The following is a 72,089-nucleotide window of genomic DNA, read 5'->3' on the forward strand; positions in this document are numbered from 1 at the left end:
TACGTGTGAAGAACTTTTGTATTGGCTTCTAGGTATAATATGTCAAGCACCACACACACGCTCCCACCCATTGCATCATACTGGGCTTGGGCTTAGATTTGCCTACATGTTTAGTTTTATTTTTCAAAAATATTTGCTTACTTTTGTTGAGTCTTGCATAAGTAACTCAGTTTCGTGTCATACGTTATAACAATAGTGTTGCAACTGTTTACACACACTGACTACCACCTCGGTGCCATGTGTCAACCACATTTACTTTGAAATTTTTATACATATTTATATTTCTAAAAAACCTAAGTGCATCGAAAAGAAAAACAAAAAGTCAACTGTCGTCCCTCTCTCTATTTTCTTTATACATATGGCAGGCGTTTTCTAAATCTCTATTTTATTCGTCTTTGATTTATATTTTTTTATTATTATATTATCAATATATTGAGCATCAACCGCTGTGGTGATGGAGTCGGCAATTTTCGTCGATCTGTGGTTATATCCCAAAGGTAGTCGTAGCAAAACATTTATGTCATTCACTTAGTTCGAGATATAGGCGTAAATTGTCTTCAGGAAAGAGACCTGGTTACATGCCTCCGCTAACTACGTTATTCGTAATTCTCCTTTTCTCTTATTTTCCTTCGTGACATCATGTGCACTTGTTCTATTTTTAAGATTTTAATATGTTTAATTTCTTCTTATTTCATATTTGCTATTAGTATAATTTTACTAATTATATTATTGCTTATAATTTTTTTAGCCGTGAAACAACAATTTGAGGACGATTTACCTTTTAGTGCTCTATTACACTAAGTTATTTTTGTCTGTAGAGATAATGGTCGTATGATTAGCCAATGAATTTTATAATTTTATTTTCATGGTAACTCTATTTAATTTTATGATTTGATTAGGATATGTTTAATTTATTAGATCTGATTAATTTTACAAATTTATTTCAGATTTGTTTAATTTATATATTTGTTTCAGATTCATTTAATTTATTAGACCTGTTTAATTTTACAGATTTTTTTTAGATCTATTTAATTTATTAAATCTATTTAATTTTACAGATTTTTTTCATATCCATTCAATTTATTAGATCTATTTAATTTTATAGTTTTGTTTTAGATCTGTTTAATTTTACAAATTTGTTTAAGATCCGTTTAATTTATTAGATTTGATTAATTTTATAAAATTGTTCCAGATTTGTTTAATTTTACAGATTTATTTAAATTTCTTTTATCCGTTTAATTATTTCAAAATTGATTAATTAATTGAGATTTGTACTCTGAATTCATATATGACTAATTTAATTAAGATTTGTTTGATAATTCATAATACCTATCTATTTGTTTCATATATTATCAATCATTTGTATTGCTTTAAATCTATTCGCTACATAGATTATCAGTTATTTGTACTGTTTATAAATCTATCTGCTAAATAGATTATCAATCATTTGTGCTGAATTGATGTAATAATTTATTGGATATTTGATTTGAATTTATTTTAGGTTCGTTTATTAAACCATTTGATTTATTATTTTTATATTTTAATAATTATTCATTTTTAACTGTACTATCTAATTATATTAGAATTTAAGATAGTTTGACACATCTGTTTTATTGGAAGAGGATAATGGTGTTGGGATTTGGTCTGCTAAATCACACAGATATGGATCTAGGATAGCAATCCAAGAGCACCAAGCAAATACAAGAGAATATAAAGATTTAACATAGAAAACCCTTGCGGGAAAAAACCATGGCACAAAGCGACAGTTCTTCACTACGAAAACAAAAATTACAAAGAAAGAAAACTTACCCGATTCGAACAACCTCGAATCTCACCCTTACTACACCCTTTGTAAATTCTAGAACCCTTTTAGAAACCTTTAGAATACCTTTAGAATGCCTTAGAATACTTTAGAAAAGGCCCTAGGAAGTCCTATTTATAGTTTAGGTAACCTCCCTTTCACACCAACTTGGAATAGTCCATAAACTACCTCAAATTTATGCAGTTCGCGCGGTCTGTGTAACCTTCGACTGGTCAAGCCTGACCTTCAAATGGTTGAGGATCACGAAAATTCCAAACTTTTTCAGATTTAAGACATCTTTTAACAACAATCTCCACCATGTCTTCAATCTTCAACCGTGTAGCTTCTTGCCCTCTTCTCTTATCTTTGCATCCCATCATAGCTTCAATCAATGCTTCTCGTGCATACTTCATCTTTCTTTTATGCCATCGCCAAGCCCAGAAAAGTTGCATAAAACTTGAACTTCTCTGTAGGAACGACCTTGGTGAGCATGTCCATTGGATTTATACTGGTATGAATCTTCTCCAGTGTTATGCCTCCTTTCTCAAGCACTTATCGGATAAAATGGTGACAAACATCAATGTGTTTAATACGTGAGTGATAAACAAAATTTTTAGCCAGATTGATTACGCTCTCGTTATCACAATTAACCGACATGGCTTCCTGCTGAAGTCTAAACGGATTTATCATGCCTCTTAACCAAACATCTTCCTTAAACGCTTCTATCACTATTATATACTCTGCTTCGATCGTGGAAAGAGTCATCATAGACTGAAGCTTCGACATCCAACTAATTGCTCCACCTGCTAGTATAAACGTGTAACATGAAGTCTACTTTCTGGAATCCACACTTCCTGCATAGTCTAAATCCACATACCTTATCAACTTTGTTCTTGTCTTCTCAAAGTTAAGAAATGGTCTTTTGTATCTCGAATGTATCGAAGTAGCCATTTCACCTCTTCCCAATGTTGCTTGCTGGGGTTTGACATGTATCTGCTCACAACATCGACTGTCTGTGAAATATCTGGTCTCGTACAAACCATGACATACATTAAACTGTCAACTGCATTCGAATAAGGCACATGAGACATAATCTGCTTTTCCTCATTTGATTTAGGACATTGTTATGAGGAAAGCTTGAAGTGAGCCCCGTGGGGAACGCTCACCAGCTTTGCCTGGTCCATCCCATACTTGATCAATACCTTTTCAAGGTATTCTGCCTGTGATAACTAAAGTCTGCTCCTCTTTCTTTCTCTATAAATATCTATGCCAAGAACCCTCTTTGCAGCATCCAGATCTTTCATCTCAAATATCCCTAATAACTAAGTTTTCAGTACGTTGATTTTAAACATATTATTACTGGGATCAACATATCATCAACATACAATACTAGAATGATGAATTTGCTATCACTTAATGTTTTGTAATGAACACAGTGATCGTATTCACTCTGAGTAAATTTCTGATTCACCATGAAAGAATTAAATTTTTTATACCACTGCCTAGGCGACTGTTTCAGGCCATACAGCGACGTCATTAACCTGCAAACTTTTTTCTCTTCTCATTTAACTTCGTAACCCTCTGGTTGCTTCATGTAGATCTATTCTTCCAACTTCCCGTGCAGGAATACAGTCTTGACATTCATTTGTTCCAGCTTGAGATCATATTGAGCAATCAGTGCCAACATGAATCTGATGACACCTGCTTAACCACCGACACGAATATCTCTGTGAAGAAGTCGAATTTTTCTCTCCGAGCATAACCCTTCGCTACCAACCTCATTTTATATCTATCCTGTTTTCTTTTGAATAATCACTTACATCCGATCGCTTTTCGGCCACCGAAAGCTCCACCAGCTCCTATGTGTGATTTTTATACAATGAGTCCATCTCATCGGCCATAGCCACCTTCCACTTTTCTACATCAAGCTCACTGAGAGCCTCCTGAATAGTAGATGGGTCCTCCTCATTTATAATGGGGGCATATGCAATATTAGAGTCGTCTCTATATCTTGCCGGTAACTTGCGATCACGCAATGAGTTTCTTTTCACAGGTAGCTGCTCCACCTGATCCTTTACATCTGTCTGCTCATCTGTTTTTGTCTGAGTATCATCTGTATCCATCTGGACGTCTGCGATCAACCTTTATGGTTCTTCTTACTCCTCTTGATCATTCTTGCGGAATATGGAGCTTTCATCGAATCTTACGTCACGGCTAGTGATGACCTTACGTGTGACCTTGTCGAATAACCTATAACCTTTCACCCTAATACCATAACCAACAAAAATATACTTTTTAACTCTATGGTATAACTTATCTCTCTCAACTGACGGTACATGAGAGTAAGCCTCACAACCAAATATGCGTAAATCGAAGTAGTCCAACTTATGACCACTCCATACTTCCTCTGGAATTTTACATTTAATTGCCGTAGAAGGAGACCGGTTCACCAAATAGCAAGTCGTGTTAACGGCCTCAGTCCATAAGTCCTTGCCCAACGCAGCATTACTTAACATGCATCGGGCCCTCTCCAAGAGAGTCCGATTCATTCGCTCAGCCACACTATTTTATTCGGGCGTGTGACACACTATGTTGTGCCTAATGATCTATTTATCCTTGCAATATTCATTAAATTCAGTGGAAGTAAATTCTCCACCATTGTCAGTCTTTAAAATTTTTATTTTTTACCCTGATTATTTTTTCATCATTTCCTTCCATTGTTTGAATATGGTGAAAACTTCGGATTTACGTTTCATGAAGTAAACTCAAATTTTTCGAGAGTAGTCGTCAATGAATGAAACAAACCATGACAACCCTCAATGGAAACCTTTGGCGATGGCCCCCATACCTGAGAGTGTACATAATCAAGCACTCCCTTACATACATGTTTTTCAGTTTTAAAAGACAATCTCCATATATACAATGCTCGCATAAATCTAAATTAGAAATCTTAAAAGCTAGAATCAAACAATGATCAGATAGTACCTTCATGCCTCGCGTGTTCATGTGGCCTAGACGTACATGTCACATACGTGCAGACATAGAATCTGTAACTGCTGTTGCCGCTCCACCCACTGAAGTACTCCCGACCAACCTGTAAAGGTTTTTGTGTCTTTGCGCTCTCATAATCACGAGTGCCCCTTTTGAAACTTTAAGGACACCATCAATACTAGTGAACTTGTACCCTACAGCCTTGAGTGCATTGAGAGAAATCAGATTTTTCTTTATATCAGGAAAGTGTCTGACATTAGTCAGGGTACACTCCATCCCATTAAACATTTTGATGCTCACCGTACCAATAGCCATAACATTACAAGCGTTGTCATTGCCCATAAAGACCTATCCACCACGTATTCTCTGTAGTTGACGAACCAATTTTGATGAGGAGTCATATGATATGATGCTCTTGTGTCTAGGATCTACTCATTTGCATGATTGTCGTGCACACATTCAATCATGGACACAGACAGAACCTCACCACCACTTGTCTCTTCATAAGATGTGACAACATTGGCTGCCTTAGAAGAGGCCGCTGAATTTTCTTTCCTCGCTTTAGGATTGGTACAATCCTTCTTCATGTGTCCAGCTATCCCACAGTTCTAACACTTCAATTTTCCTTTGCCCTTGGATTTGGATCTCGGTCTTGAGGATCCTGTACGTCGATCAGTGTTCATGCCCCTCGTAATCAGTGCATCGAAAGATGTCCCCATGCCACCGTTTGGCTTTCTCATGGCCTTCCCTTGAAGGGCTGAGATAATGATGTCGACACTCAAGATTTTATTTACGATGCACATAGTGTCCCTGAATGACTCATATGATGCCGGAAGAGAATTCAACAATATACATGCTTGCTCCTCATCTTTGATCACTTCCTCTATATCTGGCAATTTGTAAACCAATTTATTAAAGTTGTTGATGTGGGACTTTAAATCTCCACTCTCTGCTATCTTGAAGGTATACCACTGTGACTTCAAGTGTAGATGATTTTCAGAGAATTTTTTCGCATAGATATCCTCTAACTTCGCCTATAAACTAGCCACAATTTTCTCCCTCAAAACATTATAGAAAACGTCATCCGTGAGACATAAACGGATGGAGGCTAAAGCATTACTATCAAGAGTCTCTCATTCTTCATCTTTCATAGTCGGTTTCCGCTCCTCAAGAGCCTTAACTTCACCTTACTTGGTTAATAAACTAATCATATTAATCTTCCATAACTCAAAATTATTTTTGCCTGAGTACTTCTTAATATCAAACTTTGTGTTTCCCATTATTGCTAATCCTGCAGATTCAGATCTATGCCTCAATGATAGCTTTGATACCACTTGTTGGGATTTGGTCTGCAAAATCACACAGATATGGATTTAAGATAGCAATCCAAGAGCACCAAGCAAACACAAGAGAACACAAAGATTTAATGTGGAAAACTCTTATGGGAAAAAACCATGGCACAAAGTGACAAATCTTCACTATGAAAGCAAAAATTACAAAGAGAGAAGACTTACCCGATTCGAACAACCTCGAATCTCACCCTTGCTACAACCTTTGCAAATCCTAGAACCCTTTAGAAACCCTTGGAATACCTTTAGAATGCTTAAAATACTTTAGAAAAGGCTCCAGGAAGTCCCATTTATAGTTTAGGTAACCTCCCTTTCACACCGACTTGGAATAGTTCGGAAACCGCCTCAAATTTACGCACTCTGCGTAACCTTCGACTAGTCCAGCCTGACCTTCGACTGGTCGAGGATCACGGAAATTTCAAACTTTTCCAAATTTAAAACATCTTTTAACAACAAATGGCATTTACAAAATGTCACTCCCAATCTTCTCTAATCATTGATCAGTTTGACGAATCTAATTTCAAAAGATGTGAGAAATTGATTGAATTCATCCGAAAAGAAAATTTCTTTTATATACTTACGTAAGAGCCAGATACTCAGTTGATAGAACTTTATCGTAGTTGGAGATTAAATAAGTGGAAAGAAGATGATGAGTTGTGCAGCGATTATATTCTAAATTGTATGACAAATCCTTTGTTTGACCTCTATCGTGACTTTAAATCAAATAAGGAATTCTGGAAGGCCTTAACCAAGAAATACCATAATGAAGAGGTTTGATCTAAATAATATGCAGTTAGTTATTTTAACTGCTATATGATGGTAAACGATAAATCCGTAGAGACTCAAACCAAGGAAATCCAACTCATCTTCAATGAAGTATTGCAAGAGGGGATCAAAATTGATGAACAATATCTAGTAGCCCCCATCATGGATAGACTACCTCCCTTGTTAAAGGAATTATAGAAGAACCTTAAATGTAAAATTGATAAACTAATAATGAAATGGTTAATAGTGGACATTCGTATATAAGAGGAGGCCCGTCTCTAAGATCGCAAGGAAAATAATCATCCTAAGATCCATTATATTGATACCAAAAATCAAAATCTTAAGAAAGCACATAAATCCAATGTCCAATAATGAGACGCAAAAATCATACAAAAAATTCAAGAAAACTAGAGCTAAATCAAGTTTCTGTGTCTTTTGGGCTACTATGCTAGGTATCGCAAAGGAAAAGTTCAAGCTAATGCTGTAGAAGTTAATAAAGCCAATGAAAAGGATTAACTGGCAGTTATGATCACAGAGACATGCATTGTTGAAGTGAATGAAGGCCGGTGGCTTGACTCGGGAGCAACGAGGCACATTGGGTTAGACCAAGCCTGGCTCAAAACCTATGAATCATCCCAGCATCACCAACATATCCATCTAGCTAGTTTTGTAACTAATAAGTCAAGCACCGCATCATGGGCTCTCTTCACATATCATTCTGAAGTTCACTTATGGTTGAGAACTGACCTTTAAGGATGTTCTGCACTTCCTAGAATTTATGGAAAATTTTATATATGTCTCGTCATTTGCCCGATGAAGCTAGTACAAAGGCTATAATAGAATGTAGAGAAGTTTTTTCTAAGAATGAGAAATTTGTATGGAATGCATATAAAGTAGATGAGATGTATAAGTTTTATGTTGATTTTAACCAAGCTTCTTCTTCTGCTGCTTACTCCATTAGTATTTATAATGGGAATGTTTGGCATAACAGATTGTGCCGCATTAATTTAGAATATGTGAAGCGAATGAGTGCCTTGAAACTTATCCCTAAGTTAAGTGATAAGGACTCATTTGGTGAATGTATGCACTGTAGTAATGCTGAAATCATTAGGTAGCCTTCTAGGTCAGTTGAGAGGAATTTTGAACTCTTAGTTCTAGTTCACTCGGATATATAAGATCTTAAGGAAACCCAAACCGGAGGTTGTAACATGCACTTTATTATCTTTATAGATGATCACTCTAACTTTTGTTATAGATATCTTATTAAGTTTAAGGATAAAGCCATTGACATGTTTAATATTTTCAAGGATGAAGTAGAAAATCAACTTAGTCGCAAGATTAAAGTCTTTAAAGTGAGAGGGGAGGTGAGTATACCTCACCAGCCTTTACTGATTTTTGTGAATTCCGAAGGATTATATATTAGTACACTGCTCCCTAAACCTATCATCAAAAAGGAGTTACTAAGAAAAAAATAGGACAATGATAGATCTAGTACATACTATGCTTAGTTCTTCAAGTCTACCTAATAATCTGTGAGGCAAAGCTATTATTTCAATTGTCAATATCCTAAATAGAATTCCTTTTAGTAAGACAGATAAATCTTCTTACGATTGTGGAAAGATAAAACCCTTATCCTAAATTACCGTAGGACTGGGGGATGTCTATGCAATATTATATTAGTTGATCTTAAAAGACCGAAGTTATGAGATAAAACTATTTGTTGGATATGTACTTAATAGTAAATTTTATAGGTTTTTAACCTTAGATAATTCCTCTATTATAGAATATAGAGGTGTTAACTTTTTTGAAGTTAAGTTTCTTTATAAGTAAAAAAATAAAAATAAAAAATTAGTGGGGGTGATCATTTAGACTCAGGGTCTAAAACTGTCAGTTTATCTAAATCTTTTGGTTGTAATGAACTTGATACCTTACATAAAGCTAGTAAGATGGCTAGATTAGTCAATGATTTTGGACCCGATTTCTCTACCTATAATGCAAAAGGTGATCCGGTCTCATACAATGATGCTATGTCATCTCGTAATGCCTCCTTTTAGAAGGAGGCTATACATACCACGATAGATTCCATCATAACAAATCATACATGGAATCTGGTTTACTTACCTAATGGTTTGAAAGCACTCGAATGTAAGTGAATTTTTAGAAAGAATGCCATAGCCCGAATTTCGAGTATCATGCATGCATCCCAGACCTAAGATCCACTTCGCAACTCATACACTAAGTGTACTCAGCTCATTTAATACATTTGCATAAAGACTCACAGTTGACAATCTAAATTTCCATTTCTCACTATCACACTTCATACAACATCCATTCCAACCAGCTATTATCAATTCAATTAAGAACCCACCCATTCGGGGTCATATTTAAATAACTGGCAATGAATCAATCCAATAATTAAATAATTCATATTTAATGCACTTAAATGGCAACATGAACCGATTGATGCGGATTCTGGAGAGGTAGGATCCGCCTCCCGGGCACGGGGCAGAGGTCGGTGCTGCCACCAAGTAGTCCTGGCCACCACAGGTTCCCCAGAACCCTCGCGAATTTAGATCATAAATAGGTCATAGCCAAGCGTCAACTCAGACCGTGAAGACTGCTAAGCTCGACAACTCTAATCTATGCCATACGTTGGAAAATCGGAGACAAGAGAAGGCCCCCGAAGTACTCCCCGAGATAGTAGAGAACGAGGTACCCTGGGAGGTTGAGCTCAAGAAACCACGAGGTCAGATCAGTGACATTCGCTAGTCCTACCGTGCACAAGTTCCGACCTCCATCGAAGCCATGATGGAAGAGATCGGGCCTCCATTCACTGACGATATCATGAGAGCCCAACTCCTACCCAAATTCTGAATGTTATAGATCGCCTCCTACTCTTGATCTAGCGATCCTGCCGAGCATTTGGAATCATTTAGGGCTTAGATGGAGCTCCACGGCATAGAATTGATTTGGCCTTTTTCCCAACTCAAACCATGTACTGAATATGTTTGGAGAGGCATTCCAAGTTTCCAATATGTGTAGGACTACAATTTATGATCTTTTTCTTTTTGGTATGGAACTAATTCCAATTCATACTTTTCCACCAGCTGTTTGATTTTTACTTATTAGCCGACCCCAAACAGGTGGGAGGCAAGGCTATGATGATGACGTCGATATCGACTACGATTTGACTTTTGCATGGATGCTTATTCAAAAAATGATGTGTGTAGAGTTGTTGGTTGACATGAGCTGGTTTTTGGCTGCAGGTAGTTGATTATGGAGTTCATAAGCTTTGGAAATACAATAATGTTGGGGTATTTCATCTATTACACCTTTTCGATGCCTACTGATCTACATTCTAATATGATAGTGCAAGATGAATTGACCGGCAGTCCCAAGTTTCACTGAGCCTATCTTTGGATGCACAAGTCCATTGAACTGCAAGCATTCTGTTTAACCAAGAGGAAATGACAAAAATTATTGATGCTTCCTCCATCTTAATGAGCAAATATCCCTCAGACTGCAGTTGTCTCTTTCAAGTTTCAAGTCCAACTAGGAAGTAACAGAATTTCAATTTGGAGAAAAGAGCTTTCAATATGAATGTCATGGAAAGAAATACAATTTGGTTAATTCTCCTTTATTAGACTAATAATTGCAATTCAAAATGATGAGGCATTGCTCCCTGATAGTTGTAAAATTTTTAACTTTAAATACCACAAAATTGTTACCGGAGGGAAGGGGCTTGTTTTGCTAAAATGTCTTATCGTTTAAAATCTCCATATCAGAAATTATATTGGATGGGTATTGAAATCATATGTATCAGGACGTCCTGGAGTGGTTTTTTACTGATTTAGTGCAGCACTGGCAAAATATACAAAAACTTTAATATATACCATTAGTTTTCAGATAGCCATGTATCAGAATTTTGAACCATGTATGGCTCACTCATCGCATGCTTTATCTGAGTCCCTTTCAAGTGTTGGATTTTTCATGACTTGTTAGTGTTGGCAAAGGAATCTGACTCCTTGCCATGCCGTTCTTTTGAATGCAAGATCAATTCTTTGGCCAGTTTACTTTTATGTCCAATCTCGCATTTAAGCATGTAGCAAGCTGGTTGTGTGCATGCGCATGCAAAATCATCATGCCATTAGTTTTAGTGTGAATGCATAGATTAAGTTGAGTGTGATCAATCTTCAAGGTGGTATGTTACACTTCAGCTTTGTTGAATGTAAGATGGCCATTTAAGAGTTTTCAAGTGGCCTAGTATGGAAGTCCTTGATTGGCCTGATGCCCGTGCCTCTGTGAAAGATTTAGATTTCAGGTACATGAAAATGTTTGTATATGTCTAGACTTTGGACTATAGTTAAATAGCATAGTAGTTAGCATTTACAAACCATGTCAGTTTGCTTGAGAGTGCTAGAAACCCAAGTTTATATATATAAAAGGAAAAGGTTCTATGCAGTCGAGCTCGTGGGAACTTCCTCTGAGGTCGAGCTTTGTGGGCGCCACCGTGATGCGTGTTGAACATCTACCCCATCAATCAGATGCACCATTCCATGGTGGGCGTCAGGCTTAAAATTCAAGTCAATCCATGACTTGTGTGGGCCACACCACATACAAAAGTTGAGAGGGGTTACCCTTCCATTAAAACATTCATAATCATTTGTTGGGCCTACCAAGATGTGGTTCACAAATGCAGCCCATCCATTATGTGTATCCCACTTGGATGAGGAGTCAAACCAAGTTCCAGACACATCCAAATTTCAGGTGGGCCCCACCAAGTGTTTTTATATGTTTTACTCATGTCTTCACATGATTTTAGATGGTATGGCCCACCTGAGTTCTGTATACGGCTGATTTTTGGGATATCCAATAATTTAAAGGGGACCCATCAAATGCACTGCGTTGATGTTCGACATACATCATGGTGGGGCCCACACAGATCAACCTCATGGGAAGCTCCCATGAGCTCGCGTAGAACCTTTTCATACACACACACACACACATAAAATTCAGATCCCTTTGTTCTGATTTTATTTGTTATATTGAATATCTTGATTGTTTATCACACTTCTCAGACTTTCTCATGCAGTTCTGATGGAAAATTTCTAGCATCCATGGGAAGTAGTGGTCCTTGCCGGGTTTGGGACCTAATGTCATTGATGGTTGTAGCCAATTTACCAAGAGAAAATGTGAGCAGCTTGTTTTACTTACCTTTTTTCTTTTGATAGGCAATCTAGGCTTGAACCCGTTACCACTGTTGAAACACACTTTGTCTGCCCTTGAGCTGTTGGCTCGAGCCCATTTTACTGATTCCTTAAATACATTTTTAGAATTCGTTTTTTTTTTTTTCCTTGTATCTTTGAATCTAAGCTGGATACATCTGTCAAATTCATGGTGAGGTTGTCGGGCTCTGCCATATTTCTGATAATAGTGAATAGTGATGATAATCAAACCCTCTATGTGACTGCAATGCAAGGTGAAATTCCTGATTCAAATTACAGATTCTCCTTGATTACTATTGTTTCATATGTTGCTGATTTTGAAGCTGTTTTACAGGCCAGCATGGAAGCAGTCCCTTGGAACACTACATCATGGGAGAGAGTTGGATCAAAGAAAATAGTCCATGACCCTATTTCTGCCTCCAATGTTTCAGCTGATGGAAAACTCCTTGCAATGTAAATCTTCAATTAATGCTTCTTATAGAAGAAGAATTTTGATTCCATTTTATAGGCTTTGCTGCATTAATCTGGAAGTTGACACTAACACATTATTTGACACATAACCAGTACATGAGACCCCAAGTGGATCAACCTTATTTATTTATTTACACATGCACCCACCACACACCCACACACGCGGTGGTGGGATTTCACCACCAAATGGATCAACCTCATAACAGTAACACAATATGTGACATGGCAAATGGTCTCGTCTTGTTGGTTGCACAGTGCCAGTCTTTGGCTTGATCAATCCATGAGTCTCTTCCAGCAGTGTTTTAAAACCAGGCCAAACATCAAACGAGTAAAGCTGTTGATGCAGTGCAAACAGGTTCAACTGCTAGTAAAACCTATCTCGACCATGACATCATAATTTAGTGTAGATTGTTTATAGAACAGAGCTTTCTATGTCTTATTGCTTTTCTAACACCTAAGACATCTGTTTTTTGAAAAGGATAAAAAGCTATGTTCCCTTCTTGTAGCCCTGGTGTATCATGGTAATATGTTATGCTACCCTCTTTGAATCATATGTCCTACAGAAGTAAACTGATGTTATTAGTAGAAGATTGTAAAAGTATAAGCAAAATCTTCTCTATAACCCGACGGAAACAGCTGTGAGTTGATTTTTTTTTTTCCTTCCCATCTGTACATCCCTGCATTTCAATCTAGGTTTTAGTCCAACGTAAGGGTAGTTCATAAATGTGAAATAGTATATCCCTGTGCTTCCCAAGTACAAAACTGAAGGGCACTAGTATCATAATTGATCTGTAGCCTAAGGACCTTTTTGGATGAATTCCAAAATGGGAATGCAGAATGAGACCCCAAACCTGCCACATTTCATGGGGTGGGGCATTTGTGTTCCATCCGGCAAAATGCAATTGGTGGTGTGCACTAAACACTTGTGTCCCCAAAGCCACCCAAAAATGGGGGGTGCTATGGCAATGGGTCTGGCCTGTTATCCTACCATTATCACTCAAGATGGTGATGCATGGGAAATCCCTCCATTACCTAGGCTTGGGACTAGCAATGCAATGATTTGCATTGACCGAGTTAAAAAATGGCTTAAGCTCCATTTGGTTTGAGAAAAATTTATATTCATAAAGACCGATGTGATGACCAAATGGAGCCTAAGACCACAAATATGTTCAAATATAGAGTACAAAATTCATTTAAAATTATAAAAAACAAACCAAACAATATATAGAGTACCTAGAAAAAACATACAGACTATAAATCTGGAATGTCAAATTAGTTTTTTTTTTTAAAAAGAAGCAAGCAAAACATCATATGGAGCAACTAAAAAAACATGCACACTACAAATATGTTCAAATATAGAGTACAAAATTCATTTAAAATTTCAAAAAACAAACCAAACAACATATTGAGTAACTAGAAAAAAACATGCAGAGTATAAATATGTTAAACCATAGAGTGCCAAATTAGTTCAAAATTAGAAGAAAAAAAAAAAAAACAAGCCCAACATAATATAACTAAAAGAAACATGCAAACTACAAATATGTTCAATTATAGAGTACTAAATATGTTCAAATTATTGAATTCTCAAGGAGTCCTTCCCCTATTGCACAAATGATCTCGGACCGACGTCTCCAAGTGTAGATGCAAACTCATTTTCTTTCCACAAAGGAGCACCAGGTTGTATAATCTCAGTCAGGATAACAACAAAAGCTCCCTCCTCCAACGGCTCGCAATGTACAATTGCATTTGGATTAACTTCATGTACTTGACCACGGGCAACTACACCACGTTTCCCCAATCCAAGCAAGTCGCATCTCTTATCGATATATATCATATCCGGCTACATGTACACATATAAAATGGCATTGGTGTTGATAGGGTTTATAATATAATTATAGGCTCAATACAGTAGAAAATTTATAATTGCATACCGACGATGCCCGAGTAGATCTAGCGGCTGGTGGTGATGAGAGGTTTTGAATAGACTGGACAACTTCATCGAGGTTATTACCACTATGTTCTTGAACAACCGCGTTGTGAACAGTTGAGGGTCAAATATTGCATATTAGACCCAATTATTACCTGAAATTATGGACATGATACTATTTAATGCACCAGTTTAATCGTGTTTGTGATGCAAGGTGTATTTACGAGCATGGACTGAAAAAGGATGCTAAAAAAGCACGGATTTAACGTTCAGAATGCACCAAGGCAAGGGACGGACTCCAAGGGACCAAGATCGACGGAATTACACGCCAGGGATCCGCGAAAATTAAGAAACTGAAGCTCAAGTGACCTGAAAGTCAGCCAGAATGCAAGATCACTGGGTTTCCATCATCTGTTTGGCTCGAAACTTTATACATGGCTCGAGGACCAAAAACTAACCGTACACGTCAAATTTCAGCCATTAGATCCTCGTGAAAGTGGCTGAACTAACAGATCAGTCCATAAAATCCTGATTTGGGGCCCACCCGCTGTCCAGATACGCTTTAACTTCGGCCCCCACGGCTCAAATGAAATGGGGAACAAGATGGATGGTGTGGATTTCTCATAATCATTATACAGTGTACATAGTACACTTTTTGCACTAAGAGTGCATGGCAACACACAGGGACATCTCTCTTCGAAAACAGAACTCTGTTTCTGTCATGAAACAGAGACTGCGGATGATCTCAGTGGGCCATCATCATGGTCCAAATGCTCAATCCAAGCCGTCCATCATGCAGAGGTGCTCGATTTAGCCAAACCCATGTTGACTTTATGCACTCATGCACGCACACGTGTTGGTTTCAATGGTCACAAATGGACTACCCTACAACTATTGCAGCTGATTTCTTCCGTGGGCCCACGCCGAATCTGATCCAAAATCCATCCCTCTTACCAAAATTTTGTCACGAATCTTATGAACGGAGTGGATTTACTTTATGACAGTGTTCATGGGCCCCACCGACTCTCAAGCAAAAGACGGAAACTTCCGTTTCTTATGGCATGAAACAGGGGCGCCGGTTGATCCTTGTGGGCCACCATCTGAACTCAAAGGTCCAATCCGGACCATCCATTAGAATCCCTCGGTCCATCTGAGCAAGACCTAGGTGACAAAAGTCCAAGAGATAGCGAGGATCGGATTTCAATACTACAAACACAATTCGGATGGTTTACTGGAAACTCAGTGGACCACATTGAATCCAATACAAAAACGCCCATGTTCGAACTTTTTGTCGATGTGAGTCCATTGGACGGAGTGGATCTCTTCTCTAGAGATGATCAGGGGCCATCCGACATCTCAGCGTAACTCCATACGCACCCACGTGCGTAACAGATGACCGACCTCCGTGGGCCATACGACTTTCTTGATCATGATCGGCCGGCCAATCCGGACCGTCTAGGAGAGAGAGAAGTGGGTCACGACCCCATCTATGAAGACAGAACGACTTCCGATGATCAGCCATCCCGAATAGCTTTCCAAACGCAAGATAGTTTGCGTTTTTTTAATTGTTGCGTGCGTAAGGAGCCACTGAGTCCAATCTTTTGTTTCGCACAACGGACGACCGCTTGTTCCAGCCTATAAAAGACGTGAGGGAGAGAGTGATAAGGGAGCCATGGAGGCAACAAGAGGGCTCGTTTTGGAAGGCTTCAACGTGGGACGTTCGACAGGGAGCTAGGAAAGTAATTTTTGTTTTTTTTATTTTTTCTATTCTTTTCTTTCTATTGTATTTGTTTTGGATCTAGCCCATTCATGTTGGGCTGAACCTCTTAGCTAAGGCTAAGAGGTGAAGCTTGCAGCGTGATGGGGGACCTTTTTGCTTGTGCCTTTTGTTTAGACTGAACTGATGTTGATTTTAGTTGATTATTAAAGGAATGTTTTTCTTAGTCTTTAATGGTCTGTTGTGACTGAAATTACAATGGGTCTACAATGGCTTTGAATATTTCTTTTTCCTTTTAATGTTTATGACGTCAGGAAGCTCTGTTATTCACCATCGTCTCATGGGCATGGTCGGATGGCGATACCCTTCCTAATCTTCATACATTATTGATTGGTTGGTAATTAGTTTAATCCTGTTGTTTGCTTTGTCTCCTGGGCATGGTTAGATGATGGAATCCATTCTAATTCATATACCTTTCATCTTGTAAAGACTAGATCAAGTAGGTTCAGTTTGATTTCCATGATTCTTGATGCAGGCAAAAGATCTCCCTGATCCCTACAAGTGGATCCTCTGAATCCCTAGTTTCCCTTCTCTGAATTCCTTAAGTTTTAGATAATTATTCCACAATTATTCCGTAAATTTACATTTGATTTTGATTACATCTTAGACTAGTTCTATTTCTACCTAGTTTCAGGAAACGTACAAATTTCAGTCCCTGTGGATTCGACCTCGGTCTTACCGAGTTTATTACTACATCACAACCCTATACTTGGGGAGTGAACATGAACCTTGTTTAAGTCTGGGATATTGTGGTATTGTTGGGAACTTGATGCACGTTCAGTACACTCAGGTGATGCATGCTCACCGTGCATGTTCCAAACCTTATATGTTGGGTCGAATCCATTTTTCATTAGATGTATTTCCAAATCATCATAAGATATCGGTAAACGTGCACATCTGCAAGTGGTGCATGGACAAAGAATGACTTCTCTACCAGGAATGTGTTCTCGTGCAAACTTTGAAAAGCTTCTTATTCCAGAAATAAAACGTGGGTTCGGGAAACTTAGTGTCATCCACTCCCCTATCCATTCCAGCCGGATCCCGATTAACCAAATGGTCCATTTTAAACCTGCACCTTACCCAAAATAATAATAATAACAATAATAATAAAATAAAATATCATTCACCCATTCATGGATCTAATTCTATCTATAATAAATATCATTCACCCATTCGCAGTTCTACCCCTGCGCGAACCTAGAGACAGACGGTCTTGTCAAGGGCTCTAAGGGGCCCACCATGATTTATGGGGTTCATCCACTCCATCCATTCATTTAAAAAGTATGTTCCAGGGCAAGTACCCAAAAATGAGGTAGATCGAAAGCTCAAGTGTACCACAGAAGATATAAATGTTAGGCAATAAATCTCCATTGTTTCACATGGTGTGGTCCACTTAAGCCTTCAATCTGCCTCCTTTGGGCTCATGCCCTAAAATGAGCTGCAAAATGGATGGACGGCTTAGATAAAACACACATATTGTGGTGAGCGCCATGGAGCTCCATACGGGACATCAAACTTTAGATATGGTGTGGTGTGGTGTGGTGGAAGATTTTAGCTATGGATTAAAGCAATAGAAAATTAAATACGATTATTATCCGTAGCTAAGACCCACCATAGTATGTAGCCTTTTCTAATTTTTGTCTCCTAGAATTATAAATAGGAATAATAAATTCACGAGCACAACATCCTTCTAGAGTAAAAAATTGGATAAAAGGTTAAAAATAAGATAGAAGTCAGGCACATTTTCAGAATATGTATGAAAATGAATTATGGGAAAGAATCCCAAACAGCTAATAGTTATTCAGAACTACCAGGATGCAAAAAAAGTGAAGTGGAAAAGTGCACGGATCCTAAATTCAATAAGCAGATGTTCATACATCAAATGTTGTGATCATCTCAACAAGAACATATCTTCTATGTGGGTCAGATTGGCTGGCCCACAGGTCCATCCATCCAACTTTTAACCCAAGTTACTAGTGGGTATTAGCATGTGCAATGTATTGGAGAAAGGAATCAGCTTGCAAGATGCAAGGAGATGGTGAAGAGGCAGTTTCAAAATGCAATTTTTTTTTCGTACTTTGGTGAAGTGCCATATATATGCATTTTAAAGTTGTACATATAGAATATCTTAAATCAATCAACCATCTATGTCATTGATTCAAATGTCCTAACCTCTGATTTATGAACATTGTTTCTTAAATTTGTATCCTTGACATGGTTGTGTTATAAACATCATTGATATTTATAAACATTTTTCTTTAGATATGGTGGTGTTGAAGGGAAAGTTTGTCTCTGTATGGTTTAGAAGATAATGCTTTATGTATGGTTCTTTTAAAGGAGGCTTTGGTCCTTTGAAGTATGAAACCCTTTAATGAATTAATCATGATGAAATGATTTTTGGACATTGCAAAACAAAGTTGATGATTCTTTTTTGCCTGCCTTAGTTAAAGTTGTAAGAGCCTAGATAATCTTGCATGCAGACTCACACACTTTGTCTGTTAACCTGTGCAAAACACAGGATTAATTTTTGGTTCATGATACATCTACACTACGTGCCTGCTTATCATCCATCACACTTTGCCAGAGTATCAAAGTTCTTATCTTCAAAAACAACAACAGAAATGCAAAAAAATGGAAAAAAAAAATCCATAAAAACCATATCCAGATGTTAGATATTCTAATTTTGAAAAAAAAAAAAAAAAAACACGAACTCAATTTCAGCATAAATGTGAAAAGTGAATACATGATACCCACCGGTCGAATAGGTAAACCATGCCCACTATTACAGATTGGAAGCATACTAGAGCGCTACAACACATGCACTTAAAAATCTTGTCGACCATAAAAATTTGAAATCTGATATGCTCGTAAGCCAACAAATACATGCATTCAATCTATAAAATGAATCGATTGTAGACATAACTTATAGATGTTAATACCATGTAACAAGAGAAGCCTGAACCTCAACAGATGTACATTTCATTGAAGCTCCCAATTTCGTTAAGGAATGATTTACACCAGTTACTGATGAGCATTAATGTGGGCATGGGATTCTGACTTTTTTGCAGATTGGAAGTGCCTATCCCTTCAATTGGTGGCCAACATACTAAAAGCAGCACACAACATGGTCTTCATTTGATCGGAAAAGGCCAGTGTTGAAGGCTTAGGAATGGGATACCCCAATCCGAAGGGCATCACATCCATGTGGGGCCCATTGCATCACTTGGGGCCACACATTCGTAACTGTTGAGGGTCAAATATTGCATATCAGACCCAGTTGTTGCATAGATTTACACGCATGATACCGCTTAATAGCCTGATTAATCGTGTTTGTAATGCAGAGTGTATGTACGAGCCTGGACCGAAAAGGGTGCTTAAAGCGTGGACTTAACACTCTAATGACACCAAAGCATGGGACGGACTCCAGATACCCAAGATCAACAGAATTACACATCAGGGACCCGGAAAAATCGAGAAACCGAAGCTCAAACAGGCCTGAAAGACATCCAGAATGCAGGATTATGGGGTTCCCACTGTCTGATTGGCTCCAAACTTTATATATGGACTGAAGACCTTAAATAAGCCGTACAAATCAAAAATCAGCCATTGGATCGCTATGGAAGTGGCCCAACGGATAGATCAGCCCCTTAAAACCTCAAGTGGGGCCCACCTGATAGCTGGATATACTTCAATTTTGGTTTCAACCCCTTAAATGAGATAGAGAAACGGATGGATGGAGCGGATTTTGCATGAACATCATGATGGGCCCCACCTTAGGTTGCATGTGTACACAGTACATGTGAGTGTGACGTGCACCGAACCCATGAAATCGGTCAGCGTGCTCGCTGACCGATCCCTTCTACAAAACGAGTTCTCTCACCTGCGAATGCAAAACAGAGCTTGCGGACGTGTTCTTGTGGGCCACCATCATGATGCGACGGTCCGATCTGGACCGTCCATTGGAATCCCACGGGTCCACTGGCCAAAACCTAGGTGGCAGTTTTGCTCCAGGAAAACACCGTACGTACATGAAGACTCAAACGCAGGAATGGACAGTGGGAACGAAGATCGCATGGGCCACACCGAATCTAACATAAAACCAGCCGAATCTTACTAGTTTTTCGACGGAAATCTAATGGTCGGCGTGGATTCATCCATCACCGTCAATCTTGGACCCCCCTGCCATCACAGCGCGTAAATCGGAAGCTCTGTTCGAGAACGGCTTCTGCGGACGAGCCGGGTGGGCCACCATCAAGGTCTCAAGTGTCTGATCCGGACCGTCTACCTTGTCTGGGGTATAGTTCAATTCAAAACCGCAAATTTTGGAGAATGCATGCAAGATACAGCGTGCACAGGCTAAATCGCAAGGGAAACCGACTCCTTGTGAAACTGGGGAACCTTGGTCATTCTGTGATCAGCGGGCCACTCTCTGATGTGATCAGGACCATGAAATCTTATCCCAGGGGTCAACCGACCAATGCCAAGAAGTCTGACCGGATCAGATCATGCAACGAGCCCTGCGTTGCTGAGTTTTACTCTAAGAAACTGTCGCGTTCTTGTTTCGCATGCGGTTGCGAAAGAAGCTGCGAAAACTCCACTGATTCTTCTTTTGCGTAAAGGAGGCTTCCGCACCGATCTCCTGGCTATATATCGATCTGGCTCGATGACGACGTCCAAGGAGGGCCTCCTAGCTAGAAGTCAAGTTTTGGTTCCGAAAAGTGGCCCGATAGTCAAGAAAAGCCCACCATGGGATCTCATGATCGTGGCCCACTCGTCGGATTGGTTTTATATTTTAAGTTTTGCTTATTGTTATTATTTAGAACATCGTGAACGCTTTAGATTTCCTTGTTTGGTTTTTATTTTAGTTTACTTCATCGCCAAGTAATAGGTGTCGCACATGGTGCGAGTTTTTGGGTATAGGGTTCTCCCTATAAATAGGCACCCTTTGTAGTTCTTTTCATTCATTGAAGTTAATAAAAAATTCCTGCTTTATTTTTCTGCTCTCTTCGTGAGTTGTGGAAGAATTCAAAAGTGGGTGCGAAGCCCTCCCTTTTCGAAGAGCTAACTACCGTGGTGCGAAGCCACATCGATCCCAATTCACCCCCATCTTCCATCATTTTTTTTTCCATCTTCCCCCACCATCCGTACTTTAAATTTGTCCTTTTGTTGCATCAAATTTCTTCATTACAAAGATTTCGGCCCGCAGGCGAGCTGAAACTTTGGCGGAGCACCACGCACAAACCGTACATCGGATCGAGTTGAAATTTGGAGGTTTTGGAGTCCATCCCTGGCTGACCAGGGCCAAGGTGGCCTTTTTCTGAATAGTGGGCCCCACACACGTGCGGCCGGGATCACACGCACGTCCGTTTGGGCCATTGTTGTTGTCCACACGCGGGATCATCTTTTATCTCAGGTTTTTATCCTCTTTATCCTCTCATAGTCATTTTTTCATGAATCCTAACCCTATATTACATGATCCCTAATTGATTTGCCCCTTTTTATCACCTTAGGGTTCCTTGAATTGAAATTAGGGAATCCCTTGAATTAGGGACTGATTTTTATGCATGAGTAGTTGATTTTATTTCCCTTTGACATTGTTTGGTTTATAATTTTATTAGTCCAGTCCTAGCCTGTGTCGGCTTGGACCCGCATAGATTCCCCTTTAATTGAATGTTTGGATTTTCATGTGGGATGTGGAATTTGTGTGATTGTTTCTGAATTGGTGTGATCTAAGCCTGCAATCTTGCATATCATATTTAATTTTCCATGTCCTGCATCAGAGTACTTAGAAAAAAACATACAGACTATAAATCTGGAATGTCAAATTAGTTTTTTAAAAAAAGAAGAAGCAAGCCAAACATCATATTGAGTAACTAAAAAAACATGCACACTACAAATATGTTTAAATATAGAGTACAAAATTCATTTAAAATTTCAAAAAACAAACCAAACAACATATTGAGTAACTAGAAAAAAACATGCAGAGTATAGATATGTTAAACTATAGAGTGCCAAGTTAGTTCAAAATTAGAAGGAAAAAAAAAAAAAAAACAAGCCCAACATCATATAACTAAAAGAAACATGCAAACTACAAATATGTTCAATTATAGAGTACTAAATATGTTCAAATTATTGAATTCTCAAGGAGTCCTTCCCCCATTGCACAAATGATCTCGGACCGACGTCTCCAACTGTAGATGCAAACTCATTTTCTTTCCACAAAGGAGCACCAGGTTGTATAATCTCAGTCAGGATAACAACAAAAGCTCCCTCCTCCAACGGCTCGCAATGTACAATTGCATTTGGATTAACTTCATGTACTTGACCACGAGCAACCACACCACGTTTCCCCCATCCAAGCAAGTCGCATCTCTTACCGATATATATCATATCCGGCTACATGTACACATATAAAATGACATTGGTGTTGATAGGGTTTATAATATAATTGTAGGCTCAATACAGTAGAAAATTTATAATTGCATACCGACGATGGCCGAGTAGATCTAGCGGCTGGTGGTAATGAGAGGTTTTGAATAGACTGGACAACTTCATCGAGGTTATTACCACTATGTTCTTGAACAACCGCGTTGTGAACCTTATTTAAGTCTGGGATATTGTGGTATTGTTGGGAACTTGATGCACGTTCAGTACACTCAGGTGATGCATGCTCACCGTGCATGTTCCAAACCTTATATGTTGGGTCGAATCCATTTTTCATTAAATGTATTTCCAAATCATCATAAGAAATCGGTAAACGTGCACATCTGCAAGTGGTGCATGGACAAAGAATGACTTCTCTACCAGGAATGTGTTCTCGTGCAAACTTTGAAAAGCTTCTTATTCCAGAAATAAAACGTAGGTTCGGGAAACTTAGTGTCATCCACTCCCTATCCATTACAGCCGGATCCCGATTAACCAGATGTTCATATATCAAATGTTGTGATCATCTCAACAAGAACATATCTTCTATGTGGGTCAGATTGGCTGGCCCACAGGTCCATCCATCCAACTTTTAACCAAGTTACTAGTGGGTATTAGCATGTGCAATGTATTGGAGAAAGGAATCAGCTTGCAAGATGCAAGGAGATGGTGAAGAGGCAGTTTCAAAATGCAATTTTTTTTTCGTACTTTGGTGAAGTGCCATATATATGCATTTTAAAGTTGTACATATAGAATATCTTAAATCAATCAACCATCTATGTCATTGATTCAAATGTCCTAACCTCTGATTTATGAACATTGTTTCTTAAATTTGTATCCTTGACATCGTTGTGTTATAAACATCATTGATATTTATAAACATTTTTCTTTAGATATGGTGGTGTTGAAGGGAAAGTTTGTCTCTATATGGTTTAGAAGATAATGCTTTATGTATGGTTCTTTTAAAGGAGGCTTTGGTCCTTTGAAGTATGAAACCCTTTAATGAATTAATCATGATGAAATGATTTTTGGACATTGCAAAACAAAGTTGATGATTCTTTTTTGCCTGCCTTAGTTAAAGTTGTAAGAGCCTAGATAATCTTGCATGCAGACTCACACACTTTGTCTGTTAACCTGTGCAAAACATAGGATTAATTTTTGGTTTATGATACATCTACACTACGTGCCTGCTTATCATCCATCGCACTTTGCCAGAGTATCAAAGTTCTTATCTTCAAAAACAACAACAGAAATGCAAAAAAATGAAAAAAAATCCATAAAAACCATATCCAGATGTTAGATATTCTAACTTTTAAAAAAAAAAAAAAAAAAAACACTAACTCAATTTCAGCATAAATGTGAAAAGTGAATACATGATACCCACCGGTCAAATAGGTAAACCATGCCCACTATTACAGATTGTAAGCATACTAGAGCGCTACAACACATGCACTTAAAAATCTTGTCGACCATAAAAAATTGAAATCTGATATGCTCGTAAGCCAACAAATACATGCATTCAATCTATAAAATGAATCGATTGTAGACATAACTTATAGATGTTAATACCATGTAACAAGAGAAGCCTGAACCTCAACAGATGTACATTTCATTGAAGCTCCCAATTTCGTTAAGGAATGATTTACACCAGTTACTGATGAGCATTAATGTGGGCATGGGATTCTGACTTTTTTGCAGATTGGAAGTGCCTATCCCTTCAATTGGTGGCCAACATACTAAAAGCAGCACACAACATGGTCTTCATTTGATCGGAAAAGGCCAGTGTTGAAGGCTTAGGAATAGGATACCCCAATCCGAAGGGCATCTCATCCATGTGGGGCCCATTGCATCACTTGGGGCCACACATTCGTAACTGTTGAGGGTCAAATATTGCATATCAGACCCAGTTGTTGCATAGATTTACACGCATGATACCGCTTAATAGCCTGATTAATCGTGTTTGTAATGCAGAGTGTATGTACGAGCCTGGACCGAAAAGGGTGCTTAAAGCGTGGACTTAACACTCTAATGACACCAAAGCATGGGACGGACTCCAGATACCCAAGATCAACAGAATTACACATCAGGGACCCGGAAAAATCGAGAAACCGAAGCTCAAACAGGCCTGAAAGACATCCAGAATGCAGGATTATGGGGTTCCCACTGTCTGATTGGCTCCAAACTTTATATATGGACTGAAGACCTTAAATAAGCCGTACAAATCAAAAATCAGCCATTGGATCGCTATGGAAGTGGCCCAACGGATAGATCAGCCCCTTAAAACCTCAAGTGGGGCCCACCTGATAGCTGGATATACTTCAATTTTGGTTTCAACCCCTTAAATGAGATAGAGAAACGGATGGATGGAGCGGATTTTGCATGAACATCATGATGGGCCCCACCTTAGGTTGCATGTGTACACAGTACATGTGAGTGTGACGTGCACCGAACCCATGAAATCGGTCAGCGTGCTCGCTGACCGATCCCTTCTACAAAACGGGTTCTCTCACCTGCGAATGCAAAACAGAGCTTGCGGAAGTGTTCTTGTGGGCCACCATCATGATGCAACGATCCGATCTGGACCGTCCATTGGAATCCCACGGGTCCACTGGCCAAAACCTAGGTGGCAGTTTTGCTCCAGGAAAACACCGTACGTACATGAAGTCTCAAACGCAGGAATGGACGGTGGGAACGAAGATCGCATGGGCCACACCGAATCTAACATAAAACCAGCCGAATCTTACTGGTTTTTCGATGGAAATCTAATGGTCGGCGTGGATTCATCCATCACCGTCAATCTTGGACCCCCCTGCCATCACAGCGCGTGAACCGGAACCTCTGTTCGCAAACGGCTTCTGCGGACGAGCCGGGTGGGCCACCATCAAGGTCTCAAGTGTCTGATCCGGACCGTCTACCTTGTCTGGGGTATAGTTCAATTCAAAACCGCAAATTTTGGAGAATGCATGCAAGATACAGCGTGCACAGGCTAAATCGCAAGGGAAACCGACTCCTTGTGAAACTGGGAAACCTTGGTCGTTCTGTGATCAGCGGGCCACTCTCTGATGTGATCAGGACCATGAAATCTTATCCCAGGGGTCAACCGACCAATGCCAAGAAGTCTGACCGGATCAGATCATGCAACGAGCCCTGCGTTGCTGAGTTTTACTCTAAGAAACTGTCGCGTTCTTGTTTCGCACGTGGTTGCGAAAGAAGCTGCGAAAACTCCACTGATTCTTCTTTTGCGTAAAGGAGGCTTCCGCACCGACCTCCTGGCTATATATGAGGAAAAAGAAAAAGATTCCAGGAGGAATGTGTGGAGGAAACGAGAGGAAATTCTGGGTGTGCTCGGTCTTGGTTTTTGAACGAGAGGAAGAAGAGGAAGAAAAGGAAGAAAGGAAGAAACGTGAAAGAAGGAGACCGCTGGTGCGTTTTCTGCTGGACCGTGGGAGTTTTTTTGGACGTGAGCACCAGGGGCTTGGCTTGGAGAACGAGAAGACAGGAAGAGTTTGGCAAGGAAAGCTTGTCACTTGCTTGTTTTGGCTGGAATGTGAAGCGGGTTTTCTCTCTTTCCTTTCTTGTTCTTTGCTTTCCCTTTTTATCTTTGTTTTGTTGTTATATTCAGCCCATTCATGTGCGGCTAATCCTCTTAGCTAGAGCTAAGAGGTGAAGCCTGTAGCGAGATGGGAGAACCTACTTTATGCCTTTAATTTAAATTTCTAAACTGAAGTTGATATAGTTGATTATTAAAGGAATATTTTTCTTAGTCTTTTATGATCTGTTGTGACTGAAATTACAATGGGTTTGCAATGGCTTTGAGTATTTCTTTCCCCTTTTTAAGTTTATGAAGTCAGGAATCCCTGTTGTTCATCATTGTTCCATGGGCATGGTTGGATGACAGTACCCTTCCTGATCCTCATACATTATTGGTTGGTTGGTAATTAGTTTAATTCTGTTGTTTACTTTGTCTCCTGGGCATGGCTTGGTGATGGAATCCATTCTAATTCATGCACCTTTCACCTCTTGAAAACTATATCAAAGGAAGTCTAGTTAAATTCCATGATTTCTGAAGTAGGCATAATTTCTCCCTGATCTCTACAAGTGGATCCTCTGAATCCCTAGTTTCCCTTCTCTGAATTCCTTAAGTTTTAGATAATTATTCCACACTTATTTCTTAAATTCTCTTTGGTTTAAATCACATCTTAGTCTAGTTCTAGTTCTACTTGGTTTCAAATAACGTACAGGTATCAGTCCCTGTGGATTCGACCTCGGTCTTACCGAGTTATTACTACATCACAACCCTGCACTTGGGGTGTGAACAGTAACTGATCCCATCCATCTAGCCTCATCCCTTGCTTCATATCTCTCAATGAAACAAGCATAAGTGGACGGATCATATCCATTCCAACGATCACATTTTCTATCATAATCTAACTCAAAAGCTTCTATTTTTTCATCAGGTGCTATGTTCTTGTTTGTCCATTTTGCTCCCAATTTCATTGGTCTCTCCATGCACAATAATGCTTAGAAATAATTGATTAAATCTTTTGCATTATTCCTAATCTGTCCCCGTTTTAAAATTTAAAGACAAGAATAAATAGTCTTTGTTATTTCTCTGTGGGGACTGGATGTTAATGTCTAGATAGATAGGATCAAGGGATCATATGACCAACACTCCAATGGTTTGATAATTTTCAAACAGGTCCAACCAAACCAGACATCAACATTCTATAAAAGAAAAATTTTAAAATCAAGCTACTTCCAATTTCAGTCACCTGAAATTACAGCAATTTTTATTTTTGGCAAGTAGCCTGAGATGTATCTGTTCCTAAACCATACGTACATACGTACGTACACGTGCGCGCGCGCGCACACACACACACACACACACACACACACACACACAGAGAGAGAGGACTACGCAAGTTTCCTTGGGAGTGTGCTACTGTCATTCAAATCTTATTGTCATTTGTTTTTCAAATGTTATGTTTTTTTTTTTTTTGACAGTTATATGCATGGAAGTGTTATAGTGTAGAATATTATATTGAGTTGTTTTTGACATATCGCCTCCAGTGGAATACATATTATGCATTTGCATCCTTGGGGGAGCTTTTCGACAGTCCATTAATGAAGCATCTGACACACAATCTCTTCCACATATGGCTTTCAATGGGCCAGGCCTGGTGTCAGCTTCTGCCCTGATTTTGAACTATTCAGGCTGGACCTATTCAAAGTTTTTATTTTACTTTGCCTCATGCAGCCCTTTGACGGTCCTACTTCCACAGAATATGATCTAGACTTTCAAAATCATAACCAACCATTTTAGCTCTATTACCTGATATGGTTTTCAATTTTGACCCATTGGTTTTAGATTTCAGATGGGCTAAACAACATTGCATTTCAGCCCTTACAGCATTTTAGCCTGAAATTCATGTATCCGTTCCTAAACCATTCTGACAAAGAACCAACATTAAAAATTTTTAAAAATCAACATTCTGACAAAGAACCAATATAACAAAATACCTTTAAAAATATACAATCATGGATAAGAAAAGATAGTAGAAACTGAACAGACAATGGAAAAAAACAGATGGCATTACCTGAATCAAATAAACCATAGCCTGTAAATGTAGGGGAGAGGGAACCTTTGAAGAGGAAGAGGCCTCAAGGTTAGGGGAAGTGAGGGCACGGGAGAGGCGATGGAGGCAGCGCTGCTGAAGAGAGGGTGTTGTTGAAGGGGGAGTGAGGGCGCGGGAGCTCGATAGAGGGAGAGGGAGAGGGAGCTCGAGAGAGGGAGAGGGAGAGGGAGAGGGAGGTGATGGCGCGGGAGCTCGATAGAGGGAGAAGGAGAGGGGGAGGGCCAAGGCGAGAGAGCTCGAGAGAGGGGGAGGGAGGTGAGGGCGCAGGTTTTTTTTTTTTTTTTTTTGGAGGGAGGTGCGATTTAAGTTTTGGGGACACCGCACGAGCGGAAGAGAGAGGGGCTGACGGTCATGTCAGCGGCTCGTGGGGCCCACCGTGATGTATGCGATTTATCCAATCCGTCTATTTATTTTGAAAGTTAATTTTATTTTATCATTCAAGAAATTAAGCAGATCTGAAGTCCAATTGGACCACAATAAAGATTAACAATCGCCATTTAATATCCATTGTCTCTTATGGTGTAGCGCAGTTGAGCCTTCGATCACCTCTTTTTTGGGTTATGCCCTAAAAGAGTTATAAAAATGGATGGATGGCTTTGATAAAATAAATACATTGTGAGAGGCCTATGAAGTCTTGTTGGACCGTCATACTCTACTATTGGCTACGGTTTCTAAAATGAGCTACCTCTTTTCAGCAAGAGTATAAAGCCATAGCGATATGGCTACGGTTTTTATCCACAGCCAAAAAAAAAAAAAAGCTCCGTGTCTTTAATCTTTTTTAAAGTGTTTTATAAGGGGTCGTTTGGCATCGTGGATTGGAGGGGATTGACAATTCCCAGATGTTTGGCACCATAAAGTAACTGAGGGTTGGCAATCCCCTTGATCTAGGGAAGCAGTTGAACGGTCGTTCTATCGTTTGAAGATTTTCTTTAAAAACTTGCATTCGCATGCAACCAAGCAAAGTTTCTCCCGTTCATCCTCTTTAAAAAAACTGTGACCATTACCGCAACTCTCCGGTATCGCGAAGGTTGTTACTATACGGCCGCTAGAGTGCAGAAGTTCTACCAGAAGATTGGTGAGCCGTTGCTGGTATTGAAGGAGACGGACCTGTTTTGTTGAAAGAGACCAACCAGTAAAAGGTTGGTTTATATTTTAATGTTTTCTTTAAATGAATTGCAGTTTATTATTTGGATGACCTATTAAGATGGTTATGCAAAATCTATTCCGACTATGTGATGACTTGTCAAAATTTATCCGTATGGCCAAAATATTATACTAATTTAGACTTAACATGAGCCACACAAAATAAAATAGTGAATGAAGGGACGAAAACACTTTGTTCATATGTCCCACCATAATGGTTATATGGACTGTGTAATCCAGCCATTATATATCCTATTAAAATTTAAGATTTGAGAAAAAAATTTAGAGGTAAATATCATTCAAGTGGGCTATATGAATGAAAACAAATTCAATCATTATAATTGTTTTTACACACTGTTTTTAACTGTGTGATCAACTTGAACTACCAATGACCCTGAAATTTAAGTCCTAAGCCTAAAATTAAATAACTCCTATTATAGTTAGAGTGGATTTCCAACTATCATTAAGGAACCTGAAGAACTTTTTTTTTTTGTAATAAAAATGAAGTTGGCAACGGCTCTATAAAGCCACCAGCGTTATTCATAGAGCCCTGTGTATTCTTTAAAATACAATGTGGGGCCACCGTTATCTATGCATATTATCTCCTCTGTCCATCTATTTTATTAGATACTTTTAGTGGGTCAGTCTAAAAATAAAGCATATAAAAAAAACCAAGTGGACCACACCATTGAAAAAAGTGTTAATTGAACATCTACTGTTGAAAAGTTACTGGGGGCCATAGAAGTTTTAGATCAAGTTGATAATTGTGTTTTCACTTCATCCATGTCCGTGTGATCTTAAGAACAGGTTGGATGACAAATAAACATCACTAGAGGCCTTGTAAAGGTTTCAACAGTGGAAATTAATATTTCCATTGTTTCCTGTGGTATCTTCCACTTGAGCTTTGTATATGCTTCAATTTTTGGCACAACTCCTAAAATTATATGGAAAAACCGATGAACGGCGTGGATAAACCACACATGTTGACGATGGGCCCAACGGAGTTTACTCGGGTTTAAAAGGAAACCCCGAGGTTTAAAAGGAAAACCACTTATAACTATTAAATTACGAACACACCCTCCAATTTTCCATCTACTTGCATAAAGAGAACCTCGACTGTCCAATTTCTAGGACCTGAGGTGGATTGATTCTTCCTCAAGATCTCACGGATGGGACAATCATGACCATTAGATTTGTGGGTCTACAATTGATGGCTACGATATTTTCTAATATGGGAGTACTCTATGGTGTACTCCGTACAGATGGTGTGGACCACGCCTTAGACGGTACAGGTCGAGGTACTGTTACACCTGTAATCCTCATGAAAATTGAATCGTCCATCTAGTTGCTCTTGTAGTGGATGGTAAATGCTTAAAAATCCACAGCACCAGATAAGCAAAACTATCTGATCATGACCCTTCAAATCAATCGTAACATAATTATCAATTTCCAAGTGAGAGTTTATCTTAACACATGACAATGGTGAAATTTAGTGGGCCCACCAGAAGTTCGGAATTACTTTTTAAAAAAAAATAATTTCCAATGTGTATATTTTGATGGGCTAGTTATTATAATTATTTATGTTGTAATATATTTTAATAACTTTTGGTATTTTAAATAATTTACTTGGTTTCCTTGAATATTCATGTAAATATACAACAAAATTTGAGGGGTTTCAAATCTACACTCCCAAACACAAATTTTACAATCCAGGGGGTTCTAAATCCAAGGTGCCAAATAGAAAACAGGGGGTTCACAATCCAAGGGGTTCCCAATCCAGGGGGTTTCAAATCCACGCTCCCAAACAGGCCCTTAGATTATTTTAAAACACGTTATCAAAATTGAGCTGAATCCAAAACTCATGTAGGTCATATGAGAGGAAATTTTAGGAAAGAAATGTCACCTTCTTAAGCTCTACCTTATGCCATCAAACTGTTTAAAAGGTCATTCTTCCTGGAATGAACTGGAAACACGAAAACATGAGTGTGCCATGCAAATGTTTCAACAGTGGCTCACAGTTTTCTCTTATATGTCTCACTTGAGTCTTGGATCCAGCTCAATTTTGATTACATGTTTTAAAATGATCTTCCAAAATGGATAAACAAGGTGAATTTATCACAAACGTCAAGGTGAGCCCCACCTAAAATCCTAGTGCAGAAACTTTACGAGAACGGGCAGGAAAGGCATCCCTCTGGTGGGTCATCCGGAGAATAAAAAAAAAAAACTGGGAAAGAAATGCCTACCATTGAAACCTTCCTAAGCTTGATTGTTATTGTTTTAAGGTGGAACCTAGAAAGATTTTAACAGTGGGTTTAATCACCACTGTTTCTTATGGCGTCCTATAGTGTGGACCACCTGAGATTTAGATCTACTTAATTTGTAGGACCACGACTGATGAATGGCATATATACAACACATCATCAAGGCGGGCTCCATGGTAAGGGTAACGCCCACCAAGGTGTCACCCAGGAAACACCTAATCTGCTCCCGTTAGGGATTGGAATAGGAAACAAATCCTGCAAGCATCTGCCGATGGCATCGAAATCGAGCTTACTTCGGATGTCAATGTCTGCTCAATGGCATCGAGCACCTGCCGATGGCAATGACATCCAGTGGTCTATCAATAATATTGGAAAACTTTGTTATTGACATACCCAAGACGCATATACTCCTTTTTGGTGGGCCTCAAATCGCAAGTGAATCTCTTTCCTTCATCGCCTATAGTGAGGACATTCAGGTACTGAGTAAGAAAGATGTAATGTGAAATGTCACTCACGGTTCATCAGAAGAAAAATCATATGACATGTCCAGGTGGGCAATTCAACTAATAAGTCCTGAAACCATCTAACCCATGCAAGTTGTAACCACCATTTAATGACTGGCGGACACATGGCAGAAATGTCCACGACCATCAATGGATTAAAAGGTACGCTACAGGAATTCAGTGATGCACTGACAAATGAAGTGTTTCACTTGTATACTAATTAATTTTTTTAACACACGCATACCCAGGATGTACATCGAGTCGAACTCAGCTGACCTCAGCTTGGCCACTAGCTGACCTCAGCTCGACTCGGCTCGTTCACCTCGGTTCAGTCAGCAGCTCGAACCAGTTCGAGCCAAGATCGAGCTGAGTTTGCATGTGCAGCATTTCCACAAACACCTGGACTACGCCTTCAAAATCCCACTGTATAGAAAATAGCAGCAATTGTTTTCAAGTATTTTATCAAATACCTTCTAAGCAACATAAAAACCAAGAAAATACAGTATTTATTTTATGTACATACCTTCCTTGCCACCAGCCACACTCCGTTGAGTCATTTCATCAAACACTTGGTGAGCAACATCAATATCAAAGTAACCGAGTTACAAACTGGTTTGATCCGAGTTTTGATTCGATCCGAGTCAAGTCGAGCTGGGGCCAGGTCGAACTCATTTTCGAGCTAAAAAATCAGCTCAACTCGGTTCGAACTCACCTTTGAACCGAGTCGAATAGAGCTTTTTTTGAGTCGAGTTGAGTGAGCTAACTGAGCTAGCTCGGTTCATATACACCCCTATACACACTCACGCCGTAGTGGGATTTCACCACCCATGGGTACTCGAACCCTTGACTAAATGTTGATTTCACCACCCATGGGTACTCGAACCCTTGACTAAATGTTGAAACTCCCGAGAGTACGACCGGAGCGAGAGTCAGGACCCCCTCTTTAGTAGAGCCGGGGCATTCAATTAATAGGCCTGTATAGTAGAGCTGGCCTACTAAATGAATGCCTTAAAACTCAGATCCTTGTGGGGGCTGATCCATTGTATGGGTTGGATGGCATACACACATCCTAGCAGGCCCACCACTGAGAACAAGAGTCCTATTGAGGTATGTTCCTTACATCCATGCCATTCATCCATTTTGAAAGCTCATTTTAGTGTATAATTAAATATTGAAGTAGATAAAAATCTTAGGTGGACCACACCACAGGAAACAGTGGTGATTCACCGTTTAAGACTTATTGTGAACGACAACTGATATTTGTGTGGCCTTTTCACCTGCATCTTTGTGATCTTATCAACAGGTTAGATGGAAAATAAACATTCCAGTGCCCCCAAGAAGTATTTAATAATAGAATATTCAGTCTCCACTGTTTCCTGTGGTGTGGTCCACTTAAGATTTGGATCCGCTTCATTTTTGAGATAATGCCCTAAAATGAGCTCTAAAAATGGATGGACAGTGTGGATGCAAGGCACATGCATCGTGGCACCCCCTATAAAAAGGTTGGATGGCACTGCCTGCAATTCTTGCTGAGGAACCCGTCTTCAAAAGAAAATAAAAATAATAAAAGAACATAAAAAGAAAATAGAAAAATAGAAAAATCGACCGTTAAATTTTTACCTAATTCCCATAATGCCCTTATTCCTATGGAAGGCTTCTATGGCTTCTATGATGGTTTGGTTAAAATATTTTAACCGCACAAATGAGGTAGTTGTAAGGAAATCCATAGAATTCAAAATGCTTGTGGATGAAGCATAGAAAAAAATTACATTACAAATTTGGATGGTCTGGATTGGAATTTGCCCTGCTTATTGTTCTTTCGTTTAACCATCGAATGATTGGTGAGAATTAGTGTTCTTTCTTTTAAGCAACAAATGATAGGTGAGAATTAGTTGATTAGGGTGATTTTAGAGATATGCTCTTTCCTAGGGATGTACATGGAGTCAAACCTAGTTGAGTTGGCCTCAGCTTGACTCGGCTCAGTCAGCAAGCACACCCAGCTCAAACTCAGGTCTGCTAGGTGACCAAGCCAGCATCTCCAGCTCGACTCGGTTCAGTTAGCAGATCGGACCAGTTCGAGGCGAGTTCGAGCCAAGTTCAAGCTCGAGCTCCAGATTTCGAGCTGGGTTCACTGCTAATCGGGCGGGACGAGCATATAGAGAGAGAGAGAGAGAGAGAGAGAGAGAGAGAGAGCTCTAGGGTTGCCGCTGGTTGGGCGGGACGAGCATAAAGAGAGGGAGTTGGTCGAGCAGGACGAGCGGGACGAAAGAGATGCAGAGAGCTAGGGTTAAGTTCAGGCATGTTCTTTTTTCAAACAAAGGGGGAAACTGGAAATGATAGATGCTAGGGTTTATTTTATTTTATAAAAAAAAAACTTTTCATACTACTTAACCGAGTTGATCCTAGCTGAGTCACATTCAAGCTATCTATCGAACCGAGTTGAGTTGAGTCGAACTGGGGCAGCTTGAACTCGGCTCAAACTCATTTTCGAGCTTTAAAAACCAGCTCAACCCAAATTGAACTCAGCTTTGATTTGAACTGAGCCAATTTGAGCTTTTTCCAGCTGAGTTAAGCAAGTTGGTTGAGCTAGCTCGGTTCATGTACACCCCTACTCCTTACACAATGTACCCCATAACTTGGATGATATGGATGAATATCATAGGAGTCTAGCTCCTTGGCCCACCCTCCCATCCTTTGGTAAGTCAATTTGGAAGCGGATTGTGTACTGAGTACGGTAAGCGTACTGAGTAAACTCCGTGGGCCCCAGTGTCATTCATAAATTATATCCACTCCGTCCATCTCTTTTAACACATAATTTTAGGGCTTTATCCGAAAATTGGAATATATAAAAACCTCAAATGGACCACACCACCAGAAACAGTGTGAATTGAACATCTACCGTTGAAAATTTCTTGGGGACAACAGAAGTTTTAGATCAAGCTGATATTTGTGTTTTCCCTTCATCCATGTCTTTCTTATCTTATGAACAGGTTGGATGACAAATAAACATCACTGGGGGTCTTAGAAAGTCTTCAACGGTTGAAATCAATACTTCCACTTTTTCCAGTGGTATGGTCCACTTGAGCTTTGTATATGTATCAATTTTGGATTGAACCCATAAAATGATCTGGAAAAACGAATGGACGGCATGGATAAACCACACTCATTCACGGTGGGCCCAACTGAGTTTACTCAGTACGATAAGAGCCTACTGAGTAACTCAGTACGCAATCCGATTCCAGTCAATTTCCTAACCGAGAACCGCATAGACGGAATTTTCATCAGATCCACACCGTCAATCAGGTAAGCTGGCTCATGATCATCCTAGAACCAAAATATCACGGTGATCGAAATCTCAGGTAACCCGTACCACGTAAAACAGTTGGGATGGGCACCCTTACCGTTAGATTTTTGTAATGCCCACCTTTATGCTTATATGCCATCCAATCCATTCACCTACCTCATCAGGATGAAATGATTAGCCGAATATCACGCCATTTCAATCAAGTGGGCTATTCCACGTTAATTTAAAGGTTGTGTATAATTTTATACTTTGTGACCCACCTGGTATTGGATCGGCCTATTTTTTTGGGATCAAGGGCAAACAAGGGTTGGCCTACATGTTGGACGGTTTGGATTTCGTACAAGCTAAATCATTTCCCCACATTAAGCTAGGTGAGTGATAGTACCTATGTGGGGTACACATTGGATAAATCACTCAAGCTCTGTGGGCTCCATCATGTTATTTTTAGTTCATCCACTCCGTTCATCAGCTATTTATTATCATGTTCACAACAGAAACAAAAAACCAGACCATTCAAATCAAGCAGGCCTCACGATGATAGATCATGCTTAAAACATTAAGTTCAACCAAATTGGCCCACCTGACTCTGAATCAGGCTGATTTTTGGCATGTCTGTTCGTAGTGGTGAGATGAACATGATGAACAGGTTGGATGATATATAAACATCATGTTGGACCACACATACTAACCTATGTTTGACGTCCACTCCTTGTAGTTCCTTGAGGTGTGGCCCACATGAGCTATGGGTCGGGGTGATTTTTTCTTCTCGGGACTTAACATGAGGGGCGCACTTGATGGACGGACTGGATGTCACAAAATTGAGTGTGTTGATTCACTTTTAACTTAGAGGGTGCGACAAATATCCCCAGATTGGAAGATGCGATTTGTGGCACGTGTTAACATAGCGGTGCATGTGTGAATACGGCCATTCGTCGACACCGTTTCCTATGGCATGGTCCACTTATTCTACTTCATTTGCTCATGCCCTAAAATGATACGGCAAAACGGATGGATGGTGTGGATATAGAATACATACACAAAGGTGGGCCCCACGGTAAGGGCCACACCAAATCCGCTCCTTTGAATTGAATGGTTGATCGCCCTAAAGCCATTGGATGATAGCACAGTTCGCAAATATTACACGCGTATTTTAATTTCTGTGATTAGCCTGGTTTTGGGTCAGACTGAATTTTGTAGTGTATATTCATCCCCGTGAGGCGCACCGGATGAACAGGTTGGGTGGGACGTACAACAACGGGCCCTAGAAACATACCTATGGTTGGTGTCCCCTCCCCATTGCTATATCTGATGTGGCCCACCTGAGTAGTGGATTAAGATGATTTTGGGGCTCAAGTCCTAATATTGAGGGACAAAAAACATGGTGGTCGTCTGACTCGATTTTTATTTTTATTTTTTTGCTTTTTATATTCGAAAACTCATACTTATATTTTGATGCCATATCAAATAGCCACTTGGTTTAAAAGCTCTAGCCATTAGAAAATGATATATCAATATATAACATTTGCTTTAAAAGCTCAGGCCATTAGAAAATGACATATCAATATTAGGGCTGCACACTATCCAAGTTAGCTCGGTTAGCTCGCTCGATTCTACTTTTTTTTCTTTTTGCTTTTAAATTTTTTTTTTTTTTACACACGCGCACACACCCCACACACTCACACTAGTGGAATTTCACCACCTATGGGCACTCGAACCCGTCACTGGGAGTTGAAACTCCTGGGAGTCTACCTCTCGACCAAGAGTAAGGACCCTTGCTTGACTCTACTTGAAAAAGCTCGATTTGACTTGGTTTGTAACTGAGTTCGACCCCTTTTTTGAGTTTGGAAAATTTTTTAACCGAGTTCGAGCTTGCCCGTGCTCGACTCGACTCAGATTGAACCCCAACTCAAATCGAACTTGGACCAAACTAGTTCGGTGACTTGGTTACTTTGATATTGATGTTGCTCACCAAATGTTTGATGAAATGACTCAACGAAGTGTCGGCTTATGGTAAGGAAGGTATGTATGTGAAACAAATACTATTTTTTCTTGATTTTGATGTTACCTACAAGGTGTTTGATGAAATACTCGTAAACAACTGTTATTGTTTTACATACAGAAAAAAATTGAAAGTACACTCCATGTGTTTGTGAAAATGCCGCACAGGCTCAATCTTGGCTCGAACTGTCCCGAGCTGCTGACAGAACCGAGCCAAGCTAGCCAGTCAAGCTTGAGGACTGAGCTGAGCCAAGTTCGAGCTAGGGTCAGCTAGTGGCCGAGCTAAGTTGAGTTGTGCCAAGCTCGACTCAGTTCAACTCGTGTACACCTCTAATCAATATATATCAAGAGACTTTTAGTAAATTTTAATTAAAATAGGTAACTTAGATACCATCATCTATTCCAACCACACCTTCAGAGAAGAGAAACATATCAAGCTCACATACAGGCTACAAAGTTATATATACTAACCCATGGTTAACATGAACCAAACAGGGCTTATATCTCCTTGAGTGGTATGGGGTCAACCAGTAGAGCTATGACCCTACCCCGAGCCTTGGCCCCATCATGTGGACAGCCAAACCCATCCCCAAACTGGTACACACATTCAGCAACTTGTGCAAGACCTATAGCACCATTAATGAAAGGTCGGGGGAATGGAGAATGACCAACGCATTCTTTATTCAGCTTCTTCCATGTTTCATCAATCATACCTCTAACATGTTTGCGAGCTACTGCTTCAGAAACACCGGATTCATGCATGTAACTTTCCACAACCTTTAGAACATCACCTCTTGCTATTTCATGCTGTATCAATAAAAAATAGGTAATTACATGTTAGCCAACAATCAAACAAGGGAGTTATTAATTAGTTTATTTTTAATTTTTACTTTTCCTAAGTGGCCAATGGTCGATTTGCAAGTCTGGCCCACCTAATGAGAGGACCGCCATGATTTATGGGCTTAGGACACACTCCATGTGGGGTCCAACTATTTAGTGCACATGATGAACCTGCATGCCACACTGTCACTTCAAGAAGAGTAGCTATCAGTATGGCCTCTGAAGTTAGTAGCCATACCATTGCTCTGGATAGAGCTGGGCATCGAGTCAAGTCAAGTCAACCTTAACTCTAACCGACTCGATTCAGTTTTGAAATAGGCCTGACCTGAACTCGAACCAACTCGGTACCGAGTCCAGCATGCCTACTCCTATCTGAGTCTGGGTCTGGCCTGAACTAATCCGGACCAAGTTCGACCCGGTCAAAGTACTGAGTCAGGGCGAGTCGGGTGCAGCGGTTATTCACGGGCGGAAATCACCACTCAAAGCCTAGCTTCACTTGACAGAATTGCAGCCTCTCCATCAGTAACATGGCATCTCATATCTAAAACATCAGATGTGAGTTATATATATAGTCAACTTTCGAATTGAGTTGAGTTAGTACCAAGTTAGATTTTGGGGTTGAGTTGAGTCGAGTTACTAGTAACTCGAACTCGACTTGGTTTGAGTTCGGATTGGATGAAGTCAACTTGATTCGAATGGACTCACCTACTCGGTCTGGATCGTGTTGGATCTGAACGAGTTGGATGAGGCGAGTTTGCCAAGTCGAGTCATCCTGTGCCCAGCTCTAGCTCTAGAAGAGTAATCAGGTGATCCGATAAGTGGTAAGCCCAAGCCCGGCTTACTTTGTTGGGCTAGCCCAAACTTGGTGAACCCATCCCCAGCCCATGACTCTGTTTTGGCCGAGTCTCATCAGGAATGATATCAAAACTGAAGCCTATGGGGACATACAGCCCAACATGCAGCCTAAGCATGCTGAAACAGACCAACTGGGCCTATGATAGCCCTATCCACTTACATCAACATTCCATACAAGTATCACTTGCTTACCGTCGATGTTCCCCAATCGTCGCAAAGCCGGAGGGTCATGGCAGACCAACGGATGAGATCATGATAGTTCTCCAGGCATTCTAGTACTTCGTCCGTCACCTTCAATCTCATGGAAAAATACCCATGGGCCAATGCAATGGGCCCTGATATTGACACCCATGCATTGTTCAGATACTCCTCAAACGTCGGGTTATAGCCACTGTGGTACCACTTCGCTTCGGTTAAGTACGCATTACATATATCTGCCCACTAAATAACACAAATTTTCATTATAAATCACAACACCACAATAGGAGTGGCAATGGCCCAGATCATTTCTGGGTTCGACTGACCTGGGGCCCACAAGATTTCATACTGCACTGCAAATTCTTGTTGTCTGCCTGGCCCACTTATTTAGCCTGGAATTCAGTACATTGAATGATAGCCACAAATGGGTCTAAATTAGGCTTTGGATGGGCCGCATTTCAAGAATTTTAGATCAAGGGCCTAGGTCATACCACAAGCTTAAAGCTCCACCTTAAGCTCATTATCATAAAATCCCAACTATTGTAACTGAAATTGAAGTGAGTAGGAAAATACCAGTTTCCTCAGGCATGGTATGATATTCACACCTTGATCTCTTAAAGTGTCATAACCCAGCGAATTTATAGTGTTGAAAAGAACCATATAACATATTTTCATATACTCTGGAAGATCTTCAATTGCATCTGTATCCCATCTGAAAATAAAAATCCATCAAGTCATAAAGTATGGTTAGTCCTTAGAAAAGGAAGAATTTTTTGTTGAAATACTAAAATTCTTCTAATTTTTGTAAAGAAATCAAAATTCCCTTCAATGGATCAATGGCCATGAGATCCTCTTGATCCTAGCCGTTCTTGATGAACTCTAGCCAATCACAATTTGTAAGTAGATCCAAACACTGCCTAATGGTAATAAAATGAAGTGATATATACCAACCTTTCAACTGCATCAGTGAAGAGCTTTATTTCATCCAACGTTCCATAAAGGTCATAAACATCATCAATCATTGTTATAAGTTGATTGACTTTTGTGACCTCATTCCTAGAGTATTGGTACTGTGGATGGAAGGCCACTCCAAGAGCAAACAAGAAACATTCCACCACACGGTCTCTTGTAAATGGCAGCTTCTCCATGGTGCCTAATTCCCTCCACCACCTGCAAATGATCAAAAATATTATGAGAGAGAGTGGGACATTAGAATAGTAGGTGATCTTACTCGTACAAAAGAGTCACCCCATCATGAAACCAGAACACCTCAAAAACAAGACCGATCTTACCATGATGTTGGCCGCCAGTAGAATTTGGAAGTTTTTAGGTGGATGTTTATTATTTTTTATAGGATGGTCCACATAATGATTTCAGAGACATGACTTATGGGATGTCCCATCATCATGGAAGAGGATTGGCTGGTGTAGAACACACCACATACCTGGATGGTGTGTGTACGGGTCATGCAAAGACACTCCTCGAGCTTCGAGCTGTATGAGCGGAGATCAAAGTTATATGGACCTCACAATGATGTATTTATTATATCCACACCATTCATCCATTTGGTGAGGTCATTATAGAGCATGATACCAAAAATGTTTCATATCCAATGCTCAAGTGGACCACAATAGAAATAGCAGTGGGGAGAATGATTCTCATCGTTCCCACCGTAATGATTATTTTCCATTCAATCCTTTCATAAGGTCACACAGACCTGGATGAAGAGGAAAAACAAATACCATGTTGACCCAAAACTTTTGCAACCCCCGAAAGGAGATCAATTGTAGATGTTCAATCTTCCATTGCTTTTTGCAGTGTAGTACACTTGATATTTGGATCTATTTTATTTTTCTGCTCAATCTTTACAACTAGCTCACTAAATGGACAGACGGACAGTTTAGATATAACACATACCTCATGATAAGACCCACAAAACTTGGTAACTTCAACACACCATCCAATTAGTGGTGTGTGTTACACTAGCCAATCGGCTTCTCACCATCACACTTGGTGTGATCACTCGATGTGAAGGTTGAATGGCATACGCACAACATGGTGGGGAAGCGGATTGGCTAGTGTACCTCACACCAGCTATATAGCTGTTGCATTGACGTCACCAAGCTCTATGAGTCTGATCATGAGGTATGTGTTATATCCAAACTGTTCATCCATTTGGCAAGATTGTATTAAGGCTTGAGACAAAACATAAGACAGTTTTAACTATCAAATGGACCACACTGAAAAAAGCAGTGAGAGATTGAATGTCTACCATTGAAACCCTTTTTAGGGTCACAGAAGTTTTGGATCAATATGAAATTTATTTTTCCTCTTAAGTCAGGTATTTGTAACTTTATAAACAGATTGGATGGAAAATAAACGTTATGGTGGGCCCTACAAATTGTTTAACGGTGAAAATCATTATTTCCGCTGCTATTTGTGGTGTGGTCCATATGATCTTTGGATATGATTCATTTTTTTGGATAATGCTCTAAAATGATCTATAAAAATAGATGAACGGCGTAGATATAATAAATAGATCACTGTGGGGGCCATGTAACTTTGATCTCCTTTGAACCGTTCGTACAAACTCAGAGCTCGAGGATTGTCACTTGTGAGTGCTCGTCTTCGCACGACACGTACCTATAGCAGCTATATAGCTTTAGTGTGGTACAACAGCCAATGCGCTTCCACATGGTGGACCCACAACCCATCAAATCATCACCTGTCAATGGTAACCTACAACCCATTGCATGTGAATATCGGAGTTGATATTTAATTGTTCTAGAGGAACCTGCCTGCATGTCATGTCCAGGACAATCGACACACTGAAAAAGGATCATGGACTTTACCTTGACATTTCTTTAATGTTGCACTGATACAAGGCTTGCAACCTGTTGTAGTCCAACGTTGCTAGTTCAAGTAGGAAAGGCTTCATGTTCTTCTCTTTTTCGTATGCCTCCTCTATGTACCACCTCGTATATAACCTTGGCATCATGTAACGCATGGGAAGTTCCAATGCATGTTGCACTTGTTTGGCAAGGTATGGGTCCATTGTCTGTTTGATCTGCTTGAGATGTTTGGTTGTGAAGACTTTGGCCTCATCCAAAACAGCTTCTCCTGTAAATCCAAGGTGTGATGCTTCATACAAGCTCAGTATTCCCTTTATGTCCTCGCTAAGGCATGCCTTGAAACTATGCTTGTCGTCCATGAAGCTATTGAACACATCTGTTACATTACACCATCAAATGAATGCTTTGCTCAAAATTTCAGGCTGCGTTTGGATACACTAATTGAATTGGATTGTGATAGTTAGTTCACTTACACTGCATTTGGATGCATTGTGGAATCGAGTTGCTCAATTATTTCAGTAATTGTAAATGACCAGATTGAAACCAACTCCTTTAAGGAACAAGGCTCCGAATCACGGCCTTCTCAAGTCGGACTTGCAAAGGAATGTAACTTTAATTTGTCTATTTCTATCTAGCCCATGAATTGGTGTTCAATTCATTATTGCATCTAAACGGGGCCTTATGCAATGTTTGTATGTAATATTGAATTGACTTGCAACAGTTATTCTGATAACATGGAAAAGTATCCCTACTTAAGTACTAAGCTCCAAAATGCAGTAATGCTAATTTCAAGTTGGAGATGAAATGAATGTTGGGGAACGTATGGAAGCAACCCCAAGTGATAACCAAACGATAAGAAATTGACTAAACCAAGCATACATAGAATACAAGGTTTTACGTGGAAAAATCTTCACCGGAAAAAATCAAGGCATAAAGTGATAAAGAATTCATTATGGTAATCAATGTTACGAGTAGTGTTTGAAATATCGGTATCGAGTTACATATTGCATCATTGGGATATAGATACGAATCGGTTATCGGACAGGATATATCGTTTGTATCAGGTAATTTATCGCACTTTTTGGGAAAATTGGGAAAATAGTTAAATTTTTAATGAAATTTCAAGGATTGTTAAAAAAGACCTTAATATACACTTTTAAACCATAACGTCTTAAAAAAAGAAGTGCACTTTCCCTTGTTTAGGGTCCTAAGATATGTCTTGTTTGACTAAACTAATGCAACTATATTCAAATTGAATTCATAACATTTAGATTGTATGTAGGGTTGTACATGAACCGAGTTAGCTCGATTAGCTCGCTCAACTCGGCTTGAAAAAGCTTGATTCGACTTGGTTCGAAACTGAATTCAAGAGCTGGTTTTTTAGCTCGAAACAAGTTCGTGCTTGCTCGAGCTCGACTCGACTCGATTGGATCAAACCCCAACCCGAATCGAACTCGGATTGAACCAGTTCAGTGACACAGTTACTTTGATATTGATGTTGCTCACTAAGTGTTAGATGAAATGACTCAATGAAGTATCGACTAGTGGCAAGAAAGGTATGTATATGAAACAAATATCAGTTTTTCTTAATTTTGATGTTGCCTACAAGGTGTTTGATGAAATACTAGTAAAATCGCTACTGCTATTTTACATACAATGAGAATTTGAAGGTGCAGTCCATGTGTTTGTGAAAATGCTACACAGGTGAACTCGGCTCGAACCGGCCCAAGTTGCTGACCAAACCGAGTCGAGCTGGCCAATCAGGCTCGAGGACCGAGCCTAGCCTAGTTCGAGCTGGGGACAGCTAATGCCGAGCCGAGTCGAGCTGTGCCAAGCTCAACTCGTGTACACCTCTAATCGTATGTGATAATCATTTCATTAAACACACCTATATACTTCGAAATTGATCTCAATTGACAACTAGTTGAAGGAAAATTTTGAAAAAATTAATTGTTTATTAATTTTATTTTATTTTTTTAAAAAAAAATTGACAAGGACTTAACGAATCAGTAGATTAACCCTCAGATATGCTTAACTTTATATTTAGAGTGTAACATTGAGAGCAATTTAGGAGAAATTAGAACAAATTTGATTTTTTTTTTTTCCAAATCGAACCACATACACTCAAAATTTGAAATTAGAGTGTATGTGATGATCATTTCGTCAAGTATTCCTAAATACTTCAAAATTAGTCTCAATTGATAGCTAGTTGAAGGGAAATTTTGAGTAAAAAAACATGGAAAAAATGAAGAGCCAATGGATATCGAAATCAAAGCTCCAACTACATGACTTTTCATGCAAAACGTGAAGAACCAATATATTATAACTATTTGACACTGATTTAACATAATTAAAAAAAAGGTTCAGAAATTGAAAACACTCAGCATTAGAACCATATGATGTTTCCTGAAAGGTAGACGGATGTTTAGTGGCAAATATTGTATATTTTCCCCTGGCTATATCTTAGTTTTATGAACATTATATTGCTTACTGTTATGTTTTACTCATGTTTGTGTTGCAAGGTGAGTTTAAAAACTTATATTAAAAAGAATGTTAAAAACATTGATTTGATGCTCAAGAATTACCAAGTAAAAGAATGGACTTTTGGATACCAAGATTGAATATTTCAAGACTCCAAGAGTCAAGAAAACCAAGTGGAAAAGGAATGAAGTGCAGAAACTCGTAATATCTGAGCTTAGATGAAATCGAAAAATTACAGAAAAATTAAGTTTGATTGCTAGACAAATTAGATGCAGTCTTTGATAACATCGAAACCAGTTCGATGACATCGAAGTCAGTCTTAGATAACATCGAAGGCTGCTCGATGTCATTGAAGGGTTTACGCGGGCTTACGCAGAGTGAGAAAATTTGAGGCAGTTTCTGAATTTTTCAAATCAGTTTAAAGGAGGGAGTTCCCTACTTATAAATAGGGCTTCCCAAGACATTCCTAAGTATCTTTCAGAACATTCAAGAGTAAGATCTAGGTTTTTTTTAGGATTTTTAGAAGGCTTTCAAGTTTCATAGTTCTTGTTTTTCCTTACAAGTTATTTATTTATTTTTCTTGCTTTCTTGTTATTTTTTATTTTTGTAATTTAGTTATGTTTTTTTAGTTTCCTCTAGCCCAAGCTAGAAGGGAAGCACATTGGTTTAATGATTTTATAATTTATGATGATTGATTGTTTTTAATGATGAGATGAATGGTGTATGCATGTTATCAATTATCTAGATTTAGGTTTTTAATCCTTATGTGAGATTCGTATGTTTCCATCATATGAGATCCATATTGATGGATAGACTTAACCTGGATTAGTTAGATTTTCTAGATGGGAGATGTTCTCAACGTGCTACATTTCTTTGATTCATTATCTCATAGATATTGAATGTTTAAAATCACTGGCGCTTGAGAATATATATCAATGATGCTAATCCATGATTCTCTAATCTTTTATATCATTTATTAAAAATATTTAAACTGTTTTATTTTTCGATTAGGCTGACCATAGTGTTCAGATCATAATTGTGTTATCAAAGTCATCATGACTTATGAAACATTAACCTATGTGTGGAACTTTGAAGCTTGGGTGTTGTTTTTAAATTAATCGAATTCCATACATTCAAAACTTTCAAAATCAAATCATTTGTTTAGTTTCTATTACTTAGTTAGTTTTGCATTTATTTTTTTTATATTCTCAGAAATTGTCCCTGTGGGATTGACCCTTTATTCACAGGATATTACTTACGAACCTCTGCACTTAAAAGCAAGCAATCAATGGATCATCCTCATCCGTAATAAGGGAGAATGCAACATTCAAGTCATCCATGTATCTGACTAGCAATCTATGATCTCTTGGATGATTTCTTCTAAGAGATGACTGCTTTGTCTGCTCATGTACCTTTACTTACGGCCCAGGCTCTACGTGTGTATCAATTTTTTCAATCTCGACATCAATGACTATTGATTTCTCTAGTTCCTTGCGTTTCTCTTTGTGGAACAAGGAATCTTCATCAAACTTGACATCTTGGCTAATTATGATCTTCCGTGTAACCTGGTCATACAACTTATACCCTTTCACACCATCACCATATCCCACAAAAATATACTTCTTAGCCCTTTGGTCTAGCTCAATTCTCTCAATTGACGGTACGTGAGAGTAAATGTTATAACCAAATACATGCAACTATGAGTAGTTTACCTCATGACCACTCCATACTTCTTTAAGAATCTTATAGTCTATTAGTGTAGAAGGGAACCGATTTACCAGGTAACAAGCCGTGTCAACGGCCTCCGTACATAACTCCTTGCCCAATCCAACATTACTCATCATGCTTCAAGCTCTCTCTAGAAGAGTCTGATTCATCCGTTCTATCACTCCATTCTTCTTAAGAGTGTGTCTCACAGTCCCCTCATTTTAGCAAAATTGATTTAATTCCTTTAAAGTGAATTCACTTCTTTTATCAATCTTTAATACCTTTAGTTCTGTCATGTTTGTCTTTTAACCATCGCCTTCAACATTTTAAATGTACCGAAAACATTAAATTTATTTTTGAACAAATAAACCCATACTTTCCTAGAGTAGTCATCGATTCATCCGTTCTGTCACTCCATTCTTTTTTTGAGTGTGCCTCACAATCCTCTCATTTTTGCAAAATTATTTTAATTCCTTTAAAGTGGATTCACCTCCGTTATCAGTCCTTAATACCATTAGTTTTGCCATGTTTATCTTTCAACCATTGCCTTCAATATTTTAAATGTGCCGAAAATATCAGATTTATTTTCGAACAAATAAACTCACACTTTCCTAGAGTAGTCATTAAGGAATGAAATAAAATACAATGACCCCCAACAGAAACAACGGGCAACTGGCCCCATACATCTGAATGCACATATTCAAGCACACATTTACAAACATACTTTTCACTTTTAAAAGTTAGCCTTGACTGTTTGCTATATATATACAATGCTCACATATACTAAGTTCAATATTTTTAAAACATGAATAAAGCAACGATTAGAAAGTACATTAATGCCGCGGTCGCTCACATGGCATAGGCGTGCATGCCACAATCATGCTAACGTGGATTCTGTTACAGTTGCTGCAGCTCCGTCCATTTTAGTATTTTCGATAAACTTGTATAGATTATTGTTTCGTTGCGCTTTCATCATAATAGTGTCAATTTTGAAACTTTAAGGACCTTGTCATAACCAGTAAACTTATAACTAAGTGCGTCAAAAGCTTATAGAGATATTAAATTCTTCCTGAGGTTCGGAACGCGTCAAAAATCTGTCAGAATACGCTCCACCTCATCGAACATTCTAATGCACACTGAACCAATTCCAACAAATTTATATGCAGTATGCCCACAAAAATTTGTCAACTATTATCTCATTGTATGTGGTGAACCAATCCCCGTGAGAAGTCATGCGGTATGAGACCCTCGAATCCAAAATCCAGTTGCTATTAAGATAATTAGATTTAGATGTGGTCAAGACATCACCATCATCCACCTCATCGCATGATTGCGTTGCGTTGGCCTCTTTTGGTATATTCTTTGATTTTTCTCCCTTTTAAGCTTTAGGGTTCCAGCACTTTGTCTTACTCATCCTTTTCGATTTAGATCGTGATCGAGAGAATTGCCCTTCTCCCTTTTAGTATTCTTTCCTTTGACAACCAATGCATCTGTAGTGGTTCCGCTACTGTCCTTCTTTCTCAATTGGTTCTCATGACAGACTGAGATGACAATCTCTACATCGATGATATCCTTACCGTAGATCAGTAAAGAATTCAAAAGAATTAAGGCTTGATCTTCCTCTTCGATCTTAACCTCTGTATTCATCAATTTATATAGTAATTCGTTGAAAGTTCTCATGTGTTCATCATTGTCAAACCCATCTATCATCTTAAGATTATATAATTGCTTCTTGAGATACAGACAACTATTTAGGAATTTCTTCATGTACAAATTATCTAGTTTTGTTTATACCCATGCAGTGGTCTTTCGATGTAGGACATTGTCTGCTAGATACAATTATATCGATGTTGTAGCTCTCTCATCTATTTTATCCCATTCTTCATCAATCATAGATGCAGGATACTTTGTCTTGCCAAGGAGAGCATGTTGCAATCTTTACTGAATTAGGAGGTCTCTCATTTTAACCTTCCATAGTTCAAAATTATTTCTTCCAATGAACTTCTTTGTTTCATACTTAATATTAGATCCCTTAGAAGTCATATTTTCATAATAAAAAACTCAAAACCCCAACGTTAGCTCCGATACCACTTGTGAGAGTGACGCATAGAAACAACCTCGAGTCAGAATCACATACCAAGAGATCAAATAAACAAGAACATAGAGAACACAAGCTTTACGTGGAATAACCCTCATGGTGAAATACCATAGCACAAAGCGACAAGGAATCCACTATGATAATCAACGCTACAAGAGATGGAAGAACTTACTAATTTGAGAATAAACTCTAAAAACTATTAAAAAAAAAAAAAAAAAAAACCTTAGCTTTGATCTCCCTTTACTCACAAAAGCCTTAAACACATTTTCTAATACCCTAATGTTCGACTACAAATCCTTAATAAGAATAAAACTGAATTGGGAAACAAAACCCATAATTTTGCAAAACTATGCAAGTCGGTCGATGAGAGCTTCGATCAGATAGAATGCCATCGATGACCCATCAATGGGATCAAAGCCATCTTCAGTCAAATCGGTTTAGAACAAAAACTGTCCAGTGATTAAATGCCAAAAAAATAGAATTTTCTTGATGGAATTGAGTGGGTTGTCGATGGGATCGATAGCTTCTCGATGAGATTGAGTGGTCTGTCAATGCCATCGATAGACCCGGTTACAAACATATTAAAGGCATTGACAATAAGGAATGTAATTGCAATTTGAGTGCTTACCTGGCAATTTAGATCCGCTTGCTTCTAAACGCAACCCAAGTGGAGAAATTGCAGTTACTGTTACTCAAAGTTGTACTATTCAAATTTGGAATTGTATTTAGAAAATTTTGCAATTGAAAACGCATCATCAAATTGCAATTTGCCTTCGTGTGTGTTTAGCTTGTAGAATATAAAATGCAGTTTGGTTAATCTGGAAGTCAGTCGTGTAGCCAATATTTGCTTGGCTAACCATTCGATCAATGATCAAGAAAATGTATAGTCCATTTGATCTAGATTGTCTATAATGTAGGCCCATTTTTGGCTGACCATAAGTCTCAAGAATCACTTTGATTTGCTGATTCCAACTAGTCAATCAATGGCCAAGAAAATGGATGGTCCAGATTAATTATACTAAAAAAAGTATATTAATTGATCTTGACCTTTTATCAAGTAGGTCCCACCTTTGATTAAGTATAACTTTAAAGAGTCACTTTGATGAGAGGTGATTTTAATAATCTAATCAATGTTTAGGAAAATGAATGGTCTAGATTGATTATATTAAAAAGTTCTGATAATTGATATGAACCATATATCATGCACTCTTATTATCTGATTGACGATACTCTTAACGATTGCTTTAATCAGGCCATCATAAATTTGATCAACAGTCAAAAAAATGGATGATCGAGATTGATTATTCAAAAAGAAATCTAATCATGATCTAGACCGTCTATTATGTAGGCCCCACCTTGACTGATCACAGATATCAAGAATCACTTTGATCGGGTGATTCAAACCATCAATCAATGGTTTGGAAAATAGAGGTCTAGATTTATTACATTGAAAAGATGTTTGATCGTTGATCCAGATATCTATCATGTAGGCACTACCTTTAAATGACTATAACTCTTAGAAATCACTTTGATCAATTGATTCTAACCATCCGGTCTAAGCTAGGAAAATGAACAATCTAGAATGAATGCAGGGGAGGTCTTTTCATTGATTTGGACCGTCAATCATATGGAGCCACCTTTGAATAATCATAAATCTCAAGAAATACTTTGATGGATAATTATAATCATTTGATCAATGGCCAATAAATTATTTTTTTTGAAGTTGATCATAGAGAAGAAAGTTTTAATCATTGACATCGATGAACTATGTAATTCCCACATTTAATTGACAATAACTCTTAAGAGTCACTTGTACCAAGGGTTCTAGCCATCCGTTCAATAGTCACAAAATGGACGGCCCATATTAATATTAGAAAAGGTATGATCATAGATATTGACCGTTGATTATTGTATACCCCATCCACCTTTGATTGCACATCCTTCAAAACAATCCTGTGGTTGGACAATCCAAACCATTCAATCAATGGCTAAGAAAATGGTTGATTTGCACTGTGATAGCTTTTGGGCCATTTATCACATAAGCCATGTTTGATTCCCTACCCTAATTTAGTATTTGGGCCATCCATTTTATGGACCCCACATTTGGTTGCCTATACCTTCAAAGAGTAACTTTCACTTGGGGGGTTGTTTGGGAATAAGCAATGGAATTCATGCAAATTGGAATTGATTTAAATATTGGAATTACATGGCTTTGAATTCCATTTCACACCCAAAGACACTCACCGAACCATTTTGAAGTTGCTTAGTCATATCAATTATCACCTAATACACACTTCCAAACGTCCTATTCAACCTTTTAAAGTGCAATTCAAGTTTCTAATAAGAATTAAATAATATTTTGAGTTCTTAAACAATATTTTAAGTCAAAGACATTATAACTTTTTAAATTGCATCTAAATTGCAATTCAGGGGCTGTCCAAATGCTCCTTAAATTAGTCCAGTCATTGCAGTTCAATTCGATAATGCATAAAAAGTATTTTAAAAAAAAGAATATAAGAAAATCAAACCAATAAACCATATATGTACCTTGTGAAACCTCGAACCCGTATTGTCTCAATAGCCTAAAGCGAATGGCGGTAGCATTTAGATCTTTCTCTATCTTTACGTCGTTTTTGCCATTGGACATGGCATCAAGGGATTCCCTGATCTCTGACTCAAAGAGATAAGCCAACCCTAGACGTTGGAGGACATCAATCAACTCAAGTCGAGCAAAGGGTTCGATTGCTTCTCCAAGCAAACACCTTGCTTTTTCCGTCAGTTGCTCAATGCGCCTGGTGCACTTATCATCCTGTGCAACAGATGTACAAGAAGTAAGAATAGTTCATGCAATGATGCAAACAAGATCCTTGGGTCTTTATGCCTCAGGGGTAGACTCACAAGAGTTTCAACATAGAATCTGTATCCTCTGTTTGCTATAAGTAGAAAAATCCTACTTGTTGCAATCCAATTGGGCCACATACATTGCATTTACTATAACAGCACAGACATTATAAATGATGACGTGGACCAATAACAATGCAGGAAAAATATAATTTTATTTTTTTAAGTAGAGGAGTTAGATTCTACGTTACGAACTCATGAGTTCGAGTACCCATTGTGGTGAAGTCTCATTATGGTATGAGAGTGTGTTAGGATCCTTACTCTTGCTCGGGTGGTAGACTCTTAGGAGTTTCAACACCCGGTCAAGGGTTCGAGTATCCATAGGTGGTTATCCCACTGCAGTGGCATGAGTGTGTGGGGGTGTTTGTGCCTGCGAAAATAAAAAAAGATGAGTGCGTTAAAAGAAAAAAAGTTGTATCACCGAGTAATCGCTCATCAGTGATTGCACAAAATCATAATCGAAAGTGGGTGGTGAGTAATTTGCATTCCGGCGGATGATGGTTGGTTCCACCGTTTCATTTGAAATGGCACGTCTGATGTGGCTGGCCATACGCAAATTGACCAGGGCTCTCGGTGGCTCACTTCTAGGTCGCAGATGTGCGATGGAGCAAGATGGGAATATGGAGACGAACTTAAGGGCCATTTTCTTTATTTTCTATGGCTGATGATTCTAATCTCATTTGCACCATTTTTATAGCCGAGTTCATGAACCATTCACGTGAAGAGAAGTGGATTGGTTGGTGTATCACACACCACTGACCTGGATGGTGTGTTGATGTCACCAAGTTTTGTGGGTCCCAATGAGGTATGAGATATATCTAAACTGTTTGTCCACCTGGCGAGTTCGTCTTAAGGTTTGAGAAGAAAAATAAGACCGATCCAAAGATCAAGTAAACCATATTGTAAAAAGCCGTGGGGGATCGAATGTCTACCATTGAAACTCTTTTAGGGTCACAGAAATTTTGGATAAATACAATATTTGTTTGTCCTCTTCATATAGGTCTACGTGACCTTATGAACAGATTGGATGGAAAATAAATGTTGTGGCGGGCCTTATGAATGTTTTAACGGTGAGGATTCGTTATCCCCACTGTCATATGTGGTGTGGTCCACTTGAGCTTTGGATATGGTTATTTTTGAGATCGAGATTTAAAATGATCTCTCAAAATGGATGAACGGTGTGGATATAATAAATACATTATTGTGGGGGCCATGTAACTTTGATATCCTTTGAACCGTTAGTACAAGTCGGAGCTTGAGGAGCGTAAGCGCTCGGCTTCGCAGGACACGTACCCACACCATTTAGGTTGGTGGTGTGTGGTCCACCAGCCAATCCGCTTCTTGACACGTGAGACTGTCGGATCTACGGTATGCCTATCACATAAAGAGGGTGTTATTGTCTTTTTTTTTTTCAAAAAAAACACTATGTAATCGTACGGGTAGAGTTTTGCCAGTGATTGACAATTGCCATTAATCATTACGTTTGTTACAGCTGTACCTTCAATTTTTAAAACTCCTGCACAAGCGTGAAATGAGCCTCACCTTCATCATCTTCATCGATCAACACAGTCCATCTTAACTCTCACAGGATAAAAAATAAGGTTGATATAAGTAAAAAGTTGGTCCCAAAAAATAGATTAACTAAGACAGCTGGAATGAGTAAGAACATGGCACAAGTGAGGAGTGTTGGATATAGGCTCGGCCCTAATAACCAAATAAGACCATCTCGAGCACCAATCCTTAGCTTTCGCTTCGGCTCTAGTTAACATCCTACTATCAAGACCGATGAACGATTATAAGTATCAACCTGATCTACCTCTAAGAAATGCTTGGCCCCGACCACAATCAACAGTTTAGCCCGGTCTGTAAGACTTCGGCTAATCCGACTTGAAGGTCGGCCTTGGTCACCTATTGCGATCTCCTCAGAAGTCGACTACCGGGAGGCCTCATTTGAATTTGAATATGAAGATGATCAGCACCCCCGATATCGTCGTCGAGGATAACGCCTTGAGCTCCAGAAATGATCCCCTCTATGATACACAGTTGAATGACAGATTCATTACCATATACGTGGCTAGTACCGAGAGATTATAAATAACAGCCTCATCTACAGTGAAAGGTATGCGAAAATATACCTCACAAACCTAACGTTCCACAAGACCCAGTTGGCATGTCCTGATTTTAGCATCGGAGGGTTCCCTGCTGTAGCCAGGGTCTCCATTATTGTTTTCTTTTGCAGGTCTTTAGCAGCTTAAGGAGGAAGCCGGAATTTCAGCATCAACAATTATATGTCTAATTTTTTAAACACGTCAGGACAGGCCAAGACAGTTATCGAGATAAGCTAAAATAAATAAAAATGACATATTAGAAGACATCAATAGTTTACAAGTGGACACAACTGGTTAAGGGGAGGATGTCTACTTTATAACAGGTCGTGGTGACATAGCTCAAAAGAATTATCGGGTGAGTGTTGATCGGGGTCATGATCTGCTCCTCTGGGATATGCCAAGCTGTCCTCTGGGCTGTGGGGGGCTGGAACTCCTCCTCAGTGGGGGAGAACTTCCTCGCGAGCCGGGGAAGGCTCCAAATTTACTACCTCCAAAGTTGTTGGCTAAGGAGGAATTGCAGAAGTAGGAGTGCCCCGAGCTCCCTCCCTCGTAGCGGCCGGAGCTGGCTGCCCCTCAACGCTCGGCTCTAACCTCGCCTCCACAGTTGCGGAGGACCTTGCTCACTTTGCTGGAGGTATAACAATTCACCTCCTCACGAATGACTTCTTCTGGGCCATCTCAACTTTAGAAGGGGGTCATACTCTTTTTGCGGGGAGGGGAAATGTAACATCTTGGATTTGCACTATTTTGGATTTTCAAAAATTCTTAAATTTTTTCGTATAATTAACTTATAATATCACTTAATGACCATTAGCACTCAATGTTAATATAAACACGGGTGAAACCAGTAAAGGACAACACAAGTCCGTTTAATCAACCGTAGGAAACCGACAAATCTGCCCGATCATTTGAACATAAAGTTTAGCCTCATGATTTACTCGTATAGGGCCCAAATCTAACCGACCCATCGCTAACTAATCAAGACAAGCATAACTAAATTAAAGATCTAACCGAAGCCGAGTCAGATAAGGCTCGGATCTTAACTAATGGACCAAATTAACCCCGTTACTCTTTTGGCATAAAACCGACGGTTTAGAGTAATCATGACCAAATCTCCACTTTCACTAGTTATAAATAGGCCACACTATGAACATAGTTAATCCAAACCCTAATTATTGCCCACGAGAAATCTCAATATCTAATTTATTTCAGAAATGCCCCGATTTTCCAAACAAGCTTTAGACCGCTCGTTATTGGGCCACTAGTTCCAAAACTATAGAATAATATCCATCTTACTGGGCTTGACGTCCATCGCGGAAGTCGGACCTAGGTGCTGCCTAGAACCGCTCAACTTGAGCTAAAGGACGAGTGCATGAGAAGTGCAAATACCCTAAAGGAATGAATTGAAACTTAAGTGAATTGGGTCGTCCACTCTTATGCAAAGTTGAAGATTTCGGACCGTTGATTTCTGACCAAACTTTACTCGTGGAGTAAGGATATTTTCTTACTCATATCCGTATAGCCGCGGCCTCGATCGACTATCGGTGACCGTTGAATAGACTTCTAATCATATATATTAATCGGCGCATCCAAATGGCGGGCCGATCATATACATACGTAAATCATCACTAGGGCTAACTATCCTAGGTGTATATCAATATGTACACCCCATTGTGGGCCCTAGAGCTTAGAAAGACCCTCCCATAGGTCTAGTATCGTAAAAACCTAGCCATTGGAGCCATTTACACTAAATCTAGCATTATAAAAGATGCTCATTTGGGCACCTCCTCTCCCCATACGATTTTGCCCTAGAGAAAAGAAAGAGAGAAAGAGGAAGAGAGAGAGAGGAAGAGAAGAAGAGAGAGTAGGGTGGGTGAGGCTTTAGTGCTCCCCTTCATCGGTCTCCTCCAATCAAGCTCTAGTGTCGATCATTTCCTTCCGCCGAATCCGCCTCATTCATGATTGAAAGGTAAGAAACAAAACCTACTCCCAAACCTAAGTTTTTTAAAAATAAATTGCATGAATCTTACCTAATTGCTTCTAAATTGATATAAGAATCATTTTCTCCAAATTTTCTAACCCAAGGAGCGTCATGAGTTGGGCGAAACGTCACAAGGTGCGGACTATTGTTCTTAGGTAGCCTAGCACCAATTTTAGTATGAGATTAATGATTTTGCTTGCTTGTATGATGCATTTGGAGAATCTAGACAAACATAGGGAAGACCCTATCCTTAATCCTATCGATTCACATGGAATGGTTATGGAATGTTGTTGCTTTTCATATGATTTGGTTTAAATGGATGATTGCATGCACTTGTCTTATTTGGTTCTCATATGATGTTGCCTCATAGCATGTATGATCCATTAACTCTTGTGTAATTTGGTTCTATTAGATATAGGAAGTGCTTAGCTTCCTCACTAACTCACACAAAACACATGCACTCTTGTTTCATGATATTGGTAGCTTTGCTTGGTAGGAAAATCTAAATTGTATGTTCAAAAAATATGAAACATGATATTGTTTTATGCTAGATGATAACCCTGCTAGTTGGCATGCTATAGATTACCATCGAATCCTTGGGTTGGTTAGGAATATGAGGAGAGTGAAGGTGGTCCCGTTGGTAGGACTGTCCTGAAGTTAAACCCATGGATTTAGGCGGATGCGTATGGGCGACAGTAGTTAGGCTATATGGGTCGCTCGTACCCGATGTCGTCTGTCCCGTACTCGCCTAAACTCATGCTATCTAGCCTACTTACTGACCAACCTTGTTCATTAACCATGTTTGCTCATATATGTATGGAACCTGGAACACCCTTCAACCATTGTAGCCCATTGCTAACTATTTGGAGCCGATCCACCGACTCGTGAGCCGGGCATGGTGGAATGAGACACTGTGTCCGAGCTGTCGGCCTACGCTGGGATGACGCGCCTCCCCGTACTGACCGCGAGCAATCCCACATTTCAGCACTCCCTATGTGCTTGAAGTCGGGGATGGGAGAAATTCGACGGGATAAAGGATCGCGGGGTCTCGGCCTCACACGTTGGAGGACCTTAGCCTCGTAACCAGTTTAGGGCATTGATATGTAGGGTGTACCAGTTTCTCCAATCTTCTAGATGAACTAAACTAACTAAATATCCAGTTAACATTATCATCGCATCGCACTAGCTAATTCGAGGTCGCTCTGAGAGACTGTTGGTCATACGCGATCGTTAAATGAAGTCGCTCGAGGGAGTGTTGTGGCGAGGGCATGCATCATATCATCTATCATGCATATGCATTAATAAGATTAGTTAGGTATTTATAAATGATTGTTTTTCATTAAGTTCATAATGTAATTGATGCCTGTTACAACTTAAGGTTAATAACACCCACTGAGTTGATTACTCACTCCCACCCTGGGATGGTGTTTTAAAACACCAACCAGACTCTCTAGCAGTTGCAGGTGATGTTGAGTACGAGTAGCCTTTCGGCAAGAGCCCGGATGAGGACGACGAGCTGTCCTATTTCCAGTTGATGGGTGATTCGACAAAGATTTTGCCAGTGAACTTGAGTCGCTGAGTAGTGGACTCAGTTCTATTCTTTTGGACATGGCATTCTTTTTGTGATTTTGTTGGGCAACGCCTTGTGCGACCCATATATATTCTTTTGGACTTGTATATATTTGATCTTTGTCATTTCAGTAGACTAGTTGTGATTGTGCTTCATGTTCCAAGGAATGTCACGCTGCACATTTAGACCTAATTAAACGCAAATTGATAAAATTCGGTTATAAGTGATACCCGGGAACTTGGGAGCCGAGTGTATACTCAACCCCCAATTTTCTGGGTGTTACAAGTTATACAAGTCAAAAAGAATATATATGGGTTGCACAAGGCGTTGCCCAACAAAGTCACAAAAAGAATGCCATGTCTAAAAGAATAGAGCTGAGTCCACTACTCAGTGACTCAAGTTCACTGGCAAAATCTTTGTCGAATCAACCATCAACTAGAAATAGAACAGCTCGTCATCCTTATCCAGGCTCGCACCGAAAGCCTCCTCGTACTCAACGTCACCTACGACTACTGAAGAGTCTGGTTGGTGTTTTAAAACACCGTCCCAGAGTGGGAGTGAGTGATCAACTTGGTGGGTGCTATTAACCTTAAGTTGTATTAGATATGAACTTAATAAAAAGTAATCATTCATAAATACCTAACTAATCGTATTAATGAATATGTATGATAGATGATATGATGCTTGCCCTCGCCATAACACTCCCTCGAGCGACTCCATCTAATGATCGCGTATGACCAAAACTCCCTCAGAGCGACCTCAACTGTCGAGTCACCAACCTAGCTAGTGCGATGCGATGATAATGTTAATCGCATACTTAGTTAGTTCAGTTCATCCAGCAAATTGGAAAAACTGGTACACCTTATGTATCAATGCCCTAAACTGGTTGCGAGGCTAGGGCCCCCCAATGTGTGAGGCCGAGACCCCGCGATCCTTGATCCCGTCGAATTTTTCTTATCCCCGACTTCAAGCACATAGGGAGTACTGAAATATGGGATCGCTCGCGATTACTACAGGGAGGCGCGTCACCCCAGTATAGGCCGATAGCTCAGACACAATGTCTCATTCCACTATGCCCGACTCACGAGTCGATGGATCGGCTCCAAATAGTTAGCAATGTGCTATAATGGTTGAAGGGTATTCCAGGTTTCATGCATATGTGAGAAAACAAGGTTAATGAACAAGGTTGGTCAGTAAGTAGGCTAGACCACATGAGTTTAGGCGAGTACGGGACAGATGACATCGGGTACGAGCGACCCATGTAGCCTAATTACTGTCGCTCACACGCATCCGCCTAAATCCATGGGTTTAACCTAAGGACAGTCCTACCAATGGGACCACCTTCACTCTCCTCATATTCATAACCAACCCAAGAATTCGATGGTAATTTATAGCATGCCAACTAGCAGGGTTATCATCTAGCATAAAATAATATCATGTTTCATATTTTCTCAACATCCAATTTAGATTTTCCTACCAAGCAAAGTTACCAATATCATGAAACAAGAGTGCGTGTGTTTTGTGTGGGTTAGTGAGGAAGCTAAGCACTTCCTATACCTAACAGAACCAAATTACATAAGAGTTAATGGATCATACATGCTATGAGGCAACATCATATGAGAACCAAACAAGACGAGTACATGCAATCATCCATTTAAACCAAATCATACGAAAGATAATAACATTCTATAACCATTCCATGTGAATCGATAGGATTAAGGGTAGGGTCTTCCCTAAGTTTGTCTAGATTCTCCAAATGCATCATACAAGCAAGAAAAATCATTAATCTCATACTAAAATTGGTGCTAAGCCACCTAAGAACAATAGTCTGCACCTTGTGACGTTTTGCCCAACTCATAACGCCCCTTGGGTTAGAAAATTTAGGAAAAATGATTCCTATATCAATTTAGAAGCAATTAGGTAAGATTCATGTAATTTATTTTATAAAAACCTAGGTTGAGGAGTAGGTTTTGTTTCTTATATTCCAATCGCGAATGAGACGGATTCGGTGGAGGGAAATGATGAACGCTAGGGCTTGATTGGAGGAGACCGATGAAGAGGAGCACTAAAGCCTCACCCACCCTACTCTCTCTTCTTCTCTTCCTCTCTCTCTCTCTCTTCCTCTTTCTCTCTCTCTCTCTTTCTTTTCTCTAGGGCAAAATCGTATGGGGAGAGGGGGTGCTCAAATGAGCCTCTTTTATAATGCCAGATTTGGTGTAAATGGCCCCAAGGGCTAGGTTTTTACAATACTAGACCTATGGGAGGGTCTTTCTACGCTCTAGGGCCCACTATGGGGGTGTACATATTGATATACACCGTAGGATAGTTAGCCCTAGTGATGATCTACGTATGTATATGATCGGCCCGCCACTTGGATGTGCCGATTGACAGATATGATTAGAAGTCTATTCAAGGGTCACTGATAGTCGAACGGGGCCGCAGCTATACGGATATGAGTAGGGAAATATCCTTACTCTACCGGTAAAGTTTGGTCGTAAACCGACGATCCGAAATCCTCAACTTTGTATAAGAGTGGACGACCCAATTCACTTAAGTTTTAGTTCATTCCTTTAGGGTATTTGTACTTCTCATACACTTGTCATTTAGCTCAAGTTGAGCGGTTCTAGACAGCACCTAGGTCCAATTTCCGTGATGGACGTCAAGCCCAGTAAGACGGATATTATTTTATAGTTTTGGAACTAGTGGCCCACCAACGAGCGGTCTAGAGCTTGTTTAGAAAATTGGGGCAATTGTGGAATGAATTATATATTGAGATTTCTTGTGGGCAATGATTAGAGTTTAGATTAACTATGTTCATAGTTTGGCCTATTTATAACTAGTGAAAGTGGAGATTTGGTCATGATTACTTTAAACCATCGGTTTTAGGCCAAAAGAGTAACGGGGTTAATTTGGTCCATTAATTAAGATTCGGGTCTTATCTGACTCAGCTTCGGTTAGATCTTTAATTTAGTTATGCTTGTCTTGATTAGTTAGCGATGAGTCGGTTAGATTTGAGCCCTATGCGAGTAAATCATGGGGCTAAACTTTATGTTCAAATAATCAGGTGGATTCATCGGCTTCCTACGGTTGATTAAACGGACTTGTGCAGTCCTTTACTGGTTCCACCCTTGTTTATACTAACATTGAGTGCTAATGGTCATTAAGTGATATTATAAGTTAATTATACGAAAAAAATTTCAAGAATTTTTGAAAATCCAAAATAGGGAAAATTCAGGATGTTACAGGAAAGTTGGCCATTTCTGCAAAACGAAATATCCCAATCAAGAACAAGATGAAAGACAAAAAGAAACTCTAAAGAAATTATACTATCTACTAATTACCTCCTAAAATAGTTAGGCCAATGCCAGATTGATGAAGGAGCTCGGGTGTTATCAGATTCTTCTAAGCTCTATTAGCAGTGCTCACCAACTCATACGATCAATCCGCCTATGCTATAGGTTGGATTCTTGGGAAAGCCTGCAAAAGATCACTCCTACAGTCAGCAAACATGATTACAGAGTAAGTGAAATTTACACGTCTACAGTTCGGATAAATCCGACCTGGATTGGCGAATCTGGTCGAAACCTGAGGTCGAAGCCTAGTCACATCAGCTGTCGGAGCTTCTCATTCTCCAGATGCCCCAAAATCATTTGTCCTTCTAGTTCTAGTTGGAGGATGGGTTGTCTATAATAAGGGCCTGACCCCTATTCATCCAAGCTGGGAAGTAATACCAACTCTGATGCTTAGGGCTGATCTTCGCCCGATATAGGTACAGGAACTCCTCGGCGGTCAACTTGATGTTCACAAGCTGAAACCACAGAATGTAAGTCCCCAACAGGGCCCTCCGGGCATTGGGGATGATCTGGCCTGGGGCTAGCCTCAAACGAGATGTGACCTCCCTAATGATATGGTGGATAGGGAGTCGGAGGCCACATTCTAAGGCGATCAGATACCATCTCGCCCTCACGAGAATCGCTAGGAGTTCACCTAGTTTAGGAGCTTGAAGTACCATGGAAGCTAGTATCTGGTACTCTGACTTGATTTGAACTAGGCCGGCATTTCTCAGTCTTGACCCAAAAGGGCCAATATATCGGGGCAACTCAGCAGAGGGCCGAATTATCGCCCTCTTTACCAGATCGGATTCCATTGGAGGTTCACGACCCAACGGTATCAGGGATGGTGGTCCAGAAGGAGCCCCCAGCTGGGAGTCTACGCTCTCTAGCTCGAAATCGCCCTGAAAGGCCCCCAACTCTAGCCATTCATCCAAGATATTGGACATATTGGCCAAAAGGGAAGAAAAAAATGGAGTGAAGCAAGGAAAAAAAAGGAAAAAGAGGTCACCGGAGTAAGATTTTCAACTTATCGGAAATCGCCTAGTCCAATGAGCTTGGTAAGAGCAGTGGCAGCGGGAGAAAATGAGAAGGGTTTTTAGATTTCACCCCCCTTTTATAGAATCCTTGGTTGTAGGTATTAATTGCCTGCATTTAATGCCATAGTCGAGGAGGCGTTATAGCTCACGCCAACCTCCACGTGGTGACTGCCTGTTCGCCAATCGACTTAACTGCCGAGGGAGAACCACGTGTCTCCTCCTTATACGCTAAAAATCGAAGAGGCGTCGTTTCAGAGCACACCATCAAGATCATTAAGGATCCTCCTTGATCTCTGTGCCAACTTCCCTTCTCTCTCAAGCAATGATGACAACCCAATCTGACCTCTCAATCTTTGAGGCGAAAAACATTGTATACATGTCAGTCCGCACCGACTTACTTCCCGAGCTTGCAAAGGACGCTCGGAAGTAGAGGGGTTGCTGTTATGGGTGAAAATGCACTAACCAAGACAACCAGAATGAGTAAGAACACAATGCAAGGGAGGTCGGATAAGGGCTCAGCCCTGACAACTAAATAAGACCTCCACGCACATCTCGAGCAGCAGCCCCCGGCGGTTGCTTATGCTCTAATTAACATCCTACTATCGAGATCGATGAACGACCATAAGTATTTGTTGGGGATTTGTGTTGCGGAATCACATAGATATTGTAACACTCTGGTTCTCAAAACCCGAGGATAGTTGTTTCTCATTGAGAACCCGAGTATTACGTTATACTGGACTATCATACATCCAATTAATACTAAATTTCAAAGCATGAAGTAAAGCAATCACTACATAAGCCAAGGATATCAAGAGTAACAAAAGGAAGTTTAATACATGTAAATGGGGGAAAAATAAAATCCCACAATAGGGGAAATATTTTTACAACTCAAATAAAACACATTGTCTGAAATATGGAAGCGAGTAAGTCCTAAAGTATTGATTGAGCTCCAACAGCTCAGCAACATTCACATAAAACTCTTCCTCGCTAAACTCCAACTCAGCCATCCCTGGAAACCCATCGTAGAAGTCTTCACCTGTCCTCATTCCTGCATCTATTTGGTATAACCTCACGATTGGGTGAGTGAAAACTCAGTGGGAATTTCCCACATGGATTAATACATACCATGTCATTTCAAAATAGTTCAAATTAACATATTCAAATTACAAGGAGACAAATTATGAAATTATAAATGAATGTATGGATGTATGAATATATGTTTAAGCCACAGAACTGAGGATGCACATCCAGCTGTCAAAATAAAGGGGTCGTCCAAGGAGAACTAGTCACCCGAAAAAATACTCAAAGGTACACCCAAGGAGAACTAGCCGCTCGGAAAAGACCATGCAGACCGCCCGTGGTAGATTATCTACCTGAAAAAATCCATGTAAGTGAGTGTGCCCAAGGATGTTTAACCTCCTAAAAAAATACACGGGGTACGCCCGAGGAAGTTCTAGAATCCCGGAAAAGCCTCATGTAAAGAAAAGCACCCAAAGTGACTCAATTACACAGGTTATGTGAGTTTAACTAAGTACCAGAACCTTCAGAAATTCAATTAGAGTGTGGCTTACACTGTGCACTCAGGAAAGCTCATATGTCATGTGTGAATGTCATGTATCATGATGCTCATGCATATTCCTTAGGATTAACAAGATTACTCTCATAAGCATCATCAAGAATTTTAAATTTGAGACAAGTTTATTCTACATCTCACAATGAGTGACATTCCACACCTAGGGTTCGTTATATGATTTGAAAATGAATTGAAGTATCAACATACTTGTAGTTGCTAATAGAACAAAGCCTCAACATTTACAATTCTTAAAATAACTTAGAGCATGCACAACTAAGTCCTAATCACCTAATTAGAATTGAAGGAATAGTGTGCTATTCTAAGACTTTATACATCATAAATTTAGATTAAAATGACTTTAGCATATAAAATGAATTATGAAGTAAACTTACCATTCAAATGGAGACAAGATTTACTACTTCTTAATACGGTTGGTGAAAGTGTACATATAACAAGGTAATTCTAAATATGGCATAAAGAGTATGATACAATTCTTATAAGATGGATTAAAACAGGCAGATTCAAGACAATCCTACATGATTAATAATATTAATTTAAGATTTAAGGAAGTAACATTAATATCCACATAATTATACCATTTTCATACTTTTAAGCTTAAGCTAATTTAGAAATCAATGAAATGAGGAAGCCATGTAGGATATCCCTCACCTTAATTGAATGTTTCCTCTTGATTTGAGATGTTCTTATGAGGTAAATGTAGAGATCAGGGTTGGATAGGGTGAAGGGAGGAGTGTCTTCTAAGATACAACGTTGCTGGTTGTACCTAGAGAAACTGATCATAAGATACTAGTGAGTTACAACCGAGTCGACTCGGACTCGGTTGGGGTTTTCAATTAACAACTAGTTGAGTTATTTTTAAGAGATCCACTAACTACAAGATTAGATTAATGCTTCATTGGATCTAATGCTTTTCAAATCCTCCTCAGATGATTTTGACATTTGGAGGTAACTTGACTCAATTAGGAAACTGGCCGAGTTAACCCGCTACCGAGTGTAGGGTTGACTCAGTCAAGAAATTTGGCCGAGTCAGCCCCTAAACGGGCAAACCTGAACTGGCCATGACTGGGCTTTAGGTTCATTGGGGCGAGTTGCATCCCAGGCCCAATTGAGTCAGGGTTTATCTACCTAAAATGCAACTGAGTCACTGACTCAGTAGTGACTCGACCCAGTCAATTCTTTCGACAAGTAGCGTGGGGAGTTGTGAAGGTATCTAAGATCGGTTCGAGGTGCTGATCCTTGTTCGAGGCAAACCGATCTCCACCAAGGATTCAGATCGGGGTTTTAGCTCAGAAATACAGATCTGAGTCACTCGACTCGTGACTGAGTTGGGTTGATTGTAAACCCAGTCGGTTGGGAAGGGAAAATCCTTCAACAACAGAGAGGGAAGTAGACATGTTACCTGGTCAGGGGCGATGCTTGGACGCTGAAATGGGTCTGGATGTGGTGTGATCAGCTCCGTGTTCGACGGAACGGTCGGAACTCACACCAGCAGCACCACTCACCCATCTGCTTTCTTTCTCACAATCTTCTCCTTCTCTCTTTCTCTCACACTATCTTCTCTCCTTCCTACTCTCTTTCTGCTGTGAATGACTCATGCTGAGTCGAGTTGAAATCAGACTTGCCACACGCTCCAACGGTGGCAGACACTCCATCTCTCTCTCTCTCTCTCTTTTTATTTCCTTTCTTTTTATTTTTCTCTTCTCTCTTTTTGAATCCGTTGCCTTAAAAGGAAAGAGGGTTATTTATACCCTCATAGACGTCTAGAAGGACCGGCAAGTAATCCACCGACTAGTTACAAGCTTTGTCCATTAATCATGATGGATTTTATTTGTAGGGCACATTGTGTCCTTGAATGACTGATAAGATGCCGAAAAAGAATTCAGCAATATACATGTTTGTTCTTCATCTTTCATCACTTCCTCCATATCCAGCAATTTACAAACCAATTTATTAAGCTGATGTGAGCCTCCAGATCTCCACCCTCTGCCATCTTGAAGTTATACCACTGCTGCTTCAAGTGTAGGTGATTTTCAGAGAATTTTTCACATAGAAATCCTCTAACTTCGCCCATAACTTAGCTGCAGTTTTCCCCCCTCATGACATTATAGAGAACCTCATTTGTGAGACAACGGATCAATGATAAAGCCTTCTTATCAAGAGTATTTCATTCATCATCAGTCATAGTAAACTTTCGCTCCTCAAGAGCACCATCTTCACCTTGCTTGATTAAGGAACTGATCATCTTGATCTTCCATAACTTAAAATTATTTTTTTCCTGAGTACTTCTCAATCTCATACCTAGTGCTTCCCATTGATGTTAATCCCTCAGATTTAGATCTGTGCCCCAACGATTGCTTTGATACCACTTGTTAGGGATTTGTGTTGCGGAATCACATAGATATGGATCTAGGATAGCAATCTAATGGTACCAAGCAAAACACAAGAGAACACGCAGATTTAACGTAGAAAACCCTTGCGGGAAAAAACTATGGCACAAAGCAACAAAATTTCATTATGAAAGCATAAATTACAAAGAGAGATGACTTACTCGATTCGAACAACCTCGAATCTCACCCTTGCTACACCCTTTAGAAACCCTAATACCTTTTTAGGAACCTTTAGAATACCTTTAGAAAGCCTTAGCATACCCTAGAATAGCCTTAGAGACCCCTATTTATAGTTTAGGAAACTCCCCTTCCATACCTCTGCAATACCGCTCAAATTTACGCAGTCCACGTAGAATCCACACACTATTTGCGTAACCTTCGACTAGTCGAGCCAGGTCCTCGACTGGTCGAAGGGCACCCTCAACCGGTTGAGCTTGACCCTCAACTGGTCGAGCGGCACGGACACCTAAAAGAAAAAACATGCTGGACTTCGAGTCGAGCTATCCTCGACTGGTCGAGCAGCCCACTCAATCGGTCAAGCAGCACGGGAATTACAGATTTAAGACATCTGATTACAACAGTATTGACCCGACCTGCCACTAAGAGAGGCCTGGCCTCAACCACGATCGACAGTTCGGCCCGCTCTGTATGACCTCGGCTAATCCAACTTGAAGGTCGCCTCGGCCACATATTGCGATCTCCTCGGAAGCCGACCACTGGGAGACCTCCTTTGAATTTGAATATGAAGAGGATCAGCACCGGCGAGATCCTCGCCAAGGATGGGGCCTTGGGCTCTTGAAATGATCCCCTCTATGATATGCAAGTGAATAATAGATTTATTAAAATATACATAACTAGTTCCAAGATACTATAAATAAGAGCCTCATCTACGGTGAAAGGTATGCGAAAATATATCCCACAAACCAACACGATGTTCCACAAGATGGATTGCCCTAACTTCAGCATTGGAGGGTCCCCTAATGTAGCCGTGGTCTCCATTGTTGTTTTATTTAGTAGATCTATTAGCAGCAAGGATGCGGGATCAACAATTATATATGTCCAATTTTTTAAACACGTCAATACAAAATTCGTGCAGTTGAATGGAGGGCCCGGATCATTAGGAAAAAAAAGAGAAATTTGCGACTGTACGACCCATTTATGGCCCATTTACGAGACTAAGCCCACCTTATTTTACCTTGCAAAAATAAGCCCCAGCTGTACGGATGGCTTGCCAAAGATCGAAAATGCCCCTGCTTTTTCCTTCAAGCGGAACGGTGGTGCTCGAAGACGAGCGCTGACACTCCTCGAACTCCGAGTTGTACGAACGGTTCAAAAGATATCAAAGTTACATGGGCCCCACAGTTACGTATTTATTATATCCACAACGTTCATCCATATTTTGAGATCATTTGGGAGCATTATCAAAATAAAAAATCATATCCAAAGATCAACTGGACCACACCACAAAGTGCAACGGGAAAATTGATTTTCACTGTTAAAAATTTTGTAGGGCCCACCATAACATTTATTTTCCATCCAATCTATTCATAAGGTCACAAAGACCTGGATGAAGAGGAAAAAAAAATTTCATAATGATCCAAAACTTCTGGGACCCCTAAAAGGGTTTCAACGGTAGACGTTCAATCTTCCACTTCCTTTTACATTGTGGTCCACTTGATAGCTAAATCTGTCTTATTTTTCTTCCCAAGCGTTAGTACGAGTTCGTCGAATATATGGACGGTTTGGATATAACACATGCCTCATAATAGGACCCACAAAAAGTGGAAGGGATTACAACGGTAAAAAAATAAAATAATAATAAATAAATAGGCCAGGAACTTATGACTACGGTGTTTTCTATAGCTACGGATTATAGCCGTAGCCATAGCCGTAGCCCCCGCCATTTCAATATGTCCTTTTATATGTATCGAAGGTATTTCGATTAATCGAAAAAGGTGCAGAACTGTCCAGTGAGTTTGCCTCAAAAATCCTGCAATTTTCAATATATATCAAAGAGTATTCGATATGTATCGAAGGTGATATGACCAATAGCTACAGATTATAACCGTAGCCATAACTGTAGTTTATGCCAATTTATGAAAAAAAAAAATTATTTTTATTTTTTATTTTTTACATGGATAAATTTATTCTACCTACAGTTTTTTCTAATACATATTTATATAAATATGTATATATAAGCATATAAAAAAAATTTCTCTCTTTTTTAAATTTATTTCTCTATTCATTTAATAAGAATATCTTCTAAACCAAAATTAGTTACTTGACGTACCCTATATGATTTTGGGCTAGGAGAAGCTACTTTAGCCAACAAACCTGGTTATTTTTTAAGATTCCATCAGATCTATGGTCGAAAATCCATTTCATTCACTTCGCGGTCAATTTCAATCAGTTCACGGTCAATTTCATTCATTTCATTTACTTCGCAATCAATTCCATGCATTTCGCGGTCAATCCCAGCGATTCTATTTTGATTCACGGTCATTTTCATGCATTTCACGGTCAATTCCCTTCACTTCATGGTCATTTCCATGCATTTCACGGTCAATCGCTTCACTTCACGGTCATTTCCATGCATACCACAGTCATTCTCGCCTATTTCGTGTTGATTCACGGTCATTTCGGCGCATTTCACGGTCATGCCCCTTCACTTCACGGTCATTTTCGTGCATTTCATGGTCTAATCGCCTCACTTCATGGTCATTTCCATTCATATGACGGTCATTCCCGCCTATTCCGTGTTAATTCACAGTCCTTTCGTGTTGATTCACGGTCATTTCGGCGCATTTCACGGTCATGCCCCTTCACTTCACGGTCATTTTCGTGCATTTCATGGTCTAATCGCCTCACTTCATGGTCATTTCCATTCATATGACGGTCATTCCCGCCTATTCCGTGTTAATTCACAGTCCTTTCGACGCATTTCACGGTCATGCCCCTTCACTTCACGGTCATTTTCGTGCATTTCACGGTACAATTGCCTCACTTCACGGTCATTTTCATGCATATCACGGTCATTTTCGCCTATTCCGTGTTGATTCAAGGCCATTTCGGCGCATTTCACGGTCATGCCCCTTCACTTCATGGACATTTTCGCGCATTTCGCGGTCCAATCGCCTCACTTTATGGTCATTTCCATGTATAACACGGTCATTTCTGCGTATTCCGTATTGATTCATGGTCATTTCGACGCATTTCACGTTCATGCCCCTTCACTTCACAGTCATTTCCGTGCATTTCACGGTCTAATCGCTACACTTCACCGTGAAATGCATCGAAATGACCGTGAATCAACACCGAATATGTGGGAATGACCATGAAATGCATAAAAATGATCGTGAAGTGAAGCGAATTGACCGTGAAATGCGCGGAAATGACCGTGAAGTGAAGGGGCATGATCGTGAAATGCGTTGAAATGACCGTGAATCAACACAGAATAGGCGGGAATGACCGTGATATGCATGGAAATGATCATGAAGTGAGGTGATTGGACCGTGAAATGCACAGAAATGACCGTGAAGTGAAGGGGCATGACCGTGAAATGCGCCGAAATGATCGTGAATCAACACGTAATAGGCGGGAATGACCGTGATTTCCATGCATATCACGATCATTCCCACTTATTCCGTGTTGATTCACGATCATTTTGACGCATTTCACGGTCATGCCCCTTCACTTCACGATCATTTCCACGCATTTTACGGTCATTCCGTGTTGAAATGGAATGGAGGCACCGACTTTTAAATACAAGCACAAATTTGATATAGCGAATGCCAATCGATATATCTACAAAGAATTTCAATCGAGACTACTTCGATATATATCAACAAGATACTCGGTATATCGAATATTAATCGATAAACTCAAAAATTCGTTTTAAATGAGCATTCATCCCGGGAGAGTTTTTAATGTTCTTTGATATATCTAAGTTTAGTCGATATATCGTTACTTCAATATATCGACATATTGTCGATATGATCGATAAATCCTTTTAAAAAAGATTTTCTCTCTGAAAATTTGCTGACCATTTTTTATATATCGAACTTTATTCGATATATCGTGTCTTAGATGTATCGAACTGTAGTCGATATTCTCAATAATTCCTATAAAAAAGCATTCTGTCTTTGGACATTTTCTGTCCGTTTTCGATAAATCGAACTATAGTCGATATATTGACACGTGACTTAGTACGATATCATCGACTAGAATTCGATGTAATCGAAAACTTAAGCCACTTGTAATCGATTAGATTTCGATAATATCGGATCGTACTTATGTTTTTTCCTGAAAATTCATTGGATTCTGTTTATATAATCGAGTGTCTTTCGATGGATTTCGAAATTTCTTCCTTCGATATATCGAAACAATCTCGTTATAATCGAAAAATTGTTTTAAAACATCATTTCGTCTCTGGACAGTTTTAGATTGTTTTCGATATATCGTATGATATTCGATATATCGAAATGCATCAACTGTCGATATATCGTGTAAAGTTTGATATATCAAAGGTAATTTTTACTTCTTTTCTAATTTTTTTTTTTTGTTTGTTTTTCTTTTTTAGGTTAGATTGTTAGTACACACCCATGTCGGTACACACTCCATGTTAGCCAAGTTGTGTTCATAGTGTGCTTATTCTAGTCTCTTAAGTTGCTTGCATTCAGTGCTTTTGAGTTGTGGCACTTCCTCATTTGCATGCATTTTATGGTCAGTTCGCTGCAATTCATGATCATTTCCATGCATTTCACGGTCATCCCAAACTATTCCGTGTTGATTCACGGTCATTTCGAGGCATTTCACGGTCAATTACCTTCACTTCACGGTCATTTGCATGCATTGCACGGTCAGTTCGCTTCAATTCATAATCATTTCCATGCATTTCACGGTCATCCCAAACTATTCCGTGTTGATTCACGGTCATTTCGAGGCATTTCACGATTAATTCCCTTCACTTCCCGGTCATTTGCATGCATTTCACGGTCAATTCGCTTCAATTCATGATCATTCTCATGCATTTCACGGTCATCCCAAACTATTCCGTGTTGATTCACGGTCATTTCAAGGCATTTCACGGTCAATTCCCTTCACTTCATGGTCATTTGCATGCATTTCACGGTCAATTCGCTTCAATTCATGATCATTCCCATGCATTTCACGGTCATCCCAAACTATTCCGTGTTGATTCATGGTCATTTCGAGGCATTTCACGGTCAATTCCCTTCACTTCACGGTCATTTGCATGCATTTCACAGTCAATTCGCTTCAATTCATGGTCATTCCCATGCATTTCATGGTCATCCCAAACTATTCCATGTTGATTCATGGTCATTTAGAGGCATTTCACGGTTAATTCCCTTCACTTCACGGACATTTCCATGCATTTCACCGTCAATTCCCTCCACTTAACGAACAATTCCATGCATTTCACGGTCAATTCCCTTCACTTCACGGACATTTCCATGCATTTCACGGTCAATTCCGACAATTCCGTGCACTTTGAGTGTCCAACCTTCCCACACTTGAAAGAAATCGAAATTGTCCATGATCGACTACCTCCTGTCATCCAATGCCTTTGTTGGCCAGATTGGGAACATTTCATTGGCTGTGCTACCACACTGTTTGTGGTTGCCAAATGTGACCCAAGTTCTTCAATCTGCTGATGATGGCCCACCTTGTCAACTTCACTTCCTGTACTATGCAACGGTTGGGATCCTTTCCCATTTGATGTATTGAATGATGCACTCTCTCGCCTATTGACATCTCCTGCACCCCCATCTGTATGTAAACCGGGTTCCTTGCTAGGTAGATGGTAGGGAACCTCCGCCACTTGGAATCCTTCACTAGAAGATGATGGCGGCCCTTTATCTATGAATCCATGGAGTAACATACCCTCCAGTGCATTACCATTTCTTTCTGCCCCTTCATGTAAATCAAGACCCTTGATTGGTGGATGGTGGCTTCCCTCCACTTCAAATACTTTTCGAGATGATGATAGTGGTTCGTTCTCTATCGACCTATGGAATAACACACCCTCTAAATCACTACCATCTCCTTCTCCCCTTTCATGCAAATAGATATTCTCAATTTTAAGATGGTGGCCCACCTCCTTCACTTCAGATCCTCCACCAGATGATGAAACTGACCCTCTCTCTATTGACTCATCAAATGACATATCCTCGCGTTTGTCATCATCTCCTACCCCTTGTTCATGCAGATTAATCATTTCGATCGGTGGATGGTGGTCCACCTCCACTTCAAATCCTTCACCTGATGATTTTTCTACTGACCGATGCAATATCACATCCTCGAGTCCATTATCATATCCTTCTTCGAGCACTTCAATCAATAGATATTCTTTACCAGATGATGATGGACAGTCATTCTCAATTGACCCATACAACAACACACCCTCGATTCCATCTCCATCTCCTCCCCCTTCTTCATTTAAATCGAGCTTCTCGATCAGCGAATGGTGGCCCACCTCCTCCACTTGAAACCCTTCCCCAGTCAATGAGATTCTGGTTGCAGTAAAAATGTATATAACTGGACTAGGAGTCAG

At 39.6% G+C, this 72,089-nt stretch overlaps 1 protein-coding gene across 1 annotated transcript; it reads right to left on the reverse strand.

Annotated features, from left to right (window-relative positions):
• Positions 1–37,914: 37,914 nt before the first annotated feature.
• LOC131218762 (alpha-terpineol synthase, chloroplastic-like) lies at positions 37,915–52,121 on the reverse strand. The gene is made up of 7 exons (XM_058213581.1): positions 51,928–52,121; positions 51,153–51,414; positions 42,320–42,695; positions 40,419–40,637; positions 40,041–40,179; positions 39,462–39,710; positions 37,915–38,381 (listed from the first exon to the last, which is right to left on the reverse strand). Exons 1-7 carry the CDS (start codon positions 52,054–52,056, stop codon positions 38,073–38,075), a joined length of 1,683 nt encoding a protein of 560 aa, XP_058069564.1. The 5' UTR covers positions 52,057–52,121; the 3' UTR covers positions 37,915–38,072.
• Between the last annotated feature and the right edge of the window lie 19,968 nt (positions 52,122–72,089).

This window comes from Magnolia sinica, chromosome 1 (genome assembly GCF_029962835.1).
Source record: "Magnolia sinica isolate HGM2019 chromosome 1, MsV1, whole genome shotgun sequence".
Lineage (NCBI taxonomy): Eukaryota > Viridiplantae > Streptophyta > Magnoliopsida > Magnoliales > Magnoliaceae > Magnolia > Magnolia sinica.

What these genes read in the sequence shown, in the direction of transcription:
- LOC131218762 (XM_058213581.1), bottom strand. Translation starts at nt 52,056, where the DNA reads ATGGCCAGCCACATCAGACGTGCCATTTCAAATGAAACGGTGGAACCA. An exon ending in CACTGATGAGCGATTACTCG is followed by an intron (nt 51,415 to 51,927) that starts GTGATACAACTT and finishes TCTGTTGCACAG; the next exon opens with GATGATAAGTGCACCAGGCG. An exon ending in CGGGTTCGAGGTTTCACAAG is followed by an intron (nt 42,696 to 51,152) that starts GTACATATATGG and finishes GTAATGTAACAG; the next exon opens with ATGTGTTCAATAGCTTCATG.